This window comes from Hyperolius riggenbachi, chromosome 2, assembly GCF_040937935.1.
Source record: "Hyperolius riggenbachi isolate aHypRig1 chromosome 2, aHypRig1.pri, whole genome shotgun sequence".
Lineage (NCBI taxonomy): Eukaryota > Metazoa > Chordata > Amphibia > Anura > Hyperoliidae > Hyperolius > Hyperolius riggenbachi.
Window position 1 is genome coordinate 249745620 of NC_090647.1, and position 72089 is coordinate 249817708.

Genomic DNA, 72089 nt, shown 5'->3' on the forward strand with positions numbered 1-72089 from the left:
CTTCCATAATTTCCAGTAGGCTGTCAAATACATTTCAAACATTCAGGTGTCAGCTTCCCCCTTTCCTCAAGACTCTTAGCAGGCTTTCCTTGTATAATGGGACAATAGCTGACACCAGACTCAAAAGCCATGCCGACCAGCCTATTCTTCCTCAATTGGCCGCTAATTAGCAGTACACACAGTTTCCCCGGCTGGACAATGAGGGCAGAGGTAATGTACATTTACATGCAGACTTACATTATCCTTCAGATTACTCTGGCCAGGTGGCCAATTACTACCAAGCACAATACACATCTGAGGTTTTACCCAGTAGACAGAAAAAAGACAGAAATATGTTCTGTTATTATCCTTAACATTATCAGCACCCCAATATATCACCACACCTCCCCTCTTTAGAATGGGGCAAGGCAGATGATCTTCCCAGATTATCCTGCCTGCGCCTACATTGTTGGTTCTGCTTGACGGGACAACCCGTCCGCATTCCCATGATTGCTCCCCTTCCAGATGGCACTGGCAGGTGGTTCTAACGAATCATCCTGCCAAAGCCTACATTGACGGCCTGGCCGGGTGGGGTAACCCTTTAGCATCCTCAGGAGGGTTCCCCATCTGTCAGTTAGCTCCAAGCTACACGAGTGGAAAGCTAGGTCAGGTTGCTGCAATGTGTCGTTGCCCTTGGCAACCTGACGTAACCAACCAGGGGAATGTGAGTCAGTGACAACCGTGAATTGGCGACCATAGAGACAGTGCTGCAGCTGGGGAAGGGTTCCAACCGTCGCTACACGCACTTCCTCTATAGTGGCAGGAGCTATCTCTCGGTCCCTTTGGGGAATGATTCTCTGCCGGGCTGCCTCCTCCACTTCGGACAGCTCCGAGGGAATAACTTCCCAGAACCCTCTCAGCCCGCCCCTCCCAGCTGGTGACCTGCTGGCTAGCCCCCTGAGCTCTTCCAGGCTGCTGTCAAATCGAACAGCCCCAGAGAGCTCAGTGCTGCCTGTCACACATTCTAGGAAGGCTGCAGACGGAGAGGCTCCTGGGCCCTCAGGGCCAGGTTCCGAATTAGATGTGGCTGACCCAGCAGCATTTGCCACTTCGGTGGACAGTCCCTGTGCTGTAGACTCGCTAGCGCTGCGGGTTACCATGGCAGCTGAGGGAGCGCCCACATTACACACATCGTAAATCACATCGCCTTTGGTCTTGAAACCATCTGAAGGGGGAGGATCTGGCCTGGTGCCATCTGCCCCTTCAGTGGACAGTCCACCTGCTGCAGCCCAGCGAGCGCCGCTGGTTACTCCTGCAGCTGACGGAGTGTCCACATGACACACAGCATTATGTAGCACAACACATGTGACATCAGCATTATCAGCCCTACATATATTGTCATTTGGGACATCACATAAAACATCAACATTATCTGCAGCATTACACCAATTGCTACTCAGCACTTCACAAGTATCATCAACAGTTCCTGCCTCGATAGTCCGTGCGTCATAAATGACCTCATCAGTTTCTGCATTCTTGGTATCAACAGGTTCCACTCCAGGCCTAGGCACTGGAGACTCACTAGGGCTGGCTCCTAGTACACAGTCCATAGCCCCTGGTGCCTCGCCAGCATTCCCCACTTGCACAGCATTATCAAACAGTACCTTGCAAGAGTCCTGAACTTCTGCTGGGGGTGCAGGCCCCACAGGGTTTGGGGTAGGCTCATACCGGACCACTAACCGTCCCAGGTCAGTACCCAGCAAAACGTTGGTGGGGATTTTGTCAGTTACCCCAACTTCTTTCAGTCCACTGCCGGCCCCCCAATCCAGGTGGACCAAGGCGGTGGGTATGGCTGGGGTGACACCCCCAATTTCTCTGACAGCAATCATTTTCCCAGGTATGTACTGCTCTGGGTTCACAAGCTGGGGATGTATGAGAGTCACTTCTGCTCCAGTGTCTCTCAGCCCAGTGGCAACTGTACCCCCAACCGTGACAAGCTGCAGATTCTCTGCATAGCCAGTGGCATTCCTGGTAGCACACAAAGCCGTTGGGACTTCACTGGGGTTTGAGGCCTCACTGGATTTTGGGGCCTCCCTCTTCCTCTCTGGGCAAGTCGTGCTGATATGACCCACCCTGTCACATACAAAGCATTTCCGAGTGTCAGGTTGCTTGAATCCAGGAGACAGCGGTGCTTGCCTCCTCTGGGTGCTGGGTGACACAGGTTTAGCACTCTGTTCTCCCCTCCAGCTGGGCGTAGTAGTCCTCCGGGACTCAGGTGCTCTATGGGCGGTGTAGGCATCGGCCATTTCCGCAGCCTCATCCACTGTCTTTGGTTCTCGATCTAGCACAAACAGCCGGACCTCAACAGGACAAGTGTGGAGGAACTGGTCTTTTATCATCAGCTCCTGCAGGGCATCCAAGGTTTTGACTGACAGTCCTTTTAACCACTGCTGGAAAGCAGTGCGCAGGTTGCAAGCATGATCCAGGTAACTGTCATTAGGACCTCGCTGCACTGTCCTGAAACGTTTGCGATACACCTCTGGCGTGAGGTGGTATCGCGCAATAATGGCTTTCTTAATCGCCTCAAAGTCTGTTTCTTCCTCCTGGGGGAGACTCACAAACGCCTCCAGGGCCTTGCCTCTCAGCCCTGGTGTGAGGTATCTTGCCCACTGCTCACGGGGCACCCCATACTGCCGACAAGTCCTTTCAAACCCCTGTAGGAAAGTGTTTATGTCAGAGTCCTTGTCCATAGCGGGGAACTTATCCAGGGGGATTCTGTGGACTCGCTCACCTTCGCGTTCTGCGGGTCCAGCAGACCAGTTCTGCTGCTGAAGTTTAGCCAGCTCCAGCTGGTGTTGCCGTTCAGCACTTTCCCTCTCGGCCTGGTGTCGCCGTTCAGCTCTTCCTTCCTCTGCCTGTCGGTGCAGTAGGATCAGCTTTAGGCGCAGTTCAGGATCAGCCGAGTTCAGTAGCTGTAGATCAGCTTCCAGAGATGGCATCTCCCTGCTTGGTGGATCGTCCAGGACATCGTCTCCACTTGCATTCTGTGGCGTGAGCGATTCCTCCTCTGGCGTGTCGTGAGCTGCATCCGCTGACATTGAAGCACGGGCTTGCTCTGCCTCATCATGCTCCTCGAGGGCACGAACCAACTGCTCCTTAGTCTGGCCGCTCACCGTCTCGATGCCTTTGTGCTCACACAGGTGGAGTAGCATCTCTTTATTTTGCCTTGCATAGCTGGATGCTTTCTGAGCTATCGTGTTGCAAAAAAGAAAAAGAAAAAAGGGGGGAAGGGAAAGCAAATACCAAGTGTGTATCTTTGAACCAAAAAAAACAAAAAAACGTATATAGATTCTGCACTGAGTAGACTTCTGTAGGCTATTTGCTTCTAGCAAGCTTCCAGCCTTTAGTACTCAGAATAGCGAGCTAAACTGCGTACTAATGTACTAAACGATGCCACCACTGCCAGCCAATTATGTCAGGAACCGGCCCGCGGCACGCCTGCATATACGGTTCCTGACTGCGGGTTTGACCAGATTGAGAGGGGAAGCAGCCTTAGTCAAGCTAAAACAAGGCTGGGACCCCTCAGAACACCTCTCACTGCCACCACTAGCGGTTCGCTAGACACTTCCACTCTGCTGTCGAGTCCTCAGCGCGCACTCCGCGTTTTCGTATTTGGGTCAGCTTTGCGCTTAGGCCAAATACGGGAACGCCACGCACCCACACACGCACACAGTTGCAATCTTACACTGTCGTGAAGCAAAGACCCACTAACAGTCGTTCCGAACGATACTGTTAGCCACTCTGCTGTCGCTACTCGCACTGGCGTTGTTCGTACGTTGGGTCAGCTGCGCGCTTAGGCCAACGTATGACAAACGCCCCCACACACAATGCAATTACAATTTCATATGGTAGTGTTGCTCAAGCGTACAATTAGGCATGAACTTATACACGGTTACACTTCAGTCTCTTCTAGGCTATGAGTGTTAGTTTAGTACGGCAGAAGTCAAGCTTATTAAATAATAATTTAATATTCCAGAAAAACATAGAACAGTGCAGAACTTAATATATACAAAAAGATTACAAAAAACAAAGTAAAAATAGTTACAAGATAAAAGTTACAAAGATAACAGGTTACAAAGATACAACACCAAGCAATTTGCTTACCAAAAATACAGGAATCCAGATAGAAGAACCTTGGACTTTTGTGGACGGACACAATTCTGGTTAGACCAGGAGTTCACTAGCTTGGGCCAGGAGACCGGCTGCCACTACCGTCAGAAGAGAACTGATTTGAGGTAGATGTCCCCTGGTTTTTATAATGAAATATTCGCCTCGAGGCTGTAAGCCTGTGTGGACGGGGGGAAGCTAGATTTAATTACATCCTCAGTCATAATTGGATCTCCAGAGATCTAACATCCACCTGCGAAAAATGTACAATAGCCCACATACATGAAAAGATTTCCCTAGTCCACGTTACAGGTGACAACCCCATTGTTGACAGTACTTCCTAGCTGATCAAAGATAAGGAGGTTGCACCTCCACCAATAATTCAATTTCCATAGGTAGAAAATGGTATCAAAAGGACTTCACCCCTTCCATAATTTCCAGTAGGCTGTCAAATACATTTCAAACATTCAGGTGTCAGCTTCCCCCTTTCCTCAAGACTCTTAGCAGGCTTTCCTTGTATAATGGGACAATAGCTGACACCAGACTCAAAAGCCATGCGACCAGCCTATTCTTCCTCAATTAGCCGCTAATTAGCAGTACACACAGTTTCCCCGGCTGGACAATGAGGGCAGAGGTAATGTACATTTACATGCAGACTTACATTATCCTTCAGATTACTCTGGCCAGGTGGCCAATTACTACCAAGCACAATACACATCTGAGGTTTTACCCAGTAGACAGAAAAAAGACAGAAATATGTTCTGTTATTATCCTTAACATTATCAGCACCCCAATATATCACCACATGAGGTAACATTGTCAGCCCATTCGTCCAAGTTTGGCGATTCCAGGGTCTGCCAGTCTGTACAGTCGAAGCAGGCCTGAAGTTGCAGCTTCGCTTCGCTTGACCACACTTTGGAGGATTTAAGGACCGGTTTCGATGTCTCCAGGCATCTCCTGTAAGTTGGTATCAGGTGGATGAGACAATGATCAGATGAACCTAGAGCTGCCCAAGGGGTGGCTTTGTATGCATCCTTCAAGACCGTGTAACAGTGGTCCAGTGTATTGGCATTCCTGGTGGGGCAGGTGACATGCTGGTGGAAGCGAGGGAGCTCTTGGCGGAGGTTGGCCTTGTTGAAATCGCCCATGACGATGAACTGTGAGTCCGGGAGGGCCGTCTCCCACTGCGTGATAGTGTCGCTGAGCTCGCTCAGGGCATTTTTTACCTCCACATCAGGTGGGATATACACACCAGCGAGAACGAAGGAGGAGAACTCCCTGGGTGAGTATGTCGGTCTGCAATTTACCAGAAGGAGCTCTAGCTCTGGTGTGCATTTCTTTGCAAGTACGGTGGAGTTGGCGCACCAAGCAGAGCTAATGTAAAAACAGATGCCTCCCCCTTTCTTTTTCCCCGTGAGGGAGCTGTCCCGGTCTGCGCGGATGAGGCTGAAGCCTGGGAGATGTAGTGCGCTATCAGGGATGTTATCATGGAGCCATGTTTCTGTAAAGCAAAGAATTGGGGTGTTTTTGTCAAGCTCGCGTTTGTCCCCAAGGAGTCTCAGTTCATCCAACTTGTTGGGGAGGGAGCGGACATTTGCGAGGAGGGCTGCAGGGATGGCTGACCGCAGGCCCTTCCTCTTCAATCTCGCCCGTGCGCCTGCTCGACAGCCTCTGTGACGCCAGCTTGCGCGGGGTTCTAGCTCGGGGGCAGTGATTTTCTGGACTTGGCTCCATACGGAGTTGGACAGAAATCTGTCCTCTGGGTGTAGGGCTACTCTGTGTTCCCATGTGAGGAGCTGTGCCCTAGAGTAGGTGGTACGTGGGGGGTGCCTCGTGGGATCAATGGGCGTAGGTCCCAATCAGTGGGAGTCTACAGAGTGGCAGTGCAATAGTGCCTAGTATCGAAGGACATACATGCATAAGAGTGCAGTAAATAACAGACCATATGCCCCAGTGCAGTTAAAAACAGTCCATATGTCACAGTGCAGTTAATGCCAGTCCACATGCCACAGTTAAATAACAGTCGGTATGCCACAGTTCAGTTAGAATAGTTAGATGAACAGCCTTATGCCACCGTGCAGTTGAATAACAGTCCATTTGCCCCAGTGTAGGTAAATAACAGTCCATTTTCCCCAGTGTATGTAAATAACAGTCCATGAGCCACAGTGCAGTTAAATAAATCTTCCAGGCTGAGCTCACATGGGTGGCGAGGTGCCGGTATCCAGCTAGCAGTGCCAAAAGCTGGGCCCAGCCGAGAGAAGCAGTCCACGTGGTGAGCACGTGGGAGCTGGAGCGGCGAGAGCAGCGGCCCGCAGCTGGAGGCGGAAGGGCTGCGCTGCATGCCCAGGCACCAGAGCTGGAGACCAGCCTGAGAAAAACAGCGCTCCCTGTCGTCGGATGATCCAGGAGACTCAGCGCAGGCGAGGACCCGAGGACACAGTCGCAATCCCTTTGATGTGCCGGGATGGGGATACTTCTCGGTGGAGACACCATGGGAGTCCAGGAGACTCCGCGGCAGGCGAGGACCCGGGGACACAGCCGCAATCCCTCTGATGGTGCCGGGATGTGGTCCCTCTGAAGGAGCGGGATCGAGCAGCAGGATGGGGGCAGGAAAACCGGAGCCAGACCATCTGCAGCTGCGATTCCGTGGCGTCCAGGAGGTATGTGGACGTTGGTGTGGGGTAGAACCCAAAAAAACTGCACCTACACCTAAAAGCTACTAACTGTCCTAAAAAACTGCTAAAACAACTAAAACTAAAACTTAAGATGCTAGGACGACTGACTACGAAACTACTGACAAAAAAAAACCCTAAAAAAAAACAGCTAAAAACAACGAAAAACAGGAAAAAAAGAGGGAGCTGTGTGCCGAGGCAGCCTTCACCAGCGCCATCTTAATCAGATCTTTAGGTAGTATAGTGGCCCCCAGATTAGCTACTATAGTGGCCCCCAGTGTAGGTAGTATAGCTGCCCCCAGTGTAGCTAGTATAGTGGCCCCAAGGTAGCTAGTAAAGTTGCCCCCAGTGTAGCTAGTATAGTGACCCCCGTATAGCTGCCCCCAGTGTAGGTAGTAAGTATAGTGGCCCCCATAGTGGCTCCCAGTGTAGCTAGTATAGTGGCCCCCAGTGTAGCTAGTATAGTGGCCCCCAGTGTAGCTAGTGTAGTGGCCCCAAGGTAGCTAGTAAAGTGCCCCCCAGTGTAGCTATTATAGTGGCCCCCAGTATAGCTAGTATAGTGACCCCCTGTATAGCTGCCCCCAGTGTAGGTAGTATTGTGGCCCCCATAGTGGCTCCCAGTGTAGCTAGTATAGTGCCCCCCCAGTGTAGTTAGTATAGTGGCCCCCATTGTAGCTAGTATAGTGGCCCCCCCAGTGTAGGTAGTATATTGCCCCCCCCAGTGTAGCTAGTATAGTGGGCCCCCCCAGTGTAGCTAGTATAGTGGGCCCCCAGTATAGCTAGGAGGGGTAGCGGGGAGGGGGGACAGATCCTCCCCCTTCCTCATCTGGGTCCCCTCCTTCTGCCTCTCTTCCCTTCCAAAATGACAGAGGGGGCAGCGAGCACCAAACAGGCGGGCAGGCGGAGAATACTCACTTCACTTCCGCGTTCCAGCTGCTGGAACGCTGCATCGCCGTCACGTGCCTCTTCTGCGCCTCCAATGCCGTGACCAGCATTGAAGGCACAGAAGAGGCACGTGACGGCAACGCAGCGTTCCAGCAGCTGGAACCCGGAAGTGAAGTGAGCATTCTCCGCCAGCCCGTTTGGTGCCCGCTGCCATTTTGGAGGGGAAGAGAGGCAGAAGGAGGGGACCCAGGTGAGGGAGGGGGGGATCTGTCCCCCCTCCCCGCCGCTGTCCCTGTCACCCCTCCTTCTAGCGCTGCTCTTCCCCTCCTGCTCTGCAACTATTGGGGGTCGGGGCGACACCCCCCTGGCTGTCAGTCACCCGGGCACTATGCCCCCCAGCGCCCAATGGTAGGAACGCCATTGGTTCCTCCTTTTGCAGAAATTACAGCCTCTAAACGCTTCCTGTAAGTTCCAATAAGAGTCTGGATTCTAAATTGGACCATTCCTCTTTACAAAACATCTCTAGTTCATTCAGGTTTGATGGCTTCCGAGCATGGACAGCTCTCTTTAACTCACACCACAGATTTTTTAATTATAATCGTTGTCTTGTTGAAAAATCCAGCCTCAGTGCAGCTTCAGCTTTGTCACTGATTCCTGGACATTGGTCTCCAGAATCTGCTGATACTGAGTGGAATCCATGCATCCCTCAACTTTGACAAGATCCCCAGTCCCTGCACTGGCCACACAGCCTCACAGCATGATGGAACCACCACCATATTTTACTGTAGGTAGCAGGTGTTTTTCTTGGAATGCTGTGTTCTTTTTCCTCCATGCATAACACCCCATGTTATGCCCAAATAATTCAATTTTAGTTTCATCAGTCCACAGCACCTTATTCTAAAATGAAGCTGGCTTGTCCAAGTGTGCTTTAGCATACCTCAAGCGGCTGTTTGTGCTGTGGTTGGAGAGAAGACTTCCTCTGCATCACTCTCGCATATAGCATCTCCTTGTGTAAAGCATGGTGAATGGTTGAACGATGCACAGTGACTCCATCTGCTGCAAGATGATGTTGTAGGTCTTTGGTGCTGGTCTGTGGGTTGACTCTGACTGTTCTCACCATTTGTGGTTTCTGTTTATCCGAGATTTTTCTTGGTCTGCCACTTCAAGCCTTAACTTGAACTGAGCCTGTGGTCTTCCATTTCCTCAATATGTTCCTAACTGTGGAAACAGACAGCTGAAATCTCTGAGACAGCTTTCTGTGTCCTTCCCCTAAACCATGATGGTGAACAATCTTTGTCTTTAGGTCATTTGAGAGTTGTTTTGAGGCCCCCATGTTGCTACTCTTCAGAGAAAATTAAAAAAAGGATTGAAACTTACAATTGACCCCCTTAAATCCTCTTTTACATAATTGGATTCAGTTGTGTATGTAGGTCAGGGGTCACTGAGCTTACCAAGCCAATTTGAGTTCCAATAATTAGTTCTAAAGGTTTTGGAATCAATAAAATGACAACAGAGCACAAATTTATGCACTTGCCTAATTTTATTTAAACAATTATTGTGCACTTTCTGAAAATCCAATAAACTTCATTTCACTTCTCAAATATCACTGTGTGTGTCTTCTATATATATATTTAACTGACATGTTTTATCGTAACAACCAAAGATTTATACTGGAAAATCATGACGATTAACAAGGTTGCCCAAACTTTCGCATCCCACTGTATATGTATTGTCATTCAAATGTTTTTTTGCCCCGAGGTGCTTTTTAATGGCTGTGTGTTGAGTTATCTTGACGGTACAGCACTTTACACTGTTATACAAGCTGTAACAAGTGCATAAATAGAGGTGCTTAATTTTCCATTCAGACATCAGAAAAATTGTTTGACTTGAGTATAAACCTAAGGTGGAATCCCAGGCTGCTACATTTAACATCCCCATATCGCTTTTCTAGTGGCCCCCTCCCTCCCCCATATAACGTTTCCTGGAGTCTAGTGATACCTCCTCCCTCTTTCAGATAGCGGCCCCTGGTGTCTAGTGGTCCCCCTCAATCATAATGCATATCTGGTGTGTAGTGGTCCCACCTCCCCTACATAGTGTACCTGATGTCTAGTGGTCCTCCTCCCATACAGCATTGTTTGGTGTCTAGCGGAACTCTCTTCCTCATACAATGTTTCCTGGAATATAGTGTTCTCCCCGACATAGAGTACCTGGTGTCTAGTGGCCCAATCTCCCCCAGACCATGTTCACTGGTGTCTATTGCCCCCCCCCCCCCTTACACAGTGTACTTAATGTATAGTGGTCCATCCTCCCTCTCCAATGGAAGAGGTGTAATTAGAGCAGGCAAACCATTTGTTAATGAAATCATTCTTTAATGCACATATAGAACTGAGCAAAGCACCAATGAAAAGCTAAAAGGATGAATGAAGCAGGGCCCCTAGTAGGTTTCTTGGGTCCAGAGGCCCTAGTGTGGTTGCAACCTCTGCATCCCCTATTGCTATGCCACTGCCCCCTCCCCAATAATGCCTAGTGTCTAGTAGTCTACCCTTCACCTATACAGCGAGCCTTCCGTACCAGTGGCTTCCCCACTGTACCAGTGGCCCCCCTCTGCCTAAACAGCAAGCATAACTGTTGTCTACTATCTAGTGGTTTCCCCTCCCTCTACTGTAGTGATCTCCCTGGTGTCCAGTGGCCGCACTCCCTCCCCACAATGCCTATTTTCAGAGTACAGGCAGTGGAAGTAGTGGAAAATCATCTTTCCTAATCCACTGACATATGTGGATCTATCATGAATATACCTTTGCACGTGCACATCTTGGGTGGTCTTGCCTCGGTCAGTTATGCTTTAAAAGGCATTTTATTGAAAAGGTGTGAAAGTATCACCTAGGATAAAAAGGGCAAATATAACAAGGATACAGGAATATATAACAACGTCTAACCTACAAGTACAGTAAAGCACTTTTAAACAATAAACATAAAACTCAGTGAAAAGAGGAAACTCACTGCAGGATTGGTATTGACCCCAATAGAGAAAAGGCTCTGGATACCATAGAGCCTCCCAGTCCTTCTGTCATTCCTGCGCCTTCCTCGATTGAAGGTATTCGACCTGCTAGGTCTTTGGTAATAGTTCTGAAGATAAGTGTATCCATACTGTGGGCAGTAATGGATGTGCTCCTCTTTGGAACTACTCGAGGACGCAAGTAGTTCAGAAGGCTGCCCAAGAAGTACCAAAGAGCTATTCGATCTAGCAGGTTGAATAACTTCAACCGGGGATAGCGCAGGAACGACAGGACAGACTGAGGACCGGGAAAGCTCTATGGTATCCAGAGCCTTCCCTCTACATAGGTCATTAGCAAAGCTCAAGTGAGTTTCCTTACTTCAGGTTCCTTTTAACAAAGTCCTGAAAAGTGATCAGAGTATTACCGAGACAGAAGTGCTGAATGTGATCCCCCCTAAAAATATGTAGTGATCATATGCTTAGTAGCATCAACAGTTATCAAAACATTTCTCTCAAAGCTGTCCTTTAAAGGGCTGATAAAGTCACATTGCAATAGATATATGCGTAAATTGACTTCTGTCCTTGATCAGTAGTCTGACTGAATGCTATGTACGGTAACTATTATACTATAGTGTAAATATTGCAGTAATCTCAGGCTTCCAATCAGCAAAACCACCCATATACAGAATTTTCAGTTCACAGGATAGCAGCCAAATAGTGGCCAAAATGTAAAATCAAAATAATTAACAAGTGCAATAATTGTATCCATTACCGGTAATCTTTTATTTTAATAAAGCAGTTGTACAATAGGATGATGAATTCCAGTAAAATAATGAAATAAAGTAAATAAACAGGAATGCCAGACAATAATGAAATAAAGTAAATAAATCATTAAAACTTACAAAGAAACAATTGTAATTGTTTCCATTCATTATTTCCAGACTGGTCGGTTTAACACACAATTCTGGCTGCAGAGAAGTACCAGCATAGCAACAATTCTGCCTTTGTGTTGATGTGTAATATTAACTAAGCAAGAGACAAAAGGGGGCTGTTTGACCTTGAGAGTGTACGTCATTTAATACACTGCAAACACCACTGACCAGTTATGCAGTTATTACTTTCCTCATGTTGCCTTTAAATACCCAATGTGGAAGATACTGAAGGCAATTCCTAGAAGTAATGTAGATAAAGGCCTAGTGCACACCAGAGCGGTTCGGCTGCATTTTGAGATCCGCTTGCGGCTGCGGATACGCTTGGGTAATGTATTTCAATGGGCTGGTGCACACCAGAGCGGGAGACGTTTTCCAGAAACGCATACTCCCGGGCTGCTGCAGATTTTGGATTGCGGAGGCGTTTCTGCCTCAAAGTTAAGTATAGGAAAAACGCAAACCGCTCTGAAAAACGGCACTTCAGAGCGGTTTGCCAGGCGGTTTTTGTTACAGTAGCTGTTCAGTAACAGCTTTACTGTAACAATACATGAAATCTACTACACCAAAAACGCTTCCCAAAACCGCAAAATGCTAGCTGAAACGCTGCAGAAAAAGAAGAAAAAGCGTTTCAAAATCTGCTAGCATTTTGCGGATCTGCTAGCGGTTTTTGGTGTGCACCAGGCCAAAGAGTGAACTAAGAATCCTTTAATATTGCAGCACTGTTCAAACTTGTGATCACATCTTTTTTTCATAAACTTTTTTACACTTTTGGCATTTTGACAAGAAAAAATTGCCAATGTTTCCATGTTTAAAGGGGTTATGATTTAAATGTCAAACATCTGAATGGTTAAAGTATACTAGAGATGATGAATGCTGGAGATTTGATACTTCTCCAGCCCCATAAGCACGTCTGAGTCCCTCGCCGTCCTCTGTCGGTCTGCCGTGCAGCCGCAATCAGCCCCAGTAACTGGCTCAGTCGCGTCAGTAGTGGTCTTCTGTGCATGAGCGGGACGTGTTTATGGGGCTGGAGGAAGCCCCGGGTAAGTATCAAATCTGCAGCATAATAATGGCCGTCTCCCCAGCTAGACATGGTGAAACCTGCAAGCAGTGGTGTAGCTAAGGAGCTGTGGGCCCCGATGCAAGTTTTACAATGGGGCCCCCCATGCACTCTATACATAGCAATTGATACGATGCACCAAAACCTACCAATGGCAACTACAGTGTCAGAGGTGCAAGAAGGGGATGGGGAACAGCTTGTTAATGATTACTACAATTCAAAGTATCTATAGAAGTGATTATTATGAGCACAGGACCAATAGAGAGCTAATACTGTAGTTGAGGGAGGGCCCTTTGGGGCCCCTCTGGCCCAAGGGCCCCGATGCGGTCGCAACCTCTGCAACCCCTATTGCTACGCCCCTGCCTGCAAGCATTCTCACCTACTGTCTAAAAAAACCCAACGTATATCTTCCAGCGACAAGAGAGCAACCTCACTACGTAAAGGGAAACAAAGGTCTGAAAAAAATAAGAGCTTCACTTACCTGGGGCTTCTGCCAGCCCCCTGCAGCCGACCTAAGCCCACGCCGTGACATACCGATCCTCTGTTCCCCAGCCGCAGCTCACTTTTGTTCTCGTAGTGGAAGCCGACTTCGAAGTTAACCTCCACTGCGCCCTGGCTACGCGTATTCTCATTTGCGCTCCATAGTACTGTGCACCTGCACAGTACTCTCCCGGTGACGGGAGTGTGAACGAGGATGCGCGCAGCCAGGGCCGCGCAGGCGCAGTGGACGTCCACTGCGCGAAGTGAGAGTGAGCCGCGGCATGGGAACTGAGGATCGGTATGTCACACCACAGGCACAGGTCGAGTGCAGGGGGCTGGCAGAAGCCCCAGGTAAGTGAAACTCTTTATTTTTTCTAGACCTTTCAGTTCCTCTAAAAAATGCAGTTTTACTTAGGGGTTCTACCAGCCCCCTGCAGTCGGCCTGTGCCTGCACTGGTACTCTAGGATGCTCCGGTCCCCCGCCGCAGATCAGTTTCACTTTCAGTAACGACAGGCCAATGCGCCTGCACGGCCCATGCAACGCGCAACCTCGTTCGCGCTACCAGCGCCTGGAGCACCATGCGCAGGCCAGATTTTTTCGTACTGCGCCTGCGCATGAAGCTCCCACTGACGGGAGTGCAAATGAAAACGCACATGGCCAGGGCCATGCAGGTGCAGTGGACAGCAACAAGCTCAATTGCCGAAATCTAAACTGAGCCACAGCGGGTGACCGGAGCATCATAGAGTACCGACGTGGGACAAGCCGACTGCAGGGGCTGGTAAAATTCCCAGGTAAGTAAAACTTTATTTTTTTGAGTGACTTAAGTATCCCTTTAAAGTTCATTTAAATAAACCACTGATTCATATACTGTCCCACTTTGCTGCAGAAAAACAGATAACCAAGCATCTCCGGGCAACCCAAAGTTCATATAGAGGGCGCTCTATTTGAACTTCCTGGTCACAGAGTGACACAGTGCACGCTGGGATGCGGTGCAGGATGCTGGGATGCGTGCAGCGCGGAGAAGAGGACCCAGAGCCAGCTTCGAGTAATGTATACGGGGGGGGGGGGGGGGGACAGGCGGCAGGAGCAGTTTAACAGATTGTGATCGGTTTCAGGTTGAAATCGATTCACAATCTATTTGCAGTAAAGGCAGCCATACGATCCCTCTCTGATCAGATTCGATCAGATAGGGATCTGTCAGTTGGTCGATCTAATTGGCAAATCGGCCAGTGTATGGCTACCTTTACAGTCCCTCTAGCTATGTTCTAGAAATTGAAGGAAGGGAGCAAGACCAAAGGTGGCCATACACTCATAGATTTGCAGCAGATTCGACCATCAGATAGATTTCTGGCAAATGCCTGTCAAGTGCAATCTGACAGGAATCTATTTGATGTGTGCCACACACTAGGAACAGATTTCCAATAAATTTCAGAATGAAATCTATTGGAAATCGATCTAAATGCATTATTGGACCATTAGATACAATGTAACTCTATGGGCCATCGATCTGCTGGTAGCAGCAGATAAACATAGATCTTCCATCCTGTCAGATAGATCAAATCGATCGAAATCGGCTGCAAATCGATCGAATGGGGAATTTGATAGAATCGATTTCTGATTGATCGAGCAATTCTATAGAATCGATTGATCGCTGAAATCGAACCAGTGTATGGGCACTTTAAGTTCTGCAAACTGATCTCAGCCAATCATTTTCAGTTCAGGTTTGCATTGCAAAACAACCCTTACCACTAATCCATCCCACATCTTGCATGCCACAAAGAAAAAAAAAATGTAAGTAACGCCTAGTTAACACTACAAATCGCAATCGCTGAGCTATTTTGTTAAGTGAATCCTGGCATTTACGTTTGTAAAAGTCCATGCGGTTTTGTTTTTCTTTTTTTTCGTGTGCAAACCAGAAATGTACTCTGGCCAGGAACTGAATGTCTTTTAAAGCAAATTTGCTTGAAAAACGTTCACAAAATCACTGTTCAAAGCGCTTTTAGGCCCCATTCACACCTAAGACTGCATAACGCCGGCAATTACCGCTAGTGCTTTGCGGGAGTGATTTTTCAGAAATTAACGTGGAAAAATCACCGAACACTGCAGCGTTTTGGGAGCGATCGCAATTAGCGGTACTATGCATGCTAATCGCAATCGCAAATCACCGGCAAAACGCTGCATGTTACACGTTTGCAGTTAACGCTAACGCAAACGCGGCAGTGAGAACACTGCCATAGGCTTACATGGGCTAGCGGTTTTCAAAGACCGCTAGCGTTTTGAACACAACAAGCAAACTGCAGCGAGTCCCTGTGGAATAGGCCTAGTCAGGTCTATGTTGCCGGTGCACAATCCCTCTGTGGGTCACCACTCCACACACGGTTCAATGTAGTAAATACGAAGGAGGCACTCAATTGGCTTCAAACTTGCGTTTTATCAAATCCCAGTAGTACACATGTTTCGGGGCATATCCCCTTCATCAGGTGTACATATATTGAATGGCACACAGTGAATAAATACTTCTAACCACCACACCCTAAATTGGACCACCTCCATCTTGTCAGCTGACAAGTCAGCTGATCACTGACATCACACAGTCCAAAGTCTTGTTAACCCCTTACCCCAGCGTTTTGCGCTGAGCCGGAATCGCACGAATCCCACTCAAGTGTGAATGGGGCCTTAAAGCATTTTGCGATTTTCCTATACCTTGCATTGAAGAGCAATCACCCAGAAAATTGGAACACTCATATAGGATTTCATTACACAAGCGCTTTTAGAATGCTAGCGATTTTTACACCCTCGCCCTTCGTGCAATTTAGCCTAAAGACTGCCTTGAAAGATTAACAAATGAGGAAGAATTAGCGGACAGATACATTTGGTTTCCAAAAAGGAACTCCCCCAGTGAGGTACGTTAGCTCTCTATATCACATAAAAGCTCCAACAGGCGTTCACTCGATTCCATGGAAAGTATTCCTGCTTTCAGCTTATCCAGTGCCAGCTAAGCCGTGTGAAATGTGAAAATCAACACCTTCTGGCATATTGCCCAATTGTAAGATGGCCGCAGTGCTCGGCCCGTTCCCCAGAGAGCAGCCAACGCCTTGAGCTTTCCTTAGAGCCAATGGAAACGCGGGTTGCTGGCTCCACCCCGGTCGTAGTTTTCCGCACTGTATGAGCCATTTTGCCATCATTTGTGAGAGAGCAAGGCGAGGAGAGTGATTGGAAGGCGGGAGAGGGGGAAGCGCTGTGAGCGACATATCGGCTTCAGTAAAGCGAGCAGCAATTTATTAGCGTTGTCTTTTGTGAAACGTTCTTCCCTCGACGTCTGGTTTCTATTTAGATGGCAAGCTTTCCCGATTTTTTAAACGAAAATGAAATAGGTGAGTACAGTATGACTCAGAAATCATTCATAATCAATAGCAGGGCGACCGTCTGACGTCAGCAATGCGGATGATTTTTTTCTTTTCACACTAGTCCTGTGATCTGACAAGCCTATAGTTTAGATATAATCCTATGGCGCCATAGTATGGGAAGATGCTACTTTAGATGGGAATTGCAGGGCTTTCCTCTTTGTGGTTATGTTATAGGTTCATTTATGATATGGGCTGTGGCTATCTGCTGTGCACGTACGTGTGTGTGTGTGTGTGTGTGTGTGTGTGTGTGTGTGTGTGTGTGTGTGTGTGTTTTTGGAGGGGGGGGGGGGGTTGCAGGAAGTGTCTGCTGGGAAGGTCAGTCTTTAAACTTGACCTCATGACCTCTGACTTATTTCCCCCAACATGTATTTTCTTGCTCAACCCGTTTTAGCTGTTTTCTTTATACCTGTCAGTAGTGTAGTGGTTTTATGGGTAGTTGCAGTCCAGTCCTGTGTGATGGTAATTAACTTGGATGTAGGGCTCAATGATATAATAAACCCTAATCTCTCTTGCTGCCATTGTATATGTTTCTCCCACCTGCAGTATTTATTTATGGAATTAACCTATTTCTGTTTCTTGATTCTCATCCAACCTAACCACTTCACTCCTCTTCTTCCAAACCTCCCTGCTGCCTCCCATCCCCCACATGACACACACACAGAGAAGCATGCACACCCCTCCCTGAGCACCACCCTCCTCTTCAGGGGAATAGTGGTATCCTTGTCAGTTTATGCCAGAAACCTAGTACTCAAGTGAAACAGTGGCATGCAAAGAAGATGCGGTAACAGTTAGCTGTTCTCAATACGCAGCAGCTGAGTTGCTATAAGTAGTAGCTTAGCTTGAATGCTCTAGTTGTCAGCAAGCGACTAGTCACTCTGGTTAATTAGGTTGGTTCCTGTGATTAGGAATTAGTCGGTGTGACTCAGTCTCCTTTGTGACACAGTCGTTACTGGTTTACATTTTAAGTTTCAATTGCTTGGCAAGTTTCATTCATTGAAATGACAGATCCTATGCAAAACATAACTGTCAAATATTTATGGACATTTTATCAAATCCAGTGAGTTTCAATCTAATCGGTTTAAAACTTTCAGAATAACAGATTAATTTGCAGTGGTTTTAAAACTTACATTTTTAAGATTATGCCTTAAAATCTGGACATGTATAGATAACATATTTGCTGGTGATAGGGTTAGCTTTCAGATGCCAAGAATCAGAAAGACCAGAGTAATGCACCTTTCACATGAACTGTCACACTGCTGTGCAACAAGTTTCTTTCAGCTGCTGCATAATGGGACCAAATGGCTTTGTTAGTCAGTAGTTGACATGATGCGTTTATAGTGCAGGAGAAAACTGGCACATAAAATGTCAAATGGGCTATTGCCACTCACTCAAATGTCAGTGTAGTTACTTGTGCTGAGTATATTCTGCAAGACCTCCGCAGGTCCATGGGGGCAGCAGACAATCTGTGGATGTAATGCCTGTCAGCAGTGCATATGTAGGGGGCTTTAGTGTTAGGCACAGGGTAAGAAAGGGAATAAAATTAAGAGCCAAGCTAAAATAACTGCTATGAGGAAGTAGGAAGTTAGAATGTTTGGAACAGCTAGATTGCACCAATGTATGTTAAAACAGATTCCATGATGTAGTATCGATAGCACTGCAAGCTTTGTACTACTGTACTTAATGCTGTACATCGCTGATCATGTACTGTTCCTGCCACGCTTTTCAAAATTTTCAGCTGGCATGTATCTTTTGGGTTTTCCTGTAACTGCTTTCAGTGGAGTTGGTGCCTTCCAGACGGCTCCTAATCTGTGTAGACTGGCTTCTAATATCCATATTGGTTTTTTCCACCCTGCTAGTGTTATGGTTACTCATGAAGTGTACCAGAGACCAGTTAAAAAAAAAAAAAATATATACATACCTGGGGCTTCCTCCAGCCGTATGTGTCGGGTCTGCTCTACTGCGCAGGTGACTTGATGGAGATCGGCTATTTTTGCCTATCTCCATGCGGAGAGCCGAGCCTGCCCTGGAGCCGGGGAGGCAAATATTTACATTGCCGCCGTTCCGGGAGGATTTTCCCTGCCGCCGAGGGCGACGGGGGAAGCCTCAATAGGATCCGGAGACTTCCCCCACCCGAGGCGAGTATCCCCCAGGGGAGATTTTCTTTGTTACAGGTTTTCTTTAAAGTAGTTATGAGCGTTAAGAAAGGATATGCAATCTTGAGGGTACCCTAAACATAGACATCAAGAAAACGCTGCTCTCCCCCCACAACCATAGTTCTTAATGTAAGCACGTGTTAGCGCATGCATTAGTGTACCAGTTAAGGGCCTGATGCGCTAAAGCCTGGTAAATTTGCCATGCACAGGGAGCGTGCAGTAATTTTACTGTTACTAACGTCAGGAGAGCCATGCACGATTCGCACTGTGCACGTTGCTGTGGTAATGCGAATTACCATAACACGTATGGTAATAGTGTGAGAGGCTTTGCCCTCCCTTGCATTAGTACTGGTAAAATTGCCCTGCGCTGCCTGTGCATGAACATTTTTTTTTTTTTTAAATAAAAAGGACGCCTTCTTTAATAGCGGTTTGATTCAGGCCAAATTTGGTCACATAGTCGACTGGGCATGCACTTAGCGGCCTGATGTATGGTCACCTTTATTGTAAGGGGATGTGGTGACCTGGGATTCCTGGGAACTTGTCACCCTTTTCTTCCCATGTGAATTCTCTAATGCCCAGAGTTGTTCTGTTGTTTGAATCCCGCCTCATACAATCATGCACATTACTTTGTTGTACACATTTTCCATTAAAAGGATGATGACATTAGTGGCAAGGAAATTTCAATTGTGAGAGATTTACTTATCTGGTATTAAAAAAGAAATAAAATAACCATTGTAATATCTTATTTCAGCGAGATCACGGGCCACTGGGGAGCTTATATCACCGACTTCTCCATTTGAACAGAAGTATGGCCGTGAAAACTGGACAGTGGCTTTTGCTCCAGATGGCTCCTATTTTGCTTGGTCTCAGGGTCATCGTATTGTGAAACTGGTCCCTTGGTCTCAGTGCCTTAAAAAATTGTAAGTAAATCTGTTATTTTGCATTTGTTTACAAACTTCTTTATTGGAAAAACAGAATACAGTCTGAGATACCATGTTATTGAATATTAGGCTGGATTCACAGTGGTCAGTAGCATAACTCATGTGTTATGAGTGTGAGCTGCAATGGAGACTGGCCATAGACTTTGATAGAAGGCCTGCATGCAGTGAGGTAGAATAAAGTTGTCCATTACAACGCAGTATTGTGAAAAGCCCCATAAAATTGTGAGCTGTGAGTTGACATGCAGAATTATTCTGCAGTGCAACTGAGCACTGTGAACTAGGCGCTCGGCCTTGAGGAGGAAGTAGCTCTTAAGGGGCCATACACTGGTCGATTCAACCATCGAACGATCAATTCTATAGAATCGTTTGATCAGAAATCAATTCTTTCAGATCGATTTGTGGCCAATTTCGATGGATTTGATCTATCTAACAGAATGCAAGATCTAGGTCAATCTATCTGGTAGCAGATCCATGGCCCATAGAGTTGCATTGGATCTAATGGTCCAATAATGCATTTAGATGATTTCCAATAGATTTTATTCCTAGTGTGTGGAACACATCAGATTCCTGTCAGAGTGGACTTGACAGGCATCTGACAGAAATCTATCTGATGGTTGAATCTGCTGCAATTCTATAGGTGTATGGCCCCCTTTACTTTCTATGTAACCTTTTTCAGTTTGTCCCTATGAGGAGGGTGGTAGTCACACGGGTAGCGCCTCAAATTCAGGAAGCAGGAACTGGTGTGGGAAGGGGCGTTGGGGGCTGGAAAATGTGACTTTGCACATTCTTTAAATGTAAACTAGCAAAAGTGTAGTAATTTGCGTTTAGGTAGAATCAGTGCTGTAGGCTGATGTATGGAACATGCAGAAAGAAGAGAGTAAGAGGACATAAGGCAATATGGCACAAGGTGGTAGTGACAGACCAATGTGCCAGAGGGAGCAAGACAGAGCCATACCTTCTAATTACACTGGTAATATGGAGTTCCTGTAGGTTGACTGGAAAGAGTTTATAGGAAGTGACCCAAATTACTATAGGACTGTGTGGCATTGGTGAAGATAGGTACCGTAAGTTTGTATAAATTCTTGAAAATTTTTTTTTTAATAAACTGGATTGGGTAAGCTATGTAATTGCTATAATTGGAGAGACTCCCAGCAAAAAAGGTAAAAGCATGCTTCAGGATTGGAAAATGATTGTACTGACAGTGACAGTATGAAGTAGTTAAATGAGTGCCAATCATATGTCTCTTATGATACTGAGCCCTCTGTTAACATGAAGCTAGGGGATGACAGAGGCTTCAGGCACAGTGTCATCCTTTCTCATAACGCATTTGGCAGCTGTTAATACCTAGGATTTCACACCTACTGTATACTGGAATGTCAGGGTCATTTTACGTGGCCTTCCTACCATTCTCTTACTAAAAATAAAAATATTGCATCTGTGATAATTTATACTATTTTTAAATGATGCATATGGTAAGAAGTTTGGATTTTTGCTCCGTCCCCACCTCCTCTTCTATCTTCCCTTCATACATTTGTAATCATTTAAAACTACTCAGAACTGATTTTATCACTTGTAATTTTGTGTATGTGATGATCCTACATTATGAAAGGCTGTTGGTGATGACTCATCAGCTGCACGTGATTCTGTAAGGGATTAAAATATAGTAATTGACTCCTGGCATTCTACACCATGTAAGAGGAAACTTGGATTTCGGTAATTTTTATGACCTAAAATTTTTTTTCCCAATTTTACTGTTTCAGCGCTGCTGGCAATACAAAAAATAGCATTAACCTGACAAATGGAAGGCTGTCAAGACAGAACAGTGACGTGGCACAGAAAACCAAACCACAGGAGCATACTATAGACTGTGGGGATATTGTATGGAGCTTAGCATTTGGGTCCTCTGTGCCTGAAAAGCAGAGTCGCTGTGTAAATATAGAATGGCACCGTTTCAAGTTTGGCCAGGATCAACTTCTACTTGCCACAGGGCTGGGCAATGGACGCATCAAAATCTGGGATGTTTATACAGGTATGTAGGGTTTAATTGTTCGCATTTTAATGAAGTCCAAAAGCTGTGTACAGACCTGCACTCGTTGTTGGGCATCATCTAATACAAACACTCATGCAGTGCCATGCAGTGTACACGGTTCCATAGATGTGGGTAAAGAACGGGAGGGGTCTCACCATAGAGTAATGCAGTAGAAACTTGGCAAATAAAGCTTCTGATCCCAAACACGCTCATTTAGAGAGGGGACATGTAGTTCACCTGGTATTGGACCTTCATTTGAAAACAGAAATCTACATTTTTGTATAAGACGTAAGGTTTCTTTTATACCCTTGGGTGGTGTTCTATCATAATTGCATGCAGCAAAACTCCTAGTGCAGGGAAAGAATCTTCTGTATGTATAGTCTATCTGAGCCGACATTATTCTGTTTCTTATTTATTTTTGAGGGATCTAGCTTCTGGCCTAAATCCTGCATAAAATATTTAACCCGCAATTTGTGTACAAAGTTATTTGTAATTAGAATTTTAAGATATGAATGATGGCAATAATTTTAAGTTTGCTCAGCAGGCAAAACATCAACATGCTTTCAGCCCATCCTTCATCAGAAAATCTGGAATATACTACTTGCAGATGGCTTGGGCCTCTCTTACACGGGAGTCTAAAGGAAGACCTGTCAGCTGCTCCTGCCCTCTGGCCAGCTCGAGCTTGGCACAGGCTGTGGAGAGGCATTGAGTCATGTCTGAGCACAGACGCGGCCTGGTCTGTTTTTATTTTAGATGCTGAGTAACCTGGGTTTACAGATGCTGCCACCCTTCTGCATTAACTTGCAGCAGGAAGGTGCTGTGTGATTGACATATGGTGAGGCTGAACTGCCTGACAAATGCACAGTTTAGCCTCCCATGTGAAAGAGGCCTTGATGGACTGCTAGCTGCTAATTTAACAAAATAAGTTACTTTGTATGTTGCAACAGTCTATGAAAAAAACACTTGCTTTGTTTCTATTTCTGGAATGTGCTTGTGCCTCAATACTCAGTTTACATTTATGCAATTGAAATAAAAGACCCAAACTGCTTTTCTGTCCCTCGCACCATCTCCTGTGATTGGTTGAGTCCAAGTGTTTTCCTCATCCCACTCATTGGATCTATTACATAGACGGTAATGAGTGGCAGGCTTTTGACCTCTGTTAAGGTTCTCATTTATCAAGATCCGTGTTTCTCAAGCCTGTCCTCAAAGCACACCAACAGCATATGTTAGGTGGGGTAAGGGTTGCATTAGCTTTGCTAATTTAACTACCTCTGTGGATTTCCACAAAACCTGTATTACTGGTGGGCCTTGAGGACTGGGTTGGGAAACGCTGATCTAGATGGTATATGAAGCAGTTATTTTTACTGTGGGTGTTCAAGTTGATGCTAACATGATGTGGTTGCCATGAACTTCATTGGAGAATGTTTGCTGCACCTGTGATACAAGGGTTTTTGGTTTGTCTGTTTGTTTTTTATTCAAATGTGTGTTCCTGAAAGTGACTGGAGTGTCTGATTTCCTGTTAGTGTTTGTGGCTAGGGACTTTTCCAGTGGTTTCTTTCATCAGTTACATTTCAGTTTGAGGCACAAAATGACTTTGTGATAAATAATTCTGTTTGCGCTTTTGAGCCTTTGTGTTTAAAGGTTTCATGATAAACTTTAGTGCTTAATGTTTGCAATCAAATCAAACTGATAACCTAGAGGTAAGGGAAGGCAAATAGTAGGGAGTGCACTTTGAGCTTTGTATTATTTGCTCATTTGGTCAATTATAGTAGCAGTCATTTATTTATTTTTATAATTGGCACAGTTGGGCTGTTTATATTAAATATGCCATTTCTTTGGCAGTTACACCCATGTACCCTCTGAGTGGTTATAGCCAATTAGACTCGTACTATTATGGCTTCCTCGCATGGGATGTATAGGTGTATGCAATAGATAATATTGCATTATTATAACCTTTCCCCCCCCCCCCGCCCCCAGATCATATTGGTCACGCCTATCTACCCTCTGAGTGGTTATGCCATTACTGTACTTAATACATTTTCTGGCTTCCTCCCAGAGGCTTGGGTGAGGTGTTTACCATATATGTGCAATATTGATGGGTGTAGTAATGAACTATGAGAGGATTTATGTATGCATTATCCTTATTTTGCACTAACGCCATTCGATTGATGTACCCGTAGGTGTCCTGTGACACATACAGCACTATGTATTGTATTGCAGTACAAAAATCGTGTCAGGTTATTTCTTGACATATGTTCTCACAATTGTGGGTGTATGGGTTTTATTGAATTTGTAATTGTGCAGTTTTTTAAGCAGCATATACTGGTTTGGTCCTCTTCTTTTCTTTTTTGCTAATTCTTTGGCAGTTGCATTCTAAAGTTTTAGCTTACAAATCTTTGATATAGTTGTAGTTGTGAGAAACTTAATGGTGCTTAAATTACCCCTGAAACCCGTAAACTTTCAATAGTGTTTTATTATCGGTGCGGTAACTATCACAGCACCATCCTCCCGCCCCCTGTGGCCCTGTTCTGCCCAGTCGTAATAATCGACTGAGCAGAACGTTGAATATGGGCGGGGAGGAAGTGGCAGTTCTTAGACTTAGTCAGCACCAGTAATAAAATGATATGAAATGTATTTGGGGGGGAGGGGAGGGGGGGGGGCAGTGCCAACCTCTTAAGTCTATTTGCCAATTTTACACGTTGTGGTTTGATACAGATATGGCCTGCATTATTGGCTTTCCTCTGGTTCACATACTAGCTCACTCTGGGGGGTGGCAAAGCAAGTCTACTTTCTAGCCAGTCTCCTATTAAACCTCTCCCCCTTGCCCCCCACTGTGCTGTCAAACACTGTAGAGGGGTCGGGGAGACATTTACTCACAAGCTGCACTCTGGCACAGCCAGCCCTGCATCCTAGCTCTGATGCCAAGTTCTACAGGGCAATAGGGACATGTGACTTGGAGATGCTCACGGCACCAAGTTTGAGAACCTTTGCTGTAGTGATTGGCAGTGTACAGCGTTGGGTGAAATTTTTTTTTTCTTTTTGTTTTCCCCCAAGAAGCTGAAATTGCAGATAAGTGAGTGGAATTCCTTAGGTGCACCAACCTCTCTTGCCATAAAAGTAAAGATCGCTGGTTTAGTCTGTGAGCTGTGGTTCTATTCGCTCAATCAGAGAAGAAAAATTAATTAGTAGGATAAAGACACATTTCAAAAAGATCATACCTGGACATTCATTCACCCTAATGGATAAAAACAAAATGTAGTACAGGCATTACATTTGATTGGCCCATTATACTAATTTACAAACCAAACAAAAAAGTAATTCAAATAAGTTGTCTCCAATATCTTTAGTTACTTTTTTCTTTATACTTTAATAATTTTTCTTTTGGTAGGTGCTTAAAACATACTTTGTAGATAAGATGGAATACATCTCCTGTGAGAAAACACAGAAGAGCTACCTGAATCCGGGCCATTGATATACATTTTTAAATACCTTATACTGTACTTTATTGCAAAAGTACAGACATGCGGTGCCCAAAACATTGTGAATACAAATTTATTGCCATATGCATTTAAAGGGAGTATGAAATGAAAATAAAAACAGATACTCACCTAAAGCCATAAAGCCTTCCCATTCTCCTAATGGTCCCCGCATTCCATCGCTGGATCCCCCTGTTAGCAGGCTTTGACGGAGACTGCTCTCCACTGCTGCCCAAGTCTTCAGGAGCCTGAGTGCTTCCTAAGATGGGCCGCTCCGTACATGTGCATGCGCTGTAAGGAGCCCCCCGACTTCAGGAGCCTGAGTGCTCCCTTCCGAAGTCTCCTGCAGTGGGAGATTTGAATCGGGGATCCAGCACGAGAATGGGGGGGGTCGTGAGAACGGGAAAGCTCTATAGGACCTACAGCTTTCCCCTTTCTTAGGTGAGTATCTGTTGTTTGGTTCGATTTGCTACAAATTTACTTTTAACAAATCAGAGGATTGACTAGGGCTTTAACCAGTTGCCGACTGCTCCACGCCAATTGGCGTGAGCAGTGCGGCAGCCCCAGGACCGCTCCACGCAGTTTGGCTTGAACGGCTGTCTATGGGGCTAGCAGGAGATCGTGCACACGCTGCGTGCGTATCTCCTGCTTGGAAGGCAGTGCTCCACTCCACCTTCAGTCTCCCAGCGGCGATACGCCGTCTAATTACTTTGTACAGAGCTGCGATCTGCAGCAGCGCTGTACAGGGGACAGCTGTGTGACACGGCTGTCCCCTCCAGAGTGTCAGCGGTGATCCGCTGTCATAGGCTCACAATGATTGGCTAGCGGGGGAAGAGGGAGGGTTTAAGGGGGGGGGGGAATAAACTTATTTAAAAATAATAAAAATATTTGTGAAAAAAAAATCCTTGTGCGGGGATCAGACCTCACAGGAAGCTCTGTTGGTGGGGGGGAAGGGGGGTGGAATCACTTGTGTGCTATGTTGTGCGGGCCTGCAGCTTGGCCTTAAAGCTGCAGTGGGCATTTTAACAAAAAATGTCCTGGTCACTAGGGGGGTTTAAAAGCCCATACACACGTCTGATTTCCGCGAACACCGGGTCGTTTGAACGTCCCGTCGTTCGCCCGCTAAATCGGGCGTGTGTACAGACTATCGTTCGTTTGATAAGAGTGAGTTTGAGCGATTCGCCGGGCGGATCGCTCAAACCCACTCTTATCAAACGAATGATAGTCTGTACACACGCCCGATTTAGCGGGCGAACGACGGGACGTTCAAACGACCCGTCGTTCGCGGAAATCAGACATGTGTATGGGCCTTAACACTGCGGTCCTCAAGTGGTTAAAGAGACTCTATAAACAAAAAAAATCCCCGTGGTTCGTGGGTCTTGAAGGGGTTAGGTACTTAAAAAAAATCCCCCTGGGGGATACTCCCCTCGGCAGGAGGAAGCCTCAGGGTCCCAATGAGGCTTCCCCCTCTGCTCTAGTTGCAGGCAATCCAGCAATGGCTCCCACGAAGTGTCCGGCAATCCTCCCTCGACAAGCCTGATAAGCGCTGATTTATTTATCATTCCTGGCTCCAGCAGGGGCGCTGTTGCGGCAAACGGTTCGGAGATGGGCGGAAATACCCGCTCTCTGTCTGGTCCGCTCTACTACGCAGGCACAGGTGACTTGTGCCTGCGCAGTAGAGCGTGCCGACAGCGATCGGGTATTTCCGCCTATCTCCGAGCGGATACTGCGCCTGCGCTACAGCTGGGGAGGTAAATATTTACATGCCCGTTGTTTGGAGGGGCACGACGAGACTGGCGTTGGACACAGGAGGACGGGGGAAGCCTCGATCGGATCCAGAGGCTTCCCCCTACTGAGGGGAGTACCCCCCAGGGGAACTTTTTGTAGTTAAAGGTTTTCTTTGAAAAAGAAGTTACACCCATGCTAACCTAGAAATAAAAATCGTATGTATATATTAGTTCTACTTAGATAACAGATGTATTGCTCTGTTCACGTTATGATTCCTGTGAATTTTATAAAGGAAAAGCAGAGAATCCTATTCTAGACAGTTTCCATCTTGGTTACCTTTGAATGAAGCTAATCCTGACAATTTCCTCCCTCGCTCCCCCCCCCCCTTTTTTTTTTTTTTTTTCTCTTCTCCTCTTGCTAATTGTGTATTCTTTACCTGCCGTCCTCCCAGAGTCTTCAGACACTCAGAGGTCTATACTAGGAAGTGCACTGTATTATGTTGTCAGGTGGGGGACATAAAGGAAAGAGTAGGAATATATTATAGATAAAAAGACCCCCCCCCCCTTCCCCCAGCATGCAACAATTTTGCCAGCTGATGGCAATGGCAATTAAAGGGCCAGTGCTCGTAAGGTATGTGATAATTCCAAACCATAACAGCAGAAAAAGTTTTGCATGCACGATTACCATCTTTATCACTAAATATTGTAAGAGGTGGCTGGGGGATAGCAGTTTTTTTTTGTTTACATTAACCTGCGCCTCCCCCTCCTTGTTTTTCTCTTTCCCAGGAAAGCTCCTCCTTAATCTTATGGATCATACCGAGATTGTAAGAGATTTGACCTTTGCCCCAGATGGCAGCCTTATACTTGTTTCTGCTTCCAGAGACAAAACCCTCAGGGTCTGGGACCTTAAAGATGATGGTATGTTATTTCTTCATATTTTATGTAGTTTTTGAATTCTTTTATATTAGTACAGTATGTGTTTTTTGTACAGACTTGCCTTTATACATTGTGGTCTAGTATAGGTGCACTCTCACACTATGCATATTGCACATCCTGAAAAAGATTCATAGTAGTGTTGAAAAAAATCACGTTGCGTGTAGCAAATGCGTAACCACGCATACATTACGTACAAGTATGCTATACTGCAACTACAGTCACACAGCACACTGCCTGCTGCCCATCATTTCAACAGAATCCGCCGCACCACCGGGCCCAGCGCTTCCAAATGGGTAAAGGGGGCAATTGCCCCAGGGCCCCTGCAGCTATAGAGGTCCCCAAGTGTCCCTTTCCACCTTATGACATTGTGGCTGCTGGAACATCTGACTTATATGGGAGGGGGGCCCCGGATTTATTTTGCCCCAGGGTACCATTGTAGCTAGAACCGGCCCTGTGAACCACTAATGCACAGATGTGAACTTATCATTTACAATTAAAGGCCAGTGACCATTTAGACAAGCTTATGGTCCCCATATGCTTGTATATTTTCACCGTAGCAGCATAACCGGTTAACTAGTCATGAACATCCTGGAACAATATATTCTCTAGTTTGTAAACTAAGTGAAATTCACAGTAATCGGTTCACTGTTAAAGAGACACTGAAGCGGAAAAAAATATTATGATTTGTATGTGTAGCGCAGCTAAGAAATAAAACATTAAGATCAGATACATCAGTGTAATTGTTTCCAGTACAGGAAAGGTAGCCATACACTGGTCGATTTGCCATCAGATTCGACCAACTGACAGATCCCTATCTGATCAGAGAGGGATCGTATGGCTACCTTTACTGCAAACAGATCGTGAACCGATTTCAGCCTGAAACCGTTCACAATCTGGTGGTGGTGCTGCCGCCGCTCCCGCATACATCACCTGCTCCGCTGGCGCAACTCCAGTCCCCAGGTCACCGCTGCTCCGTCTCCGCTCTGGTCTCCGGCCCCGGCATGCTTTACTTCTTCCTGCCCGGCAGGAAGTTTAAACAGTAGAGCGCCCTCTACTGTTTAAACTTCCTGCCGGGCCGGAGGAACTGAAGCATGGCGGAGACCAGCGGTGACCGGGCGTAGACGTGCCGGCGGAGCAGGTAATGTATGCGGCTCTATTGCGTCGGTCGTCGGGCACTCGGACACCGCTAGCGACGCGCTCCCTACCCGCGGGCGATAAACGCTAATTTTCCGCACGGAGCGATCGACGGGATCGGACGAAAAGGATCGAAATTCGGCGTGTAGCAGCAGATTCGATCCCAGTGATCGAATCTGCTGTCGAAGCGACGGCGAATCGGGCCAGTGTATGGCCACCTTAAGAGTTGAGAAACTCCAGTTGTTATCTCTATGCAAACAAGCCATTAAAGAGAATCTGTATTCACAAATTTAAGTATAAACAAACATCCCTGCCTGTTTGGGGTCATCTCCTAGCCCCCTCTGTATTATTTTTGCTGCTCTCCGCTGCAATAAAGAGGGTAAAAAAACTGTTTTTTATAAACTGTTTTGTAAACAGAAAAGATGGCCACCAAAACACGAAGTACATCAGCAGAGCAGTGAACTCAGTTAATACACTGTGAGTACACAGAGAATTCAGTGGGTTACACATTGAATTCAGTCTCCAAAGGTTATGTGCAAGTTTTGAAAGAGCTCTGTGTCAATGAAGCATGACAAGCTGTGTCTTTAGAGCCTGTAGTCTTGGGTCTGCACTCCTGTCAGCCTGACAGGCAGCTTCCTCATTAGCCAGCTGTTCTTTGTTCAGTTTATCAGTCTGTGTTTATCAGCCTCACAGATGGCAGACAAGCTGACAGTGAGAGCAGGGACATTGTCTGTAAGGAATAATCATCACAGGAGCACTAGAGGGGCGTGGAAGGGGTTAACTTGTTCACATTACTGAAGAGTTGGCAGCCTTCCAGACACAGCCGACAGGGGAAAGATAAGTTGATTTATTACAAAGACCTTGCAAGTAGAAAGTGCTGCAGTAAGCCAGAGCACAATGGAACAGCCTTAGGAACTTGGAGAATATGAGAAATACTGCTAAAATTTTTGTTACGGAGTCTCTTTAAGCTCTCCGACTAAGTTAGTCGTGGAGAGGGCTGTTATCTGACTTTTATTATCTCAACTGTTCCTGGGCTGGACTATTTACTTTTTCTCTGCTAGAGGAGAGGTCATTACTTCACAGACTGCTCTGAAAGACTCATTTTGAATGCTGAGTGTTGTGTAATGTGCACATATTATAGAATGATGCAATGTTAGAAAAAACACTATATACCTGAAAATAAAAGTATGAGAATATTTTCTTTGCTGCTAATCTTCTAGTAATTATTCATAGTACTCAACCAATTCACTATATCCTATTTTTTTTTTTCCGCTTCAGTGTCTCTTTAAAGGAAATTATAGTTCTTATTGAGAATTGCTATGCATTCAGTTTAGCTTTCAAGTTTCAACTTGCTTATATTTATTTTCATATAATACACAGCCCCTCCACTGTGTGTCTAGCAGAATCTGAGAGATTGGATTCTTAAGAGTTTGCCAATCTTGTTGCCATTCGTGAAAGTTTCCTTTTTATCATGGTAAAATATAGATCAGTACCCTTACAATACTGTCTGCATTGCTATTAGTGTTTTGATGCTGTTGATACCAGCAAAGGTGGGTTGAAGACCTATTCACGTATAAGACATTTAAAAATACTGTGTTCTGAAACCTTTTGCAATCAGGAGGTCCACAGGAGTGAATGGAAGGGTTAAATAATGCTTCAAAATTCTCGCTCTGAGGCATTCTGAAATTCCTGTATGGAATGGCATTTGTATAATGTCAGGCTGCATCACTCATAGGCATTACAAAGATTCCAGATGTTTTATCATGGTTAAGATAGACATTCCTAAATGCCTCTAAATGACAAAGCTTTTTTTATGTTATACCCATAGACCTTCCCACTGCTCTGAAATGCTTTAAAATGCAACATTTATTTTAGTATATATGTATATGCTTTATGCTTGAACAGGTCTTTGTCCTTTTAACTTACCTAGGATTTCTTCTAGCCTGTTACCTCACAGTCCGTTCAGCAGCTGTCCTCTTCAATAGCTGCAGACCTCCTCAGTCGTGCTCCCATCAGCTGCATACGCGCGCAGTAGGCCTGCAGCTTGGCTCAGTTGCTAACTTTCAAAGGGTGGCAGCTGCTGAACAAAGAATGGAATAGCTGTGAGGGACCTGAAGGGCTACACAGGAGGCTGGACCAGGCCTCAGGTAAGTTAACTAGGCAGCTTAGTGTTACTTTGGGTAGGTATTTTTTAACCCCCCCCCCCCCAAAAAAAAATGTGCGGTCTATCTTAGTGCCTGTGTGAAATGCTGTAGGTGAACCAACTTTGGAGAATACTAAACTCTATTAACTACTTAAGTGCCAAGCTAATTGAAATCTACGCCCTGTTTTGGTGGTCACCTGGCTGGCAGGGCGTAGATTTCAATCAGTTTCCGTCACTCCCGCTGATCTTGCCGTTTAATCCCGACGTCTCTCGCCGCAACTCACTTCCTCTGCCTGTCTCTGACAGCAGAGCCCTGTGAGCGGGTCAGGATCTGATTTCATTGGCTCCTGGCCCTGTCTTTCAATGTAAGCAACTCCCATTGGCATACATTGAAAGACCGGATCGGGAGCCAATGAAAGCAGCTCCTGACCGGCTTACATGACTCTGCCGTCATAGAGGAGGCAAAGTGGGTGGCCCAAGTTCCCCGACGTGCGGCGATTCGTCGTTATCCGATGGGATTCCGCCGTTTCTGTACCAGCGGTTTCTGGTCCTTAAGGGGGCAGAGATTGCTGGTACTTAAGTGGTTGTCAGGTCTTCTAGGGTCGGTCAGATGTACGCTCAGCCACTGCCATATCAATAACCTATATTTGTAGTATCACAGATTTCCCCAATTAAATAACTAGTCTAAGACCTGAATATTTTTATATAAAATGTAATCTTGTATCTATATATACAAAAATGACATAAAACAGCAATATGACAAGTATTCAGATGACACAAATACTGTAGCATCTAACAGCGTTGGTCATTTGAAATACATGAATTAAACTTTATACATTACCACCTCTAAGCATTATGGCTCGGGTGCCTATGTGTTTGTTTCCCACTACTGAGCATTGTTAGCCATATTTATACACCAGTTTGTTTTTTACTTGTATAAGAGATTCATGTAAAACTGAGACTTCTAGCTTGGGAAGACACATGCTTCCCATGTGCACATAGACTATCATCCCTCTCTTTATTTTTTTTCCTGCAACCCCAATAAATGCCTTATCAATAATATAGGAGGTGGTGAACGCTAATGTGGATATTGGGAATGCTGTAGATGTGATATACTTGGACTTTGCAAAGGCCTTCAACACTGTTCAACACTAAAGTCTGGTGCAAAAGTTGAGAATGCAAGGACTGGGGAAAAGTCTGTGAGCATGGATGGGAAACTGGCTAATGGACAGAAAACAGAGTTGTGGTCAATGGATCTTATTTAAAATGGGTGACTGTTAGTAGTAGGGTCCCACAGGGGTCTGTACTGGGTCCAGTGCTCTTCAATTTATTTATTAATGATCTAGTAGATGCAGTAGAAAGCAATGCTGCTATTTTTGCAGATACAAAATTGTGCAGAATCAACCCTCAGGAAGATGACATATTGCAACAGGATCTGGATAGGATGGCTGTATGGGCACATGGCAGATGAAGTTCAATGTTGAAAAATGTAAAGTCGTGCATTTTGGTCGTACCAATTGTCTAGCGTCATATAAAATAAATGGGATACAGTTGGGGACATCAAACTTGGAAAATGGACTTAGAAGTACTCATTGACAACAAGTTAAATAATCATATTCAATGCCAAGCCGCTGCATCTAAAGCTAATAACATTTTGGGATGCATTAAAAGGGAGATAAAAACTTGAGATGCTAGCATAATATTGCCCCTGTTTAACTCTCTAAGGCCACATCTGAAATATGGAATTCAGTTCTGGGCACCACATTACAGGAAAGATATTGCAGTTTTAGACGAGCAACAAAATTGATACGTGGGACAGAAGGTCTCACTTACCAAGAAAGGTTGGATAAACTGGGTTTATTTAGTCTGGAGAAAAGATGCCTTAGAGGGGATCTAATCAACATGTATAAATACGTCAGAGGGCAATATAGAAGCTTGGCGGTTTGAGTTTTTTGTACCTTGGCTTTCACAAAGGACTAGAGGACATGATTAGTTCATGGAGGAAAATTGTTTTAGCCATTTATTTAGGAAAGGGTTCTTCGCAGTAAGAGTGATTAAGATGTGGGATGCATTGCCACAAGAAGTAGTTATGGCATTTTCTATATCTGAATTAAGTGGGCTTAGATCAGGGGTCTCAAACTCAATTTACCCGGGGGCCGCAGGAGGCAAAGTCAGGATGAGGCTGGGCCGCATAAGGGAGTTCACATGTCCCCGCCGCAAAACGAGGGCTGCAGAGCCCCCAAATCGCCCCGGGGGGCAATCCGCCGGCATTTCCTGGAAGGGGCAGAGCTTTCAGCTTCAGCTCTGCCCCTCCTGAAGTCAATCGCGGCGGATCGCCGCCTCTGCCCGCCCACTCTAAACATAAAAAAAAAAATTGGGAAAATAGGAAAAAATGCCAGGAATCTTCATACAGCCATATTACGGCTGTATAGCGATCCCTGGCCAAAGCGCTGCGGCTGCGTATGGACCCCCTGGAAACCCCGTCAGGAAATGTATTGCTCTTTCTTTTGATACATGTAAAATTACACTACCGTTAGGCTTGCTACTAAAAGTGACATTTACCGCATTTAAAAGTATACTATTTTCCTTTGAAACTTTAAAATCGATTTTCTCAAAAACTATAAGGTCTTTTTGAAAAATTGTTTTTTCCTCTTATTCCTAATGATCTCCTTAACATATCCTGCAAATTTAGGGTTTCTAGCATTTAAGGTGGATTTGCTATTAACCATTAAAGTCGGCGGGTTTTTAAATGTGTATTTTTTTCCTTTGCAACTTTAAAATCAATTTTCTCAAAAACTATAAGGCCGATTTGAAAAAATTTTTTTTCCTCTTGTAGCCACTGGGGGCCCCTACAAGCTCTGGGGCCCTGGGGCCACAAAATATTGTATCGCGGGCCGCAAATGGCCCGCGGGCCGCGAGTTTGAGACCCCTGGCTTAGATGCTTTCCTTGCGTGAAATACATCCATGGCCATAATTATTAGGCAATGCCCAGTGGTGTTGATCCAGGGATTTTATCTGATTGCCATCTGTAGTCAGGAAGGAATTTTTTTCCCTCTCGGGGCTAATTGGACCATGCCTTGTAAAGGCTGGAACTCACAGGAGCGCTTTTTGCCAGCGTTTTGGCAGCGCTGCGATACGCTAGCACTTTGCCAAAACGCTGGGCTAATGTTAATGGATGGGGCAACTTCCACAGAAGCGTTTGCATTTCCCAGAAACGCAAACGCAGGACGTGCAGCATTTTGGGAGCGTTAGCGCTTCAATGTAAAGTATTGAAACGCTCGGCAAAACCTAAACTGAGCGGTTTTGCTAGCGTTTTGCGGTTCAGCACACTAACAAAATGAAAAATAATTCACAGGACCAATCAGGATAAAAATGCAAAACGCTACGCAACCGCTGAGCAAAAAAATACAATGTTGCAAAACGTGACCGAAAACGTTCATGAATCTGCTTGCAAACCACTCAAACGCTAACGGTTGCGTTTCGTGTTTGCAGATTTCAGTGGGTTCCAGGCCTAAGGGTTTCCTCGCCTTCCTCAATCAACAGGGATATGTGAGGGAGCAGGCTGGTGTTGTACTTTTATTTTCTGCTTGAACTCTATGGACGTATGTCTTGTTTGTGTTTTTTTTTTTTTTTTTTTTTTTTTTCCCAACCCAAATAACTATAACTATAGATGAACTATGCTTCACCTCTATTTTTTTTCTACTGAGTTGTTACACCAAATAAACACTTTCTAAGGGCTCTTTCACATCAGAGCTTGCGTTGAACGCTCAAAGTATACGTTTTGTTGTATGCGTTTTAATGCGTTATGATATGCGTTGCACTGCAGTGAGTGTGCGTTTTTGATCCGTTTTCAATGCGTTACAGCACATAGAAAAAGGCAGGTAATTTTTTTTTCTTTTAGTTTTCAACTGTCTACATTGTTCCTCTGTTGCATTCTGGGACTGATTGCCTGCGTTAACGGATTAAAAACGCGCATAGTGTGCGTTTTACATTGACTAACATTGTAACGCATAAAGCTAGCGTCGGCCGAAAAACTGCGCCTGGGTGCAGTGTAACGCAACGCACAAAAACGCAGCGTTGTGTGTGAAAGCTAAAATGAAAGTCTATGGACTTTCATTTTACCTTGGGTAACGCAAACTTTACCCGTCGCGTTGAAACGCAGAAAATCTGCCCTAATGTGAAAGAGCCCTAAACACTGACTTTTACGGCTTTTTGGACTGCAAACTGAGTTGTACACCACACTGAGATATATAATTGTCCTAATTATGGCTAGTGCTACTAACTACACACTAGAAATCATTTAAGAATGTAAACTATCTGATTATAATACTGACAGTTACTTGAGATTACATAAACACAATGACCACTTGTTAATAAAGAGAATATTTCTGACAAATAATGCATTGCCCTTTATGTTGGCATACACTAAGCTAAATGCCATTTTATTTTCTGCAGGCAACATGATGAAAGTGTTAAGGGGACACCAAAACTGGGTGTATTGCTGTGCGTTCTCCCCTGACTCCTCTATTTTGTGTTCCGTTGGAGCTGGGAAAGCTGTAGGTTTCAAAACTTTTTTTTTTTTTCTTACTTTTGTGTGTTTGTATTGCTGAGAATGTTTTACAATGAGAATTGTAATCCTAAAATATGTTTGCGCTCAGTGCCATGTATAATTTACTGCCTTTGGTGATGAAGCATTGAAATGCATGATAGAGATTGATGAAAATAAGCTGGCATAAATAATAACTTGCACTGCTTTTTGGCAAGCTGATCCATTTCAATTATTATAAGTCGTATAAACACTCCATGCTGTCTATTCCCTTTGCCTTGAGATCATCCCTTGCTGTGCACCTGCTAATATGGTAGTGTTTCTGAGCCAGTAGCAAATAGTTCTAAAAATGCACATTCCTTAAAGAGACTCTGAAGTCTCCTAAATAAAAAATAAAAAAAAAAATACCTTTAAATACCTCTTTAACATCATTGCCCCTATTAAATTGCCGCATCCCAGCGGCTGAATGTGGAATAAATCGCCCCAAACTCTCCTGGCAAAATCCACGACTTTCTTGGTCGTGGATTTTGCTGCCCTAAGGAGGCAGAGCTTTGGGCTGCAGCTCTGCCTCCGTGCTCGTCAATCAGCACGTATCTCCGCCTCTCCCCCGCCCCTCTCGGTGAAAGAAGACAGGTACAAGGAGAGGTGGTGATCCGCGCTGATGGATGTGTGTAGAGGCAGAGCTGCAGCCTAAAGCTCTGCCTCTATGCGGAAGGAGCCCCGCGATGTGCCCCAGACAGATTGGGGTGATTTATTGCTTTTTCAACCGCTGAGATGCGTTTTTTTAATAGGGGCAATTATGTTGGAGGTTTTTAAAGTACAAACCTCATTTTTAGGACACTTCAGACTCTCTTTAAAGGAGTCATCAGGCAATCTACATAAAATAAGTGCTACTTACCGGGGACTTCCTCCAGCCCCAAGCTCCCAGCATGTCCCTCGCCGCAGCTCTCCCTTCAGCCGTTCGCCGCAGCTCCGTCCCGGTCCCCAGCAATGACGTCAGGGCGACCTCCAGGTCGACCTGTACTGCAACTGCACGAGCCAATCCCTGCCACGTGGCCCGGAGCGGATTGCGCAGACACAGAACTGCTGCGCCTGCGCAGTCCGCTCCCGCCCACGTGGTGGTGATTGACAGAGCCGCTTGTACAGGCCGACCTGAAGGTCGCCCTGACGTCATCGCTGGGGACTGGGACGGAGCTGCGGCGGAGAGCTGCGGCCAGGGACATGCTGGGAGCTTGGGGCTGGAGGAAGCCCCCTGGTAAGTAGCACTTATTTTATGTATATTGCCTGATGACTTCTTTAAGCTAGCTGCTTGTTAACAATCAAATTTTAAGTCTGCTAAGTTGGGGTCAAATTGTACTTGAATTAATATAACTTGCAATCAAACTGATATGAGGAGAGTGCTGCTACTTGCAGTCCTCCTAGATTTATTTATTTTTCCCCAATCATTATTTCCCTCAATTTTTTTCTCAGTGCTGTCAAGTTGTGCAGCAGTTTAAAGAGACTCTGAATCCTCTTTAAAAATCAGTTTTTACTATTTAACTAGTAAAGATCGTTGCCAGACCTAAAACGCCAATATTCTGCGGCCGAACAAGGGTTTTATCACCCTCAAATCCTAGGACACAAATCCACGACTTTCAAAGTTGTGGATTTTGCTTCCCAGGGAGGCAGAGCTTAGTGCTGTAGCTCTGCCTCCATTCACGTCAATCCACCGTGGATATCTGCCTCTCCACACCCCTCTCAGTGAAAGAAGATTGAGATGGGCAGGGAGAGGCGACGATCAGTGGGGATTGATGCTGGGGGAGAGGCAGAGCTACTGCAGAAAGCTCTGCCTCTCTACCAGGAAATGCTGCCCGGTTTTTGCCCTGGGGATTTGGGGTGGGTACAAGAGACAACGGCGCAGGATACAGCCGGTATATGGCTGATCCTGCTGCTGCACAAGTTCCCGGCTGTGTTACTAAATTACTATTCCCTCTCCAGGCCGCTGTGGATAGTGGGGAATGAAATAATTCGGCTTCCAGCAATTTCCGGAGGCCGAATTATTGTTTTAATTGTAACTTCAGCTCCATCTTCTGACGGCACCAAAGTTACTCCCTGTGCGCTGCTATAGGCGTAATTCCTATCACCGTGTTCGTTTGGGGCTGATAAAACCCTTGTTTAGCCGCAGGAATGCGGCATTCTAGGTCTGGCAATCATCCTTAAACTAAAGAGGTAAAAACAGTTTTTTTTTTTTTTTTTTTTTTTTCAAAATGGCTTCAGACTCTTTAAGGCCTAGTGCACACCAGAGCGGTGCGGCTGCGGTTTGCGATCCGCTTGCGGATGCGGAACCGCTAGGGTAATGTATTTCAATGGGCTGGTGCACACCAGAGCGGGAGGCGTTTTGCAGAAACGCATACTCCCGGGCTGCTGCAGATTTTGGATTGCGGATGCGTTTCTGCCTCAATGTTAAGTATAGGAAAAACGCAAACCGCTCTGAAAAACGGCACTTCAGAGCGGTTTGCCAGGCGGTTTTTGTTACAGTAGCTGTTCAGTAACAGCTTTACTGTAACAATACATGAAATCTACTACACCAAAACCGCTTCCCAAAACCGCAAAATGCTAGCTGAAACGCTACAGAAAATTAAGAAAAGGCGTTTCAAAATCTGCTAGCATTTTGCGGATCTGCTAGCGGTTTTTGGTGTGCACCATGCCTAATTGAACATTCCTTATAAAATGCTGTCTCAAAAGGAGCTCATGGTTCAGTGTCCTTACCACAGCCTAGGGACAGGTTTGAGGGCAAAGCCAGTTAACCTACCATTGTGGTTATTTATTTTGGGGGGGGAGCAGGAGTGCCTGGAGGAATTCCATGCAAAACATGTATAATCTCTATGCAAATATCCTTGCTTGATTCAGTTTTGGAACCTGTAGTGCTGCATGTCCTATATCCCACATAGGAAAATTTCTCTTTACCTTTTCACCAGAAAGTTAATTCTTTCTAAGATTGACACAAACTGCAGCAGTAAAATGAGGCTCTAACCATTCCCCCTTTTAAGTTAAGAAAAGTGTTTATTCTTTTGGGTGTATTGCTGATTCGGAGGTGTCCACCGCCCCCCCCCCCCCCCCCTCTACCCCACCGTCATGGTGATATGATGGGATGTGGAAGGAGTTTGTAGGACCTGGTTCTTATCTGCTCTACACATAACATTCAATGGCAGATTTTAAATGATTGTTACAAGTGACTAGCTTTAGAAATAATAGCTGTTCAATCCCAATGGCAGCTGTCATTAACCATACCTCCTGCTGGAACTGAAAGCAGTGCAAGTGCTGCTCCTGTAGCCCATATGGCACATTCTAGATATTCAGTTTATACATTTAATAGTATATACATATATGTATTGGTAGTTTTTGAAATAAAAATGTTGGTAATGTATACATTTAATGTGTATGTAACAATGGAGCAGCACACTCAAAACATTGTAACTAATTTGGCTATTAATGTTCATGTTTGTTAACCCTTTGCTATCATAGGCTGTGTGTTTTCCATAAGCTTCTTGCTTTCCCTGTCCCAGGTGGTGGCAGCAATGTGGTTGTGATTGAGGTTAAGTTGGCACCACACGCAGGAGAGCACAGTGGTGTTAGCTGGGCAGAGAGTGGCATCTCTGGCTACCAGGCTGGGGACGACCAATGCCGCAGGACGAAGTATCCTTGCGTTCGACTGCAAGGTGTACTGTACGTACGCAGGTGCTGGTTGATGTCCACTTTCTGCTTTTTTTTTCTTTCTTTTCTTTTTCTTCCATTGTTCTATTTTTAGAGTAAGGTTGTTAGCTTTCATTATATAATATTTCAGTTAACTTGTTTTTGAATAGTCATAATTTTCCTACTTCATTACTTTTTCTTTATAAAGTTACATCCCACTTTCACTGTAATGCTGTAAATCAGTGTTGTGAAAGCTACTTGTACCATGTGATGGTCTCATGATTCATTTAGAAATGTGACTATCCTTCAACATGTGATTTATGTAATAATGTATATTGACTATTAAAATACAGTGATAGTTTGTATTGTTGTTTTGTTTGCCAAAAGTGATTTCTTTTGGCTGTCAATTCTCTCTTTTCTTGCAGCATCTGTTTGTCTGCCTGGGCTCACGTGGGTGATGCAAGCCTTTTGTATACAAGTGAACTTATGCTCTCAAAGGGGGTACAACTGGAATAATCCTATGATAACTTTTGTACTATTTTTTTAAAATTAGATTTATATTTATAAACAGTATAAAAAAGGGGTTGTAACATAGATCCCCTCTGCTCTAGATATCATTATACATAAAAGCAAGATGACCTCAATATTTACAGTACACTATATATTGTGCATTTAATAGAACTTGCTTTATAAGTAACCTTTTTAACTTGAGCTGAATTTTTTTAGTCTTTGCATGCCTTTTCTTTACTTTTTTTTTTTGTTTAATGTTATCCCATTAATCTACTGGGTATGACACTGAGCAGTAATTTCTGATTAATTAGTCTGAATAATAGTGCTAGCTTCCTAGATATGTTCAGCCAGAGTTTCCAATCCATAGTCTATAACCGCTTTGTTTTTCCTTTCAGGTGTTTCTCTGGGACATGGATAAATACACTATGATTCGTAAGCTAGAGGGACACTACAATGATGTGGTAGCTTGTGAGTTCTCCCCTGATGGAGCTTTGTTGGCTACTGCATCTTATGATACCAGAGTTTATGTCTGGGATCCCCATATTGGGTCTATTCTTTTTGAACTTGGGTATGTAGATATTTTTCACTATTTTTTTTTTAATCCTTAACGTATGTAAAGTGAACTTAAAATGTTGAAACCTGGGAACCGTAGAGGAGTTTTCAGAAGCTTCTGACTGCAACAGCTCTTCTTATGGCTCCACTTTGCTAATGCGGGTGGCTTTTCCATACTTTGGCGCAAAAACTTGCCATATCCTCTGACATGACAACATAGCCGCCACATTGCTATCGCAGTGAACATTTCTTGATCTCATGCAGATGGATTGTGTATGGGTTTATAAGAAAGCATGGGTCCATTCTGCGTGAATGTTGCCACGCTGCTGCTCACTTAAAGAAACTAGTACAGTACAGTAAGGCAGTACATACCCCTTATTCAGTTAGTGATCTAGAACAGCCACGTAGGTTGCTACTGACTACCGATTTTTGCACGTTGAATCTTGGCTATTTAAAACCACTTAACGACCAGCTAACGCCCATAGGCGTCAGCAGATCTTAAGTGGGTTACCATGGAAACGGCCACTCGATCGAGCGGCCTTTCCATGTCAGTTCACGGAGGGTGTCTCCGTGAACAGCCGGAGAGCCGCCGATCGCGGCCCGCCGGCAAAATGTAAACACGCGGGGAAGAAATCCCCGCTGTTTACATCATACGGCGCTGCTGCAGATCGGCGATCCCCGGCCTCTGATTGGCTGGGGATCGCCGGCATCTGTTAGGCGGAAGCCTATCCAATGCGCAGGACGGAACTCCGTCCTGCGCATTACGGAGAGAGGGAGGTAAGGAGGCAGGGGGCGGAAATGGCTGCAGAGGGGGGCTTTGAGGAGCCCCCCCCCCGCAAAACGCAGATGGCCGGCGGCGATCAGACCCCCCCGGCGGGACATCCCCCTAGTGGGGAAAAAAGGGGGGGGGAAGTCTGGTCGCCCTGTCTTCAAAGCGATCTGTGCGGTGGGCTGGAGAGCCCACGCAGCACAGATCGGGCCAGCATAGGCTGGTCCTTAAGTGGTTAACAAGGCAATTACAAGAGATTTGCAGCAAGGGGACGTAGCATTTTCTCTAAGGTCTACAGTGGGAGCTCCCATATTCCTGGCATATGATTAGTGTATTATGTTTTTAGACAGAAAGAGGAATGCAGATTAGTTAACAATCTCCTTACAATTCCTGTCAGCCCCAGCTTAAAGGACACCTGAAGTGAGGCGTATGTGTGTGTTTAAAACCTTGCAAATTCCCAGACTGTCGTGCTTGATAATCTGCCTCAAACACTTTTAACCCCTGATCAGGCATGCAGCTAAGATGTGTGAATTAATATTTGCTGCATGCTTGTATTAGACATGTCATTTAAACACTGATGCATGAAAGAGCAAGACAGCCTCTCACTTCAGGCGTTCTTTAAAGTAATACCGAGGTGAAAATGGATATCTCACTTTTATTTTATATTTGAATATACTACAGTATTTAATTCTTTACTGTTTCATTTTCTGCTCAGTTACACATTTATTGAAGTATGCCAGAGCTAAAATCTATGAATTTATTGACCCTTTTATTGCTTTTTCTGTGATTACTCGTGATTAACCTTGGTGAGCATCCCTGTTTCCTAATATTGGGAGTTATATCAAATAGAGGGGATGGCCTATCAATTTACTGATTTAATGGATTAGTAAGTCTAATGCTAGGTACACACCATACAATTTTCTGGCAGATATACCTGCCAGATCGATTATTTCCAACATGTCCCTATCTGAATTTAGATTTTTCGATCATTTTTTCAGATCGATTTTACGTTCACTTCTATGGAAACCGATCAGAAAAACGATAGTAAAATAGAAAAATGTATCGAAATTCAGTTTGGACTTGTTGGAAATCGATCTGGCAGGTAAATCTGCCAGAAAATTGCATGGTGTGTACTTAGGCTGAGCCCAGTGATCTGTTCCTGTTTTATTGTAACCGGGAAGCAGAAGTGCTCACGTGTGACCATCCTATTTGAGGCTAACAAATTGATTATGTGCATCTCCGTGATTTCTATTGTAGGCAGAGGTGAATTAGTATATAAGGGTAAATCTGAGCTCTAAATTGAGCTGCATACTCTAATATTGAGAGACTTGGGTTTTGAGGCTACATTAGAGCTCCAGAAGATAAAAAAAAAATATACTCTAAATATAAAGTGCTTTGTGACCTTGAGACAATCCTGTCAACTGGAATGTGGGAAAAGTAGCTATTGCATCCCCGTTTCAGCATATTCCTCTGCACATTTTTATGGTGGACACCAATGGCATCAGAAACGGGGAGCAATGGTAGCCAATTTTTTTTTATATCGCAATATAATCAGTGGGGTTCTATTTAACCACTTTGTCCACCTGGACGTAGAGCTACGTCCAGGAGGCCATGTGTGCTCCCGCGGCCGATCGCACACGCGCTTTCGGCTGTGTATCGTTAGCCCAGGAATCAATGAATCGGGCCATGGTGCCGATCACTGATTCCTCTCCCCCCGCAGAAAAAGCGCCAGCTTCTCTCGGAAGCCTTGCTTTTTCTGCCTCCTATGTCCCTTTAAGCCAGGCATGGGCAAACTCGGCCCTCCAGCTGTTACGGAACTACAAGTCCCACAATGCATTTGCCTTTGAGGCATGATTGTGGCTCAGACTCCTGCAATCTAAGCGTACATGTTACACTTAGAGTGACGTCATGTAAACAAACCTAAGGTTGCCATCTTGTGGCTAAAAAGTAAAAATAAATCTACATTAAAAAAAAATACTATTTTTACATCCCAACCTCCCAAAAATACACAAAATGTTTAATAATAATAAAAAAATTACCTTATGGGTCTAAACCAGGCATGGGCGAACTCGGCCCTCCAGCTGTTACGGAACTACAAGTCCCACAATGCATTTGCCTTTGAGTCAGGACTGTGGCTGTCAGACTCCTGCAATGCATTGTGGGACTTGTAGTTCCTTAACAGCTGGAGGGCCAAGTTTGCCCATGCCTGGTCTAAACTTTGTTAATATCTAGGTAAAGAGTAAATTTATTTTTATTTTTTTTATTACAAGCTTGTAAATAGTGATGGATGCAAAATGTGAAAAATGCACTTTTATTTCCAAATAAAATATTGTTGCCATACATTGTGATAGGGACTTAATTTAAACGATGTAATAACCGGGGCAAATGGGCAAATACAATACGTGGGTTTTAATTATGGAGGCATGTATTATTTTAAAACTATAATGGCCGAAAACTGAGAATTTTTTTTCTTTTTTCCTTACTGTTAAAATGCATTTACAGTAAGGTAGCTCTTAGCAAAATGTACAACCCAAAGAAAGCCTAATTGGTGGCGGAAAAAACAAGATGTAGATCAGTTCATTGTGATAAGTAGTGATAAAGTTATAGGCTAATGAATGGGAGGTGAACATTGCTCGGATGCATAAAGTGAAACCGACTGAGGGCTGAAGTGGTTAAACTAATTTGTGTTTATATTTAGTACGGTTTTTATGTGAATTCTCTCAAGGTGCTGGTTCAAAAGTGGAAGTCCCAAAAATATTTTTAGTTTTCAAATTGATAGCCTTGCGATCAGTTATATTATTTGATTATCGCTTGCTTCCTGTCCAACGGGTGAGATCAAACCATGTAGACCGAAAATAAATACTTTCTAAATTCTCATTGCAGCTTCTGGTTGTTTTTATTGTGCTCTCTGGTCCTTGGGTCATTTCCTTAACCACTTAACCAACCCCCCCCCCCCCCCCCCCCCCCTAAAGACAAGGCCATTTTTCTCTAAATAGGCCACTGCAGCTTTAAGGCCAAGCTGAAGGGTCGCACAACTCAGCACACAAGTGATTTCCATCTCTCCCCCCACCCCCCGTTCTTTTCTCCCCACCAACAGAGCTCTCTGTTGGCGGTGGTCTGATCACTTCCCCAGTGTATTTGTTGTTTTTTATTTATTTTTATAAAATTACCTATTTTCTCTAACTCCCTCCCTCCCCCCAGTCAGTCAATGACGGCGATCGGCTGTCATAGGCTTCAGCCTATGAAGGCTGACCACTCTCCTGTGTCCCAGGGGGACAGCCATGTCACACGGTAGTCCCCAGTACAGCGCTGCCTTAGATCGCAGCTCTGTATAGCCTAGTCCGATGGCGGCTTTGCCGTCTAACAGTCTCCGAGCGGCGATCGCTGCTGGGAGACTGAAGGCGGAGCGCGATGCGCACTCAATCTCCTCATAGCCCCATTGAAAGCTGTTCGCCAATCAGCGTGGAGCGGTCGGCAAGTCGTTAAGCCCCATACACACGCTCAACAGCAGCCTTTTACGCTTTTACAACTTTTGTTGTGAAACAAGTTGAAACGCCAAAAAAAGTCTTTTGCTATTGTTCAAAGAGCTGATAAGAAGTCAATCCAACTGTTGGATTGACTTATTAGTCTTATCAGCTCTTTGAACAATAGCAAAAGACTTTTTTTGGAGTTTCAGCTTGTTTCGCAACAGAAGTTGTAAGAGCATAAAAGACCGCTGTTGAACGTGTGTATGGGGCTTGAGGGCATTGGTAACCTGTCTGAGGTTCCAGACAAACGTGGCAGCCAGTGAGGATTGTTGCCTCCCTGTTAAATTTCCAGTTGTGCAAGGTGAGGAGAGCAACGCTGTTATCAGTCAGAGCTCCTACCTATCACCCTTGCCGGATGCTGCACAAATGGAGAAGAGTAAAAAGTAAATGTTTATTTTTCCTGATATTCTCATTTAATGTTTACTTAGTTTAATCTAGTGCTCTGTTTTTCAGTGTCTGTTTTAAGAGACGTGCTTTAAATGTTTGTTTTTCCACCTGTTGCTAAACTGATGATTTGCCTAGTCTGATTAATTATACAGGTTTACAACTGTTTTCGTTCTCTCTCTCTCAGGCACTTGTTTCCTCCTCCCACACCCATATTTGCTGGGGGAGATAATGGTCGGTGGGTGAGATCTGTCGCTTTTAGTCATGATGGAGTACACATTGCAAGTCTTGCTGACGATAAGTACGTGTCTGTTTTGTCCTTCCATTTGTGTACTTGTTCACATAAATCCTGAAAGCCATTTATTTTACAATTTATGTAAATTATTTTGAGGGTGTGTCTCTTCTTTATATAGGGGAATATGTGGCAGCCTATAGTTTTACTCAAAACTCGTTTGTTTGTTTTTTAGGTTGGTGAGATTTTGGCGTATTGATCGCTCTTACCCTGTTGAAGTTGCTCCTCTAAATAAAGGTCTTTGCTGTGCCTTTTCTACTGACGGCAGCGTTCTAGCTGCTGGGTAAGTTTTCTTAAGCTCTTTTCACATAGATGATTGTGGAGCAGTGTTACCGCCTTAGGCCTCGTTCACATCATACGCGCTTTCGTGAGCTTTTGGAAGCGCATATGACGTAGTGACATGCAAGAACGGCAGAAGGGCATAGACAGCCCTTCTGCCATTCATATCAAAGGCGTTGCGCCGCAGTATGATGTGCATGTGTACTGCTGCATGCATTTTGCCCGCAAGTGCAGAGCTGACCCATTTACTGTCAATGGATGGGATCAGCAGTGGGTACAGCACAGATGGCGTGCGATTGTACACGTTACATTCCGATCGCATGTGAACGAGGCCTTACAACCATTTTATTACACCCTCCTGCTATGATTGGTGTAGATAAGCATTTATGTGCTTTTGCTGTCTTCATTTGTATGAATCCTACATCGGGCAGGTACTGGTTTGTGAACATGCACCACCAAAATGTAAAAATGCTGCTGCCATGTACAACTTGTGTTTTAGAAACCTGTGGAGAGCAAGCCGTTTTTACATGAGAAGAGTTGGTCAGTAAGTGCCAGCCATACTGCAGAACCTCTTTTTGAGAAAGGAGGAGAAGGCTGTGAGTTGTTAGGCATAGGCATGCTCAATATAAATGTGTATACAAATCCTAAATTCTATGTATTGGATGAGTAGAACAGTGGCTAGTTTTCCCCATTGCTCAGGTCTTGTAAGGCATAAGGAAGCTTGAAATAATTAACCATGTAAAATGTTTCATGGCTTATTGCAGCATTTTTCTACTTCACTCTGATTAATGTGATGCAAGATTCTGCTAGTACAATGTAAATATTAACTCATACCCATTAAGAGGAAGTTGTGCTAATATCCTGTTGTGAAACTTTTTTTTTTTTTTTTCCTGGATGGCAGAACTCAGGATGGTGATGTACATTTCTGGGCTACTCCAAATTATGTTTCCAGCCTTCAGCACTTATGTCGTATGGCAATAAGAAGAGTGATGACTACAAATCAAGTCTACAAGCTGCCAGTGCCTCCGAAAATCATGGAGTTTCTTACTTACCAAACTATTTAAGGAACTTTTTTTTTTTTTCCCCCGGTACACTGGTTCCATTTATTTAAACTGGCAACACTCTCAAATGCATTAAACATTTATGCTTTAAATGTTACACCTTATTTGAATATTTAAGGAACAGTATTTAAACATTTTTGCATTTCTGATCACGCTGAGCTTTAAATGTGATTGAGGAGTGTTCCTTTACTTTACAAAGGTGAAATTGGAATGTCAACTCACAATTTGTACAACTGTGAAACTGTAAATACACGTGTAAAGCTGCTATGTGTGCACTTCTATTGCTTAAATATCTAGACTTTTTTTTTTCTCCCTTATTCTGGCTTGTCGTAGAATGTCTTTGTTCTATCTTTTTATGTGATACACCAGGGTGTAGGCAGGCATTTGCTGCAAAATAAAGTGAGCTGTAACTGAACACCCAGTGGTGCTGTAGGCAAGAGGTGACCCACGTACTTTATCCTTTGTAACCACTGTTGTTTTTTTTAATAAGATCATTACTGAATAGTACACACTCACTTTCTCGTTTTATTGTAGTCTTTTCTCTCTTCAATCAGCAAAGCCATTAGGAAAATGTTTCAGTGGTAAAATTGTGAGATTAGATTGTATTATAACACTACACATGAGCCCTTGACATGAATAACTTACCGGGCTTTGTTGGTTGGCTGCCAAAGATGAGCAAAGTGTTCTCTATTGCCTTCTGCTGTTCATTTGCACTTGCTAGTTTAACGAATGTATGCAGTGCATTTTATGCTAACCATATATTTTTGTTGAATTCTGCCAAAAAGTCTATAAATAAAGGGTTTTTTGTAAACTTTTGTTACATTTTGTGTGTACACAAAAAATCATAACTACAAACCAAAGAAATCACCCTAGCTATATATGTTATATTATTAAATACCATGCTACATTATAGGCCACCTCAGCCGACTTTAATCTGTGGGGTGTAAGCCATCCTCTTGCAGCCCGCAGCTCTGGAAACGTGTGCAGTGGGGAGTGGTGGTGGGCTAATAAGATATTTCATGTAAACTATTCTGTGCCAGTTAATTAAGGGAGCTGATATAACAGTGCTGTGCAATATGTTGGCGGTTTATAAATACAATAAATGGATACATACGCACAGCTAATTAATGTTCCATGACACTGCAACAGGTTCAACCAGCTATGTCTATATCTAAATAGAGAGGTGCTACTTGTAGTTTGACTTGTCAGGAAAAATTCCCTCAGGTGTAACAATCATCCAGAGTAGAAACCAGTCATTTGTATCGCGAAGCTCCCTTTCCATAATTGATGCTCTTTATTGAATAATTAGGCAACCAATTGTAATCTGTCAGCAAGACCTTAATGGAGGCTAAAGGCACCCCATAAATAATGCAGATGAATATTTAGGTGACACTCAAAAAATTAGAATATCGTGCACTAGTCCATTTTATTTCAGTAATTCAACTTAAAAGATGAAACTAATATATAAAATGGGAACCTTTTGCAGACGTTTTGGATTAATTAGCTGATTCGAGTCTGGCACTTTGAGCCCTAGACTATAGAACATTTTTCGAGTTTCACCTGTACTGGCTAACAAACTGATGGTTCAGCAATTGTATTGGTTCAATGGTCAAAATTACAAATCGGCCTCGCTAGGGTATGTTACCATCTATGGTTCCATGGAGTTGTGATTACTCGGGATTACCGCTAAGGATGTTAAAAGTGGTCACTGTGGCTAACACCATACCGTGTGTACCTTCTTTTTATTTATTTATATTTTTGGTCACTTCTTAAGCCTCATACACATGCAAGAGTTTAGGAGGAACTTATAACAAACTTTCAACAGCTGGGTTGTGTCTTGAGAAGCTATCTGTGCTACAGGTGAATTATTTCCTTTCTGCAAGGGAGCTGATTATAGGGTATGATGCATCATGGGGCACTAGGCACAGCTCTCTGTCATGCATTATGGGGCACAAGGCACTCTGTTCTGCCAGTAGTATGAAGAGGATGTGAGACAAATGGTTTTGATACTTGTTATATAGTATGTGACCCCTCTGTATGTTACAAGTTCATACGCGGTCTAGTGGAATAATCTCCATTTTTAATGAACATTTCTCCTCAACTTGAAACCTTTTAACAATATGTGTAAACATTTCATATCTGTGAAATTAACCTATCAGAAGTGTGTGTGTGTGTGTGTGTGTGTGTGTGTGTGTGTGTGTGTGTGTGTGTGTGTGTGTGTGTGTGTGTGTGTGTGTGTGTGTGTGTGTGTGTAACAAAATTACAGTATCACGGTTAGCCAATCACAGTGATTACTGACCGGTCACATTAACCACTTAACGACAGCCCACTGCACAGGGGCAGCCGGAAAGTGGATCCCGCAAGGACCAGCTCATGCCGAGAGGCAGCGGTGCTTGTTGGGGCATGGGTGGAGCGATCGCGTCATCCGGGAAGCGATCCTCCTCCGGGGACTGGCTCCGCCCCCCTCACGCTGTACCCCGCCGGCTGTTCAGAAGCGCCGGCGGGTTACTAGCACCCGGATCGCCGCATACAAAGTGTATAATACACTTTGTAATGTATACAAAGTGTATTATACAGGCTGCCTCCTGCCCTGGTGGTCCCAGTGTCCGAGGGACCACCAGGGCAGGCTGCAGCCACCCTAGTCTGCACCCAAGCACACTGATTTTCCCCCCCCCCGCCCCCTGATCACCAACAGCACCACTCAGACCACTGTTTGCACCCAATCACCCCCCTAATCACCCATCAATCACTCCCTGTCACTATCTGTCAACGCTATGTTTTTTTTTTATTCCCCAAACTGCGCCCTGCTCCCTCCTGATAACCCCCCCCCTGTGTACTGTATGCATCTATCCCCCTGGTCACCTGTCAATCACCCATCAATCACCCCCTGTCACTGCCACCCATCAATCAGCCCCTAACCTGCCCCTTGCGGGCAATCTGATCACCCACCCACACCAATAGATCGCCCGCAGATCCGACGTCAGATCACCTCCCAAGTGCAGTGTTTACATCTGTTCTCTACCCTAAACACCCACTAATTACCCATCAATCACCCCCTGTCACTGCTACCTATCAGATTAGACCCCTATCTGCCCCTAGGGCACTCAATCACACGCCCTCAGACCCCAGCCCTGATCACCTCGCCAGTGCATTGCTTGCATCTATTCCCCCCCCCTCTAATCACACCTTGAGACACCCATCAATCACCCCCTGTCACCCCCTAGCACATCTACCCATCAGATCAGGCCCTAATTTGCCCCGTGTGGGCTCCTGATCACTCGGCCAAACCCTCAGACCCCCTTCCGATCACCAGTGCATTGATTGCATCTATTTTCCCCTCTAACCACCCCCTGAGACACCCATCAATCACCTCCTGTCACCCCCCCCCCCCCCCCCAAGCACTCCTATCCATCAGATCAGGCCCTATACAACCTGTCATCTAAAAGGCCACCCTGCTTATGACCGGTTCCACAAAATTCGCCCCCTCATAGACCACCTGTCATCAAAATTTGCAGATGCTTATACCCCTGAACAGTCATTTTGAGACATTTGGTTTCCAGACTACTCACGGTTTTGGGCCCGTAAAATACCAGGGCGGTATAGGAACCCCACAGGTGACCCCATTTTAGAAAAGACACCCCAAGGTATTCTGTTAGGTGTATGACAAGTTCATAGAATTTATTTTTTGTCGAAAGTTAGCGGAAATTGATTTTTATTGGTTTTTTTCACAGTGTCATTTTTCATTAACTTGTGACAAAAAATAAAATCTTCTATGAACTCACCATACACCTAACGGAATACCTTGGGGTGTCTTCTTTCTAAAATGGGGTCACTTGTGGGGTTCCTATACTGCCCTGGCATTTTAGGGGCCCTGAACCGTGAGGAGTAGTCTAGAAAACAAATGCCTCAAAATGACCTGTGAATAGGACGTTGGGCCCCTTAGCTCACCTAGGCTGCAAAAAAGTGTCACATGTGGTACCGCCGTACTCAGGAAAAGTAGTATAATGTGTTTTGGGATGTATTTTTACACATACCCATGCTGGGTGGGAGAAATCTCTCTGTAAATGGACAATTGTGTGTCAAAAAATCAAACAATTGTCATTCACAGAGATATTTCCCCCACCCAGCATGGGTATGTGTAAAAATACACCCCAAAACACATTATACTACTTCTCCTGAGTAGGGCAATACCACGTGTGGCACTTTTTTGCAGCCTACCTGCGCTAAGGGGCCCAAAGTCCAATGAGCACCTTTAGGCTTTACAGGGGTGGTTACAATTTAGCACCCCCAAAATGTCAGGACAGTAAACACACCCCACAAATGACCCCATTTTGGAAAGTAGACACTTCAAGGTATTCAGAGAGGGGCATGGTGAGTCTGTGGCAGATTTCATTTTTTCATTTTTATTTTTTTTGTCGCAAGTTAGAAGAAATGGAAACTTTTTTTTTTTTTTGTCACAAAGTGTCATTTTCCGCTTACTTGTGACAAAAAATATCTTCTATGAACTCACTATGCCTCTCAGTAAACACTTTGGGATGTCTTCTTTCCAAAATGGGGTCATTTTGGGGGTATTTATAATACTCTGGAATTCTAGCCCCTCATGAAACATGTCAGGTGGTCAGAAGAAGTCAGAGATGCTGGAAAATGGGAAAATTCACATTTTGCACCATAGTTTGTAAACGCTATAACTTTTACCCAAACCAATAAATATAGGCTGAATGGTTTTTTTTTTTTTTTACTCAAAAACATGTTTGTCCACATTTTTCGTGCTGCATGTATACATAAATTTTACTTTATTTGAAAAATGTCAGCACAAAGTTAAAAAAAAAACATTTTTTTGACAAAATTCATGTCTTTTTTGATGAATATAATAAAAAGTAAAAATCGCAGCAGCAATCAAATAGCACCAAAAGAAAGCTTTATTAGTGACAAGAAAAGGAGCCAAAATTCATTTAGGTGGTAGGTTGCATGAGCGAGCAATAAACTGTGAAAGCTGCAGTGGTCTGAATGGAAAAAAGTGCCTGGTCCTTAAGGGGGGGGGGGGTAAAGCCCACGGTCCTCAAGTGGTTTAAAAAAAAAAAAAAAAAACTCTGGTCCTCAAGGGGCCAGGATGGTGTGGTCCGAAAAGTTAACCCATTGTCTTGTCACCTTTTTCAACCTGGTAAATTAAGGCCCCATACACATGGTAGACGTCACCTGCAGGTATTGAACAGATTCTTTGGTTGATAGTTTGGAGGCAAGTTAGCTGTGTTACTAGCCTTTAGGCTAGTGCTTTGTCTGCGGCTATGGAGTGGGGAAGAGGGACAAAGTGTTATGGAGCAGCTGCTGGTGGGTACTATATCCACATGAAGGGTACTATATACACATGCACACACACACCCTGTAATGGGCAATACCCAATGTATGTTGAAGAATGGAAAAGAAAAAGGGGACACTGGTAACGGTTGGTTCCGGTAAATAACAGTTCCACATGGGCCAAGCGCAACAAACAGACGCACAACGTTCCACTTCTGTAGAGGGTTAGGGTTAGTAGTTTGCCAGGCAGCAGTATATAAGTAGCAGGAGATTTCAAGCAGATATAATCAGTGTATCAAGCCCAGCATGGATTAAACTTTGGCAGGAAGTCAGTAGATAGCCAAACCATGGCACAATAGTGATAAGCAGACTCTGACAGCAATTATCCGTGCATAAAGCTTCAATGCAGGCAGTTGTATGCAAACCGGTATATTGCCATACCGCAGTCTTGTTGAATGGCCGGTCAAGCTATCCAGTTGCAAGAGGTGTACCCCATGATCTGTGTGTCTAAGCAGCTGGCCATACTAAAGATGGAAATGGTACTGCCCCGAAAGGGGGCTGCAAGCAGGCGCCTGTGGGTAGACCGTCTTGTGGTAAAGATGGAGGCGTGTATACTGGCTGTTTGCGTGTCTCACCCTATTTTTTGCATATAATTTGCGAGCAGCTACTCATCCGAGTCTGGATGGCCCGTGCCAGTGAAGCCAGGAGTGGCTGTGGTGGTATGGCAGCAGTTGGATCAGTGGTGGTCTTGGAGTGATCGGTGGTGGGGTGCCGTCTCATGAGGCGCACAGCCCTAACCTGTTTCGCCTTCTGGTGGGTACTGTCTAGTTACACAGCTGTGTCCCTGAAAGATGCAGGAGTTGACTGCAGGCACACATTTTCTCAGTTTGTAGTTAACATACCGGTATGCAGAGCTCCCAACAACTAGCATTGAATGGCAAGTGACCGATGTGTGGAAAATACTGCTTCTCTTTTGTCGAACATGAAATAGAATCTCTCTGTAATCACAATCTGAGACACGTACTTTATGGAAGGTTTTTCTGGTTCCTTCACAATGTGTGCAGTTCAGAATGTAACACTGTATATCAGTGAACTGCAAGGATACAGAAAGCAATGACTGACTGCTTCCATTAATGCTTTGCACAGTGGTTTGTTTTTTGCACAAACATTGCATTAAGAAGTTCTGTCCATAATACTTTTATGCACAATTTTGCATCATTGAATGAGGTCAGCACTGCATGGAATGTAAACATGGTGGCCTTATGTTTCAGTATAACTTAGACACTGCTCCGCCTATTGTGAATGAACCCTTATTAAATAATGTGGGGGTAAGAGGCGTCCAGAAGTAAGTTGAAAAAAAGTAAGGTGGCTTACCTCCAAAAAATACAACTTCATATAACAATAAGAGGCGCTCATTGCTCGGATGAACAGAATGTTTTGGCACAACAATTGGCCTAAGGAAGTTGGCTCTGACCCACAAAACGCATTGCCAGTGCACAAAAAATTTCAATGTTAAGTCATTTTTAAGCTAAGCCACCTCCTTTTTCATTTTAGTTTTTAACTTCGATTTATACACAGCTGGGGGCCTCGTACCCCTCCCCCCATCCTTTATGCTTTGTGGGGTGTTATTGGTCTTTTATGTTACCAGTGTGTTAAGAGAGCAACCGCATCCAGTATCTTCTGGACACCCGAGTGGAGTCAGGGTTGTGCACCTCCACCTGCTTCAAGTGGTTGGTTACCTGCCCCATGGTGCAGCCTACCTTTGTGAGTACCCTTTTTCTTGCATCACATATTTTTTTTTTTTTTTTAGGCATCCAGCCACCCCCGCGTTTTTACAATGTAGAGAGGAGTTAAAATAAGTGTGTAATCATGCCGAATACTTTTTTTCTATGAATCCAAGTCTCAGCATTTTTGAGCTGTACTGGAATACAAATCAAAACTTCTTTGTGTAGAAACAACATAAAAAAAGTGTCAACTAGCACATTCTATTTCTGTATTCTCCTGTGCAACCCGGAACAAATGTCTGAAAAATAAAAATTCTGCAAAACCTACAAAATCGGAAGAAAACATTTCTAGGGAAGATGTAATTGTGGAGTTTTGAGTAATTCAAGTTTACAAATAGGAGATGAAGGAAAAAAAAGTATCCTTTATAATCATCATCATGTTTAAATGTCTACCAGAGAATGATTTGAACATATATATATTTTTTTTCAAATACTTTATTTTGAGTAAGCGAATATAAAGCAAATGTACATCCAATAAACATGAATGTGCAAATGCCTACATAGTGCACATAAATGCAGCATAGTTAAAGGACTTACGAGCCGAGTCATAGAAAAAAAGTTAATTACCTTAGGTGAATATCAGACCTCAGGGCAGACGATCACTGGCCCCCTTGCTGTTTACAGATGCCCCATTAGCATAATCCACTTATCATTAGCGGCCCCGACCCGGCCCAGGGTCGCCTTAGCTCACACTGCTAAGAATCGCCGCTTTAAAATTCCTCTGCCAGTGCCTGCGCAGTTCGCATACCCAGTACTGCGGCTGCGCAGGCTTTCAGCCCTGGGAGCGGCACATCGTAGCTCCGTATACACTGTACTAGGTCATGTGGGCGTCATCACATGACCGCCCACATGACTGACTGCCCTTCACTAGCCGCGCCCCCTCAGTCAGCACAGAATATCAGCGCTGAGCGAAGGAAGACGTTACCTAGCTATAGGATTTGTTTACTGCAGATTTGCATAAAATAACTTATCTGCTGCAGAGTAAGTTATTTTATGCAAATCTGCAGTAAACAAATCCTATAGCTAGGTAACGTCCTCCCTCGCTCAGCGCTGATATTCTGTGCTGACTGAGGGGGCGCGGCTAGTGAAGGGCAGTCAGTCATGTGGGCGGTCATGTGATGACGCCCACATGACCTAGTACAGTGTATACGGAGCTACGATGTGCCGCTCCCAGGGCTGAAAGCCTGCGCAGCCGCAGTACTGGGTATGCGAACTGCGCAGGCACTAGCAGAGGAATTTTAAAGCGGCGATTCTTAGCAGTGTGAGCTAAGGCGACCCTGGGCCGGGTCGGGGCTGCTAATAAGTGGATTATGCTAATGGGGCATCTGTAAACAGCAAGGGGGCCAGTGATCGTCTTCCCTGAGGTCTGATATTCACCTAAGGTAATTAACTTTTTTTCTATGACTCGGCTCGTAAGTCCTTTAAACACAGATGGTCACATTCATATTTTCAGTCTGGTTAATGAAAAATTAGACTCATTTTTATAATATAAAAACTAATAACAGATAACCGTTATTAAACAATCTCCGGGGAATGAGTGCTCAGCTAGCAGGTACACTAGCGTTGGGCAAGAGCCAGTATCGACCAATACCAGGAAGTAGACGGCCTTCACAGATGAGGGAGACCCGGCAGGGCTAGCCCTCCGCATCTTCCAGTTGTCGGAATTCAGAAGAGTGTCTATAAATGACCCAAATCCTCCATATTTTATTGAATTTTTCGGATCTATGTTGGAGGGTGTAGACTGTGTTCTCTACGTCATATATCAGGTCCAATTCCTTAGCAAGCTCCGAAAGAGAGGGGACTCTATAGGTTCCCCATACTCTTAGGATCAAAGTCCTAGCCGCATTTAGAATATGTCTTACGACAGACCCTTTGTAGGATTTCATCTTCCAGTTGTTAAGATTGAGTAGGTAAAACTGAGCATTAAACGGAATATCCCTGCCCGACATCTCCTTGAGGATCACCTCAACCTTTTTCCAAAATGGGGTTAGAAGTACACAATCCCACAAAACATGAAGCAGCGAGCCAACTGCCGATTTACATCTCCAACAATTCGGATCTTTCTCTGGAAATATACGGGCTAGTTTAGCGGGGGTGTAATACCACCGGGCTAGAATTTTGTAGTTTCCTGTATACGGGAGGCATAGGAGGCCTTATGGGCAAAGATACACATGGTGCTTTTCTGAGCAATAGTAAAGGATACACCCAGATCTCTTTCCCACGCCTCAAAAAAGGGTAGTGGGTCGACATCTTGGCATGATAATAGAGAATAAATCAAAGATACCGTTTTCCTCACGGGGACCCCATCTTGGCATAGCTTTTCAAATTCTGTAGGGTTGCGTCCATTTGCTGGGGTTGCCCCCAAGGCCCTCAAAAAGTGCTTCAATTGCATATGTCCCCACCAATCTAGATTGAGGTTGTGATGTTTTGCTCGTAATTCTTCTAACGTCGCCCATCTATTTTGAAAAAATAAATCACGAATTTTTGATGAACCATTTGATTTCCAAAGTCTCAGATAGCCCGGGCTACATCCATGCTCAAAGCATGGATTATCCCAAATTGGTGTAAAGGGAGTAGGCCAAGGAGAGATGTCAGGCAGGGATTGTATCTTAGAGAATACCCTTAAAGTGTTCTGGACAAGATCCAGGTTAGACCAATCTGATTTGTGTATTGCTGACGCCCAAGGCAAATTGACCAGGGGATATTGAGAACTGTGTTGTTCTAGATTGCTCCATTGTTTAGAGGCAGCATGGCTATGCCAGTCTATCATTCTGGTTAGGACAGCGGCATAATAGTATTTTTGTACATCTGGGAGAGCCAAGCCCCCCGCATGCTTGGGTCTAAAAATAATCTGTCTATGAATTCGGGGAGGTTTGCCCCTCCAGATGTATTTGTTAAATATCATCTGTGCCCTTTTGAGAAAAGAATTAGGAATCCGAACCGGAAGAGTCTGGAACAGATATAGAATCCGTGGCATCACGTTCATTTTAATAATGGCTATACGTCCCAGCCAAGAGAATTGGGGTTTGTCCCATTTCTTTAAATCTGCTACCAGGGTCTCCAGTAGAGGTGGACATTTTTTCTGAAAGACATCTCCGATATTGGGAGTGATCTTAGTTACCAGGTAAGTTATACAGTGGTCATTCCATTTGAAGGGAAAATTTACCCTCAATGAAGACTGAATATCTGATGGAAGGCTAACATTTAGGGCCTCACATTTGTCTAGATTGATCTTAAAAAGCGAGATTTCACCAAATTTTTGAAACTCTCTCAAGAGGTTCGGCAGAGAGATCTGTGGCTTGGAAATATAAAACAGCAAATCATCTGCATATGCAGCTATTTTTGTTTGGTTAATACCCTGTATATCTGCATTGTTTCGTATATGACACAGGAAAGACTCCAGGGCAAATATTAAAGGGGAGAACGGGCATCCCTGTCGAGTGCCGGTTCTAATTTGCAGTGATGTCGATAAGAACCCATTTGTCTTAACCCGCGCCGTGGGTATAGAGTACAGCGCCCTGACACACCTGAGCATCCTAGGTCCCATTTCAATGTGCTTGAACACTTCCAGCATCCAGGTCCAATCTACTCGGTCAAAAGCCTTTTCGGCATCTGTTGAAAGCAGCATTAAGGGAGTAGATGTTGACCGAGCAGATTGGACCATATTGAGAGTTTTGATGGTATTGTCTCTACCCTCTCTGAACATATATTTAACTTGTAAAATGTACTTTTTAAAAAAAAAAAACCAAGCGACACCCATGCTAAACTAGAAATAAAAAACATATATAAGTAGATAAATACTACTTCTACTTACATAAGATATATTGTGCTATCCATGTACTGATTCCTGTGAATTTTATAAAGGAAAAACAGAAAATCCTATTCTAGGCAGTGGCCATCTTGCCAAGCTAATGCTGACATCATATCCTCCCTGACTCTTGTTTTCTCTCCTCCCTTCTCTTGCTCATTGTGTATTCATTAGCTGCACTCCTCCCAGAGTCTTCAGACACTCCCACTGAGGTGTATACTAGGAACTACACTGTCTTATCCTCCAATCAGAGTCACCTCAGCCTTGCTTGTAAACACAAGTGAGCAGAGGTGTTTCAGATAAGAAAGCTAGGCAGGGAAATGGAAGAGGAGGAATATATTATAGATAAAAAGAACCCCCAGCATGCAACTCTTTGGCACTAGGGCCAGTGCTCATATAGTATGTGATAACTCCAAACCATAACTGCAGAAAAAGTTTTGCACGTTTTGAATGCAGGATTAGCATCTTTATCACTTAATACACTCAGACCAGTTGCTGTTGAAATTTGATTTTTATGGTGACAATACCGCTTTAAAGACTGTCCTGACTGTTTGCCTTCAAGAAGGTGATTGCTTAGCTTTCGTCTCAAAATGGCAATTTTTTTCAAGAGCACTCCAGAGGCTCTGGCCTCCGTGGTCGTGACTCACTCCCAGATCGGCAGCCATAGCCTGATTGGTGCATGCTGAGCTGGGAGCAGGCCGTCGCAAAGCAGGAGGAGCTTCAGTAGTCTCCAGAAACGCTTCCACCACCGCACTGCAGAGGGAGGGGGGGGGGGGACCTTAGCGTCTCCTGCACCCCAAAATGTCAGGACAAGTATGTATTTAAAGAGACACTGAAGCGAAAAAAAAATATGATATAGTGAATTGGTTGTGTACTATGAATAATTACTAGAAGATTAGCAGCAAAGAAAATATTCTCATACTTTTATTTTCAGGTATATAGTGTTTTTTCTAACATTGCATCATTCTATAATATGTGCACATTACACAACACTCAGCATTCAAAATGAGTCTTTCAGAGCAGTCTGTGAAATAATGACTTCTCCTCTAGCAGAGGAAAAGTAAATAGTCCAGGAACAGTTGAGATAATAAAAGTCAGATAACAGCCCTCTCCACGACTTAAGCTGGCCATACACTGGCCCGATTTGCCGCCGTTTCGACAGCAGATTCGATCACTGGGATCGAATCTGCTGCCAATCGTTCGCGCTACACGACGAATTCCGATCCATTTTGTCCGATCCCGTCGATCGCTCCGTGCGGAAAATTACCGTCGATCGCCCGCGGGTAGGGAGCGTGTCGCTAGCGGCGTTCGAGTGCCAGACGACCGACGCAATAGAGCCCGCATACATTACCTGCTCCGTTGGCGTGACTCCAGTCTCCCGGTCACCGCTGCTCTGTCTGCGCTCTGGTCTCCAGGTCCGGCATGCCTCACTTCTTCTATGTGTGTCACAAGAGGTAGCGCTCACGGTATGCGATCAACCCACCCTGATAAATTAGGGACTCGACAGAATACCCTTACATGCAAACCAGGATTAAGAACATTACAACCATAAAAATTACAATCCTCTCAAATGCAAAAAGACCAATTAAGTCCTCTTAGGTCTCAGTAGATATCATTAATGTCCAATATATTCCTTGATATGCTAAAAAACTGGACCATATGAATATGATCCTATGCAGTTGAAAGTCCAAGTTTTCAGGACCTAAAATCTACTAAGCTTATATTAGACATTAAACCAGGCTAGAATCAACATATAGGTCTAGTGAACGACAGTCTTCACATATAAATCCCTCAGGACCATATGGGTGTGCTCCTATGCGATTGAAAGTCCAAGTTTCCAGGACCTAAAATCTACTCAGCTTAAATTAAACATTAAAACAGGCTAGAATCAACATATGAATCGAGTGAAAAACAGTCTTCGCATAAATTCCCTCAGGAGCGGCAGTCATTGGCTTCCAGCAGTATCAAAACAGGTCACCTCCACCAGCACCCTTTGTGTGCCACTCACCCCTGTCCTAGACCAACCAATGGTCTATATGAGCCTTGGGACCGTTCCCGGGTCGTCCCCCACCACTCCAGCAACACAGTGTCCACCAATAGATGATAGATGATAATCTTCATATGATGAGTACCTCAGTAAGAAAAAGCTCCCATAGCGTAATACTGTTAAAAACTATTTATTTATAAAAAGCAATTGCACTCACATGGTCTTCAGTTAAAATCAGCGTTTGAGTAATTTATAACACGGGCTCTCCCCCGTATGGTGGCCAGGCTGGCAGGCTTCTATCAGTGTTCCCCCTCCGTTTCCGCCGCGCGCACGGAAAAACGCTGGGATGGATACCACATGTGCCTCCTCGCCTCTGCTCACACTCAGGCTAGTTCCCACTTCCACATCAGGCTCCGCCCGATCGATTTCGTCACTCAGTGACTCATCAGGGGCATGGAGCCTGATGCCTATCGTGGGATTATATAGGCCAAAACCGGCCCCACTATACACACACCCCTCCTCACATGCACACTATCCATACTGCATTATTTCCCTTTCTGCTTCCTCACATGCAAACTATCCAAACTACATTGCTTCCCTTTCTACTGCCATCTAGAGGTTTCAAGTGGCATAAGCTCCCAAAAAAACTCCATACATAGCCGCATTACCCAGCCTGCAAGTCTGCCGCCATCTAGGGGTTACATTTAACATTGCATCCCACAAACATTCAACATTGAGAAAAAGATTATTACTCATCTATTGACCTATTTTTACACATAACCCATTTCCTTCCTCTGCAAGGTTACCAATTGTATGCATGTTAACAATACCCATGTGCGCCCATTCATCCCCGCTCCACCTCCCCATAAATCTCCCTAACTTAATTTTCAATCCTCACCTCCCTAAACTAGGTCCCTCAGATCAATTCGACCCATTAGTTTTACCCACTTCCAGATTTAATTTTGTGGAGCAGGAGTAAATGGACACACATTTACAGATAGGTTATAGTTTCCATGCCCTATACACCCCCCACCATCAGAAATTCCCTCCATGGCTTTTGTATATATGTAAATCCCACATTCCTTACCCAAATACATGGGAGTCCATGTTGGCCATACCAGCCTGGTGCTAGTCCAGGTTTCTGTCGGGATGCATGCACACACATCACACCCCTACTCCCCTAGAAAACATACCAGGTCTATGTCTATATTAAGACCGTCCGGTCTCAAGGTGCCCATCCTATGTATCCATCGGGTCTCCTCCTGTGAGACTCTCTTTACTTTATTACATCCCCTCCAGTTGGGAATAATTTTTTGGAGCCCACAAAAAGATAAATCATTGGGATTACAATCATGGTGGCTCCCAAAATGGGCTGAGACACCATGATTGGGGTATCCCTTTTTGATATTACGCACGTGCTCCCCCATCCTCTCCTTGAGAGTACGGGTAGTCCTACCTACATACTGCCATCCACATTTACACCAGGCAAGGTATATGACAAACCTATCATTGCAGGTGATAAACTCCTGAATTTTGAACCTCCTTCCATTACTGAATGATACCACACTGTTTGTTTTGACACCATTGGCCTCCCTACAAGCTACACATCCTCTACATGGGAAAAAACCTGCTGTCTGCCACCCCTGCATTCGCGGGACCTTTTTAGGTTCCACACAACTGGGTGCCAGAATCTGTTTCAGGTTCTGGGCTTTCCTATAAATGAACTTTGGTTGGGTTGGAATTAGGCTCCTAAGTGTCAAATCCGTTTCCAGGATCCCCCAATGTTGTTTAATTATATTTTGGAGTTGTTTATATTGAGTGTTATATCCCGTGATAAAGGCCAGTTCAAACTCACCTGTGCCATTTTTCACTGGCTTCTCCTCCAGGAGCGTCTGTCTATTCAGAGTCCCTACTCTCGCAATCTCCTCATCCAACTGTTTTTCCCCATAGCCCTTCTCCACAAATCTATTTTTGAGGGTTTCCGCTTGCCTGTAATATTCCCCTATGCTTGAGCAATTCCGCTTCATCCTGAGAAACTGCCCCCTTGGTATCCCTCTAATCCACGCCGGATGGTGGCAGCTATCAGTTGATATATACCCATTCCTGTCTGTATCTTTGAAATAAGTTCTGGTCCCCATCACATTATCCTCTCTCATGATTTCTAGATCTAAAAACTGGATTTTATCAATACCATATTGCATGGTGAGGGAAATTCCCAAATCATTTTGGTTCAGTTTAGTCACATATTGTTCCAAATGTTCCTGTCCACCCCCCCATACAAAAAACAGGTCATCAATGAATCTTCGCCATAGCCTCACCGGGCCCCCCTCCCCTAACACTGTTTGTTCCCACTTTCCCATAAACAAATTTGCGAGGCTCGGAGCATAGCTCGCCCCCATGGCGCATCCTTTCGTCTGGCTATAAAAGTTTCCCCCATGCCAGAAGTAATTCCTTTCCAAAGCAAATTTAAATAACCTCAATAAATACTCTCTCTGATCATCTTTTATTTTTCCTTCCATCCTAAAAAAGAAATCAACTGCCTCCAACCCCAACTCATGTTTGATGTTAGTATACAGCGAGGATACATCCATTGTAACCATTATTTCTTCCCCTCTCAATTCCTTCCCCTCTATAATTTGGAGCATGTGCTTGGTATCCTTAAGTATATTAGGAAGTTTTTCCACCATGGGTTTTAAAAACTCATCCAAATATTGTCCCAATCTGTGGGTGACCGACCCTATCCCACTAACTATGGGCCTTCCTGGGGGATCAGTTTTGTTCTTATGCATTTTGGGGACCTGATATATGACGGGTATTCGGGGAACATCCGGAACAATATATTTGAACTCCTCATCCGTGACAAACCCCCTATCCATCCCCTCCCTAAGTATCTCTCTCAATTCTGCCATATACTTACCTGTAGGGTCTCCCTTCAATCGTGTATAGGCCTCTGTATCCCCTACCAACCTATCCAATTCATTTTTATACTGTAATTTACTTAAAACCACCACCCCTCCCCCCTTATCTGCCGGCCTAACCACCAGATTTTTACTCTCCAGCATCTCCTTCGCCACCTCCCTGGTATTTCCATTTTTTTGTTGTTCTGGGATATTATTCATATCCCTAATCACCATATTTTTGAAAACCTCAATTGCATTATAGTTAGTGTCCTGTGGATTGAACGTGGATTTGGTGCGCAAATTGGTATGTGTATATCTATCTGGTTCCTTTTGTCCAGAATTTCGATTGGGACGGCCAGCAAAATACTTTTTTAAATGAAGTTTTCGTGCGAACTTATTAATGTCAATATACGTGGTAAATTTATCCATACCCTGCCTCGGTGCATACTTCAGGCCCTTATCTAGCATGGCCAGCTCTCTAGTGCTCAAGGCTGTACCACTAATATTAAACACCCCTTCCCCCATCACTGCCTCATCCTTTTTGCTCCTCTTCCCCCCCCCCCTTGTGCCTCGTCTGGCTCTCTTTTTCCATAAGGCCCCTGTTGCGGTACATATCCTGCCATTTCCTGTCTCCATTCTCTCTCCCCATACCTCGGTGCCATCTCTAAAAAAGGTTCCATCTGCCTTTGCTGTCTTATAGGGTCATAACGGTTAAATGTCGGCACATTAAACTGATTCTGAAAGTCATTTCTATACCCCCTCCCCTGCCCTCTATCTGACATTCGACTATATCCCCTGTTTTGTCCCCACCCACGATTAGCATTTCCCCAACCCCCTCTCCTTTCCTCACCCAAATGTCCGTGATTCATCCCCTGTTCCCCTCCTTGTGCATACATAGTCCTAGGGGCTGGTCTATGCTCAATATGTTGAGTGTGTAGTTCTTCCATAGGTGCATTTTGTTTCTGCTGTTTCATTTCCTCCGCCTTCGCTAGAAGTTCTGCTGCTTTTTTCTCCTCTTTCTTCTTAATTTGCCATCTATATGTTTCCTTTTTCCTGGTAGCATCTGCATCCCTTTGGAATTTTTTCTGTTTCTCTACTCTAATATCTGCTTGGGTTTTTTCCAATATCTCACCCAATCTTTTGGATCTACTTTTATATTCCTCAGAATTATTAATAGGGGTCATTTTAGTTTTAATTTCCTCTATTTCCCCTCCCAGCCTGGTTAATCTTTTTGTCTTCCGTTTTATCAATAATTTCACTAAGCCCTGCCCGCACTTATCAAAGTACTCCTCCCATTCTTTATCATTTTCCTCATCATCCTCCCCATCATTAGCCATCATATCCCACCTTAATCTTTTCGGTATAATACCCTCTTTGTCATACTTAGTAAGTGCGGCCAGGTCCCACCATGTGTTTTGTTCCTTCATCATCACTGTCTGAAGTTTCTTAAACTCTTGTTCCATAGTTCCTCCTATCTCCCCCCCATCTACAAATACTTCATCCAGGTTTACAATCCTACGTGCTCTTTGCTCAAACGCATCCATTCTGTAAGAGCAGGCAATTTCAAACACAATGCCACCCCAATACTCTCAGAATGATTCTAGATTCTCCCCTATATTATAGTCACCCACCTGGAGGATAAATTCAAACAATTGTTAAAACTAGTTCGCTCCTCTTAAGCATAAATCTATTTCAAACAAGAGGTCAGCGCTCACAGTTTAACCCCCAACCCTCTATCACCTGTTCGCCTCCTCTTAAGAGTAAAAAATGTGTGTCACAAGAGGTAGCGCTCACGGTATGCGATCAACCCACCCTGATAAATTAGGGACTCGACAGAATACCCTTACATGCAAACCAGGATTAAGAACATTACAACCATAAAAATTACAATCCTCTCAAATGCAAAAAGACCAATTAAGTCCTCTTAGGTCTCAGTAGATATCATTAATGTCCAATATATTCCTTGATATGCTAAAAAACTGGACCATATGAATATGATCCTATGCAGTTGAAAGTCCAAGTTTTCAGGACCTAAAATCTACTAAGCTTATATTAGACATTAAACCAGGCTAGAATCAACATATAGGTCTAGTGAACGACAGTCTTCACATATAAATCCCTCAGGACCATATGGGTGTGCTCCTATGCGATTGAAAGTCCAAGTTTCCAGGACCTAAAATCTACTCAGCTTAAATTAAACATTAAAACAGGCTAGAATCAACATATGAATCGAGTGAAAAACAGTCTTCGCATAAATTCCCTCAGGAGCGGCAGTCATTGGCTTCCAGCAGTATCAAAACAGGTCACCTCCACCAGCACCCTTTGTGTGCCACTCACCCCTGTCCTAGACCAACCAATGGTCTATATGAGCCTTGGGACCGTTCCCGGGTCGTCCCCCACCACTCCAGCAACACAGTGTCCACCAATAGATGATAGATGATAATCTTCATATGATGAGTACCTCAGTAAGAAAAAGCTCCCATAGCGTAATACTGTTAAAAACTATTTATTTATAAAAAGCAATTGCACTCACATGGTCTTCAGTTAAAATCAGCGTTTGAGTAATTTATAACACGGGCTCTCCCCCGTATGGTGGCCAGGCTGGCAGGCTTCTATCAGTGTTCCCCCTCCGTTTCCGCCGCGCGCACGGAAAAACGCTGGGATGGATACCACATGTGCCTCCTCGCCTCTGCTCACACTCAGGCTAGTTCCCACTTCCACATCAGGCTCCGCCCGATCGATTTCGTCACTCAGTGACTCATCAGGGGCATGGAGCCTGATGCCTATCGTGGGATTATATAGGCCAAAACCGGCCCCACTATACACACACCCCTCCTCACATGCACACTATCCATACTGCATTATTTCCCTTTCTGCTTCCTCACATGCAAACTATCCAAACTACATTGCTTCCCTTTCTACTGCCATCTAGAGGTTTCAAGTGGCATAAGCTCCCAAAAAAACTCCATACATAGCCGCATTACCCAGCCTGCAAGTCTGCCGCCATCTAGGGGTTACATTTAACATTGCATCCCACAAACATTCAACATTGAGAAAAAGATTATTACTCATCTATTGACCTATTTTTACACATAACCCATTTCCTTCCTCTGCAAGGTTACCAATTGTATGCATGTTAACAATACCCATGTGCGCCCATTCATCCCCGCTCCACCTCCCCATAAATCTCCCTAACTTAATTTTCAATCCTCACCTCCCTAAACTAGGTCCCTCAGATCAATTCGACCCATTAGTTTTACCCACTTCCAGATTTAATTTTGTGGAGCAGGAGTAAATGGACACACATTTACAGATAGGTTATAGTTTCCATGCCCTATACACCCCCCACCATCAGAAATTCCCTCCATGGCTTTTGTATATATGTAAATCCCACATTCCTTACCCAAATACATGGGAGTCCATGTTGGCCATACCAGCCTGGTGCTAGTCCAGGTTTCTGTCGGGATGCATGCACACACATCACACCCCTACTCCCCTAGAAAACATACCAGGTCTATGTCTATATTAAGACCGTCCGGTCTCAAGGTGCCCATCCTATGTATCCATCGGGTCTCCTCCTGTGAGACTCTCTTTACTTTATTACATCCCCTCCAGTTGGGAATAATTTTTTGGAGCCCACAAAAAGATAAATCATTGGGATTACAATCATGGTGGCTCCCAAAATGGGCTGAGACACCATGATTGGGGTATCCCTTTTTGATATTACGCACGTGCTCCCCCATCCTCTCCTTGAGAGTACGGGTAGTCCTACCTACATACTGCCATCCACATTTACACCAGGCAAGGTATATGACAAACCTATCATTGCAGGTGATAAACTCCTGAATTTTGAACCTCCTTCCATTACTGAATGATACCACACTGTTTGTTTTGACACCATTGGCCTCCCTACAAGCTACACATCCTCTACATGGGAAAAAACCTGCTGTCTGCCACCCCTGCATTCGCGGGACCTTTTTAGGTTCCACACAACTGGGTGCCAGAATCTGTTTCAGGTTCTGGGCTTTCCTATAAATGAACTTTGGTTGGGTTGGAATTAGGCTCCTAAGTGTCAAATCCGTTTCCAGGATCCCCCAATGTTGTTTAATTATATTTTGGAGTTGTTTATATTGAGTGTTATATCCCGTGATAAAGGCCAGTTCAAACTCACCTGTGCCATTTTTCACTGGCTTCTCCTCCAGGAGCGTCTGTCTATTCACAGAGCGCCCTCTACTGTTTAAACTTCCTGCCGGGCTAGAAGAAGTGAGGCATGCCAGACCTGGAGACCAGAGCGCAGACAGAGCAGCGGTGACCGGGGGACTGGAGTCGCGCCGGCGGAGCAGGTAATGTATGCGGGCGGGCGGGGGCAGCAGCAGCAGCACCACCACAACAGATTGTGAACGGTTTCAGGCTGAAATCGGTTCACAATCTGTTTGCTGTAAAGGTAGCCATACGATCCCTCTCTGATCAGATTCGATCAGAGAGGGATCTATCTGTTGGTCGAATCTGATGGCAAATCGACCAGTGTATGGCCACCTTAACTTAGTCGGAGAGCTTAATGGCTTGTTTGCATAGAGATAACAACTGGAGTTTCTCAACTCTTCCTGTACTGGAAACAATTACACTGATGTATCTGATCGTAATGTTTTATTTCTTAGCTGTGCTACACATACAAATCATAATATCATCATTTTTTTCCCGCTTCAGTGTCTCTTTAACCTGGCGCAACCCTCTCCCTTTCCCAATCTGTCCTCATTCAGACAGAGCCTGTCACTGACCGGCTCTGTCAGTTTTACCTTAAGTACTCTGATGTTTAAAATTAAATTATAGTTGATTATGGAAAGCAATAAGATAGAGCATGAATCTTGTAAACTCAACTGCCTTACCAAAAGCAAGGCCTTACTATCAAGTACTTACATTCACTTCACATTTATGGGCAGTCACCCAAAGATTTTCTGTCTGCTTCCCTACTTGTGAATTAGGTAAACAAAGCATATGTTAGTAAAGCTATGTACACACATCATGGGTGTAACAATAGGGAATGCAGCCTATGTGCCCGCGAGGGGGCTCGGGGACCCCCATGTGGCCCGCTCGTGGCCATTTTGAGGGGCTGGAGGGGTGTCGCAGCATGAGGGGAAAGCTATGGCCACACTCGGCGGGGAGGGGGGGGGGACGGTTCCCCACCTCCCTCACCTCGGGCTTTCCCCTCTGCGCTCCCCTCCAGCTTCAATAGCTATATAAGTGCAGCGGAGCAGCAGGCAAACCTACCTTCCGTGCGCTCCAGCGCTGACACTTCTCGCTCTAGTGACTGACACGACTTCCTGTATAAAACAGGAAGTCGCGTCAGTCACTAGAGTGAGAAGCGTCCGAACGCACGGAAGGTATGTTTGCCTGCCGCTCCGCTGCACTTATGAAGCTATTGAAGCTGGAGGGGAGCGCAGAGGGGAAAGCCCGAGGTGAGGGAGGGGGGGGGGGGACCGTCCCCCCTCCCTGCCGAGTGTGGCTATAGTTTTCCCCTCATGCTGCGACCCCTCCAGCCCCCCAAAACGGCCACAAGCGAGCCCCGGGGGGAGGGGGCTCACTCAGAATTTCTGCAGGGGGGCCGGGGGGCTATTAGTTACGTCCCTGACACACATGACTAAAGTTGGCTGAGTTTATATTTAGAGATACCATACTAACCTAGAGATCAGTGAGGAAAAACTTAACCCTTCACTGCCTGATCTCAAAATGCATGCTCATATGGGGAAATCCTCATTTCCCAGTGAGTACCACTCAGCAGTTCTTTTCAAACTGGGGCCAAAAGGGGATTTCAAAATTGGGGAACCTCCTTCACCTGGATACTGGCACCTGGATGTCCTCTGCTGATTTGCGAAGAGAGTATTCGATCTCAGCAACAGACTTCTTCCCATATCTACAGATTAAGTCTTTTGTGAGCTCGCTTATTGCCAATATTTTGGATGTGGTGCTTCCTGATGCCTTTGATACATTAATAAGTCCTGGGGGATCTTTGAAGTCATTATGAGATTTTGTGCAGGCCATGGTGGTAGCGGAAGGTCCCAAACTAGCTCACCTCAGTTACAAAACATGGAAGAAAGATTTCCAAGACGAGGATTTGACAGGACATATAATACAAGGGTGGGGTGAGTTCAGGTCGAGCATAATAAATGAACAGTATAGAACGTCACATCCTTTGATTTCTGCATAAAGCAAAATATGCATTTAACATTAAATATGCTCATCCTCCAGCATATTATACCCCGGCCTGTCCAAAATGCTCCTTACCAAATGCCAACCTGGTACACTGTGTGTGGGAATGTTATGCAATAGATCATTTTTGGGACAGGGTAGTGGAATATGCCAATAAGATGTGTAAAAAAAACCAAATAATTAAAGGGAACCAGAGAGGAATGGCCAGCCAAAATAGAAAATGATTTTATACATACCTGCTTCTTCCAGCCCCATAAGCCTGGATCGCTCCCACGCCACCATCCTCCGCTTCCTGGATCCGCCGGGCTCGTCACTTCCGGCGGACGCGGCCAATTGTCCGCATCACAGGGGCTCCCTGCATACCCGTACGCATGCGGCTGCGCAGTAGGCAGCCACAGGCGTATCTGTATGGAGAGAGCACCCTGTGATGCGGAGAACTGGCCGCGGCCGACTGGCCGACGCGCGGCAATGACGGGACCCGGTGGCGGCGGATCCAGGCAGCGGAGGACGGCGGTGTGGGAGCGATCCGTGCGTATGGGGCTGGAGGAAGCCCCAGGTATATATATTTCATCCTCTCTGGTTCCCTTTAAGAAAGGCTACCAACTTTGTTCCATTACTATAATGGGCAGGCAAAGGACAAACAGGAAAAACCATCAGGACTTTTTCATATCATTCTGGCTATGGCAAAAAGAATCATCTTCCAGGTCTGGATTCATTCATATTTCCCTACACTTGATATGCTCCGGAAATAAATGCTATCTTTATTTGCTTTGAAAAGACTGCAAGTATCTCAAAATCTAGAGAAAACAGCTAAACATTTCTTTAAAGTTTGGAGGAACTACATTCTAGAGACATTTACTTCTGCAGAAATTAATGACTTAATGGGGAACTTTGTACTGACCTCATGGTATTGTTTGGAAGATATTGGTGGCTCTTTGGGTGCACTCAAATATTGTCCCCCAAGTAGTGAGGCCTAAAGGGGAATTGTACTCATATAACTTTTTTAAAATTTGTTTTCACTGGGTTGTGGAGTGCTATAAATGAAACCATGGTGCTGAGAGATTTTGGGGTTGTTTTGTTTTTGGGGGAGGGATGTTTTTCTTATCTTTTGGGATCAATGTTTAACGCTGTTATAATTTTTGATCTAAAACCATTGTCAAGCCTGACTATGTCATACTCTCTGCTGGTTATGTATCTGAGATAAAATGGAAAAACCAATAAAATATATTAAAAAAATACTAGATGGTCCGTACTGTGGAAAATCTCAGAGGATGTGGTCGGAAGCCAAAAGTGACACCTGTGCTGGCTTGGAGGATAGTGAGAGAGGTGAAAAAGAATCCAAGGATCACCACCAAGACCATGCTGATGGCAATGTCTCAAGGCCGTCAATCCAACGGACACTGCACACTGCTGGGTTCCACAGATGCAGACCAAGGAGGACGCCACTTCTCCAGATAAGGCACACAAAAGCTCGCTTGGCCTTTGCAAATGCTCATCTGGACAAAGAAGAAAACCTCTGGTCATCTGTAAAATAAAAATTTAATTGTTTGGTCACAATGATGTTTCCTTCATTTGGTGTAAAGAAGGAGAAGCTTTCAACCCAAAGAACACCATCCCCACTGTCAAATATGGTGGTAGGAACCTAGTGCTTACCTTGCTACTGACTAGCAGAAATGTCGTTCTTGAATGAATACACCTGTAGCAAGAGAAATAATAGGAAAGTATAACCTATTTCCTCCTTGTACAGAACCTGTTTCTTGTGAATTGGGGATTATTATTAAAGGGAACCTAAACTGAGAAGGATATGTATTTTTCCTTTTAAAGAGTAACTATCAGGCTGCAAAAGCTAATTTAAACCTCTATTCTCCTGTGTTAAACAGTTTAGAAGGAAGCCAAAAAGGCAATACTGAAGTTAAAAATCTCTCTTACTTTGATGTTTGCTGAATAGCAATCCTCTTTATTCCCAAGCTCCTAAGGAGGCCGGCAGGCCACATAACAGATACTGCAAAGCATGCTGGGGGTGCTTCTTCTCCCTACTGCACTCCCTTGGTCCTCCCCTTCATTTCCCTATCCCGCCCTAAGGCTGCTTTCACAGTGCTAAGTAACAGGCTCATGTTACAGCAGCTTGTAACTTGCAGCCCATCTCACAGCACTGAAAAATCAATGTTCTGTTCACAGTGCACATGTTCCGGTAGAGTATACTTTACGAGTCCGCTATTGTTCCTAGCCACATGGCTAATTAATATTCACTGCACAGTAGTGTTGTCTGGATCATGAATGATTAGGATCTTTGATCCGAATCTTTTTTGTGAGTCGAATCATCAGGAAGCAGGGTAAGGGAGGATATTACATCACAATTGGCTTCATACAAGACAGTCAAACATGGAACCTGCCATGAGCTGTCAGGAGCATCAATCTCTGCAAATACTATATAAAAATTATGTGAAGTACAAACGTGGACAGTGAAATGCATATGTAATGTAAGTACAGCCAATATTTAGCTACTGATATATGTGTTTTTTTTCTCTGAGACCCTATACCTAACAGCTCCTCTTTAAAATAATGCCAGTTGCCTGACCCTCCTGCGGATTCTGTGTCTTTAATACTTTTAGCCACAGCACCTCAACAAGCATGCAGATCAGGTGCTCTGACTGAAGTCAGACTGGATTAGCTGCATGCTTGTTTCAGGTGTTTGATTCAGCCACTACTTCAGCCAAAGAGATCAGAAGGACTGCCAGGCAACTGGTATTGTTTAAAAGGAAACATCCATATTCCTCTCAGTTTAAGTTCCCTTTAAACCCACCCCAGTCAGCAAAACTGCCATGGGGGGTTTTGGAGGCTTTTTCCTGAAGCCTTTTATTATTATTATTATTATTATTAATTTTTTATTTATTTATATAGCGCCAATATCTTCCGTAGCGCTGTACATAGTACAAACAAATAATGGGGAACAAATATACATAAGAAATACAAGACACTGTACAGTCATGACATTGAATAGAATTAAAAATACAAATACATACATAGTTGATGTGTAGTTGGTACATGTACATATGTTAAAATTACAGCAGTATGAGAAACACTAGGAGGAGGTCCCTGCCCTTGCGAGCTTACAATCTAGAGGGTAGTGGGGAGGAAACAAAAGGGAAGGAAACACAAGGATTAGTGGGTGAGCCAGTGTGCCTTCAGTGGTGCCTGTAGCAAATTATAGGCTTGTCTGAACAGGTGTGTTTTCAGAGTGCGTTTGAAGGTTTCCAGACTTGTGGCATGACGAACCGGCTGAGGGAGAGAGTTCCAAAGGAAACGGATAGCCCGTGAGAAGTCTTGGATGCGAGAGTGAGAGGAGGTGACTAGGCTGGAGGACAAAAGGGTCTCCTGTGAGGAACGGAGGGTACGGGTGGGGAG

The 72089-nt window shown here is 44.6% G+C and overlaps 1 protein-coding gene across 1 annotated transcript; it reads left to right on the plus strand.

The window, feature by feature from the left end:
- Nucleotides 1–16338: 16338 nt before the first annotated feature.
- Nucleotides 16339–47514, plus strand: WSB1 (WD repeat and SOCS box containing 1). Its single transcript, XM_068268486.1, has 9 exons — nucleotides 16339–16539; nucleotides 19477–19645; nucleotides 21427–21695; nucleotides 27685–27816; nucleotides 35567–35667; nucleotides 40235–40407; nucleotides 45259–45372; nucleotides 45539–45646; nucleotides 46544–47514. The coding sequence occupies exons 1-9, from the start codon at nucleotides 16500–16502 to the stop codon at nucleotides 46704–46706; spliced, it is 1269 nt and encodes a 422-aa protein (XP_068124587.1). The 5' UTR covers nucleotides 16339–16499; the 3' UTR covers nucleotides 46707–47514.
- The last annotated feature ends 24575 nt before the right edge of the window (nucleotides 47515–72089 follow it).

What these genes read in the sequence shown, in the direction of transcription:
- WSB1 (XM_068268486.1), top strand. Translation starts at nt 16,500, where the DNA reads ATGGCAAGCTTTCCCGATTTTTTAAACGAAAATGAAATAG. An exon ending in TTTAAACGAAAATGAAATAG is followed by an intron (nt 16,540 to 19,476) that starts GTGAGTACAGTA and finishes ATCTTATTTCAG; the next exon opens with CGAGATCACGGGCCACTGGG. An exon ending in CTGGGACCTTAAAGATGATG is followed by an intron (nt 27,817 to 35,566) that starts GTATGTTATTTC and finishes TATTTTCTGCAG; the next exon opens with GCAACATGATGAAAGTGTTA.